Below are 69,285 nucleotides of genomic sequence, written 5' to 3'. Positions count from 1 at the left end.
TTCAGGGCTCTGAAGAAGCCTGACCCCACAGGGCGAGACATCCACCCCCAAAAGAAGAAGGCTCTTTATATCATCATTGACAGCCTGGTCATGACGGTACTTTCCTATCTGCCACCAGTGTTTGTGTACATTTTTGGGAAGTTGGCACCCATAAATGAAAATGTGTTTTTGTGCACTGCCATGATGCCATCTTATATTGCCCCCACAATGGGAAGTGCAGTCATGCCTATTCTCTATTTGGGCAATCTGGGGAAACTGGACTGGTCCCGGTTGTCGTTTTGCAAAAGTGCTTGAGTCATGGATGAAGTTATTTGTAATATCCTCATACAGAGGTAATCTGTTATTAGGCAACAATAAAGCCATCAGCTGTGATCAATGGTACTGTACTTCTCCACAGTCTTTAAAGAGTTTATTTGTGTCAGGAAGTTGCAACATGTGTATATCATATGTTAAGCAATAATTCCAAACAAGATATCATATAGCCTATACTGTATACAGTCAAGCTGGGCTTATAATACCAGGGTGCCCTGAAATTGTTTAACATTTGTACACTTTGACATGACAATGTATTCCATTCATGTGTGAATATCCTACTCTCCTTGTCAACTTACATTGGAGGAGAAGGTCTGCAGATCATCTCCAGTGCATAGAGAAGGAAGCAAGAGGGGAGGATGCGAGAAATCTGGGAAAGACTTTTGACATTGACCCTATGTCCTGTTCTGCTTGCACCATCGATCTGTAGCACTTACTTTGGTGATGCACAGCACCGTAACTCTAATCCCGCCGTGGCGATAACAGAGGAGATTTTTGAAGCTGGGAACGATAAAATAGCTAGTAGCTTGAGGCCCACTTAGAATGTGTAATGGAAATGATTATACAAATAAAAGACAGAATCTAAACACTGTGCCATGCAAATGGCATCCATCCTGAGACACACCTGCACCCACCGCAGCTGTCATGAGAGGCGATCCGTCGGTCTCCATCATTTACATGGGGAGCGAGATCACCAAGCAAGCTCAGAAACCACAGAATGACAACCAAAGATGTGAAGAAGAGTGAGATGAGTGAGATGAGGGAGAAGAAGAGTGCCTCTGGATAAAAAATAAAATGAGTTTGATAGTTTGATAGTCAGTTGTATAAAGTCAAAGAGGTTCAATCAACCATATAACATGTAAACATGTATTTATGTGTTTTGTGTCTTCAAAGTACTTGTTATCAGTGTAAAAAGAAGAAGAAGTTGAAAGCCCTGTGCACAGCAAGGGCAATGATGGATGTTAGATATAAATCTTAGTTTTTAATTTCTTAATTGCAGTGTACAAATTACCGTAACAATCTAATTTACAATAGTGTGCAAAAATATATGTACAAGAATGTACATCCTTAGTCATTTATATTCTTTGTGACACTTTCATTTTTGAGGGGGAATTATATTAATTTAATTATTGTCTGTTTTTTCTGTATGTTGTCCTAATATGTGATGTCTGCATATCTACTGCTGAAAGTGAATTTCCCCTTGGAGATTAATAAAGTACTGCTCTACTCTCTACTCTACTGCCACTGGGCAAAGCAATCACTTGGTTACTTGAATGAACATAACCATTTGAGACTGATCGATCAAATCACTTAACTGATGTAGAGCATAACTGCATGGGTGTAGAATGATGCGGCCCACCCCATGAAAACCTCAACCTGGTTCTACCGCTCAAAATACTATTACATCATAGGTGAAGAAACAGAACCATGGAATCAAATCATCATGCATGCACACACACAGACACACACCCATGCATACACAGACACACAGTCACATGCACATGGGCACATGGGCAAACAGGCAGACACACACAGACACACACATAAAACATCATATGACACTAACATGCATAATCTGATTAGACATGAGAACTACCAACAGTGGTTATTATTATATATCTAAAGATTAGCAAGCTCCTGCTAGAGTTAAGAATGTGTTTACTTGTGGAGTGAGAGCCTCTGTTTTGTGCAATGATGAGGTCCTTTTGTAAGTATTTGTTATTTTGTAAGTATTCTATGAATCAACTTTGTGCCTTTTCACATTGGATTTAAGACAAGGTAGGCCCATGTTGAAGAAGTAAACGTATTTGTAGTCACGTTGTTTGGACGGTTACGTTCCACTGGGCACGTGACGGTGCACAGCACGAGTGTCTTGACTATCAGACAGCTTTGAAAGAATTTCGTAGAAACGCGCAGTTGTATTTTCGATCTAAAGATAGGTCTGACACCTGATACAAGAGTAGCCCTCCATCTCTCTATATACAAGTTATACCGTTACAGTAGTGTAAAAGTTATCCATGCTTCCTGCCTTTGGCGGCTTGTCATTTTTTTACCTCCAAAAGTTTGACCGGACCAATCCTCGCACACCACGTAAGTTAGACTGGCTAAGCTTAATTATTATATTTGGCTATGGAGCGACCACACCAATATATTGATGAAGTGAACGAGTTACTTTATTAAACACGTCTATAACTGTTGTTTACATTATATTGTTTCGTGGCGAACTAGCCAGCCCCTCAGGCCAGGACAGTCATTTTCATTGAGCATCAGGCCATTGAGCAACAGGCCAAAACGCATCTTTCCCAATAACTTGCCCTCTTCTGCTTGTTAAAACCGTTTTTTAAATATCAAAGATAGGTATACATATACTACATAACGTGAAATTAAGGTTGATAAGAAGATATTCTAAATAGATAAGCGTGTGCACATCAGGTCCTAGATTGAAATGCCGCACAGTTAGTGAATGGCACCCTCTTACTTGGATACTGCATTAAATAGGTTATATCTGTGCTACCAGTTGGTTTAAGTGTAGCTTATCAATGGCACAAACTTCATCGATAAGATGAAGTTTATGCCACAGGTGATGTCTGGTCGCAATGTAATATAACCGCTAGATGGCGACAGAGTTCTTTCCATCGGCTCCCGGGTGTGTGATGGCTTTGTGTGTCTGTGTCACTCATATTTAAGGGAAAAGCTAAGCGTCATGATCCAAAAATGTCACAGAATAAACACATCACGTTTTACTACATGTAACCGGTTGGTCATTATTTCCAGTTTGCGGTTCATGTGATTTTGATTAAGAAATGCCTCTTTTCGTTACGATTGGAGACGGGTTAACATGTGACCTTATGACGTGCCAGAAATGGCCTCGAGGGCTTTGAATTTCCCAGTTTAGAACGGTTAAAAGTAGTCTTTTTGATGTTTTAAACATGAGCACTACACCATCAATGTTATCCAACACTGTTTTTATTATTTGGTGGAATGCATATAGAACCTGTTGTGGTTAAATCGTGAACGGGATTGACGTTCCAGAGAATGACCCCCCTCTCCCGAATGGGTTGAAGGTATCGCTTCTCGGCCTTTTGGCTAAGATCAAGTGTAGTATCTGTTCTTATCAGTTTAATATCTGATACGTCCCCTATCCGGGGACCATATATTAAATTGATTTTTGGAACAGGGAGATGGAATAGGGGCTTGCTCCGTCCACTCCACGCATCGACCTGGTATTGCAGTATCTCCAGGAACGGTGCACCCCCCTCTCTGTGTTCAAGAAAATTCACTTGCTTTTGTACAGTACCCGAAAAGGACATTTCTCTCATTGTATTTGGTTACGCCAATGTTTGGTCAGGACTATGTGCTCGGGAGAGATTAAGTCCTTGCATTTTCTAGAGTTAACTGCTTTTTCTATTTTAAAAAGGTCATATATTCGAATGATCTCCTTGTAAAGTGGTGGATGTCGGTTCTCTACTCGGGTTTGAATGAAATGTTTGCAACCAACCAACTGTCTTCTGTGAGATGGATCTCTTTCAAATGTAGGTTAGTCAAATCATCTTAATTGCAGTTTGATTTTTTTTCCAATGTAATTCCCTGCCTCCTGCGTATACAATATACTATTGTTCTTTATTTCAAAATGGTAGATTTCTCCCTGGCGTAACTTTGTATACAGTACAGACCACTACGAATTCCGTTTACGGCCATACCACCCTGAACACATCCGATCTCGGCTGCTAAACCGCCTGGGAATACCCGGTGCCGTAAGCTTTTCCTTATTTTGACCAGTAGGGTGTACCATTCTATCACAACTGTCGTTCTAACAGTGCTCTTGTGTGAACACAGCTCCAGTTTCATTCTGCTGGTTTGAACAGTTTATCAAGTTTCCTCCAAAACCATCTTGACTGACAGCTATGAAAGCTGTCTGATGCCTATGTTTATCTTTATGGAGCTGTATGTTTTAATTAATCATCCTACCCCTTACTCTACATGTTTGTTCTGGTTCAGTTAAATAAGGCATTGCACTTGCCCATCCGTTTGTTATAACTTTTCTTACTAATTTGTAATCAAGTTAACACCAGCTGCATAAGGATTTGGTTTTGCAGTCTGTGATCTCTCGAAGGCCTTTCCAGACTGATGAGGAGTCGTTGGCTGCAAATTGTTGTTCTATCTTCTTTGAGTACCGTCGTCTGGCCTCCTTAATCTCCTTGCCAAACGTGTACTTAGCCAGTCTAAACCTTTCCTTGTTTCCACTCCTGAAAGACATCTCCTTCTCCAAACGAACCTGTTTGAGTCTTGCTGTGAACCAGGGCTTGTCATTGTTGTAACTCACCCTGGTGCGTGTTGGAATACATATGTCCTCACAGAAGCTGATGTATGATGTTACAGTAATTGTAATTTTGGAATTAATATCTTTGCTTTTATAGGGTCTCTGATTTGCAAAGGAATCAATCACACACTGTGTGGGTCAGGTTGTCATTACAAACTGAGCAAATAGAGAGGAACAAAACTGCTCAGAAATGCAACCCTGAGGCCTGGGGAGACAAAAATCTACAAGTTGAATGGCGGAGAGGAAAGAGCACAGTCGATAGGACAACATCATCTCAGTCACTCTACAAAATTGGTCTATAACCAAGTAGCCCAAAAGAATCCCTTAATGGAAAATAATCTTTCATATCCATAACTGTGTTTGCAACAATAAATTCAAGTGATGGAGCAAAGAAAGTGGCTGGAAATCTGTTTATTTGGTTTTACTACAAAGCATTAAGTTTCGTGCAAATCCAGCACATGCAATGCAGTTTCTGCACCATCTCTCGTGTGAAGATTTGTTGTAAGTCGCTTTGGATAAAGGCGTCTGCTAAATGCCATAAATATAAAATGTAAATGAAGAATAGTGGTAGCTCCATCAGGTTATGGGTATGTTTGTCACTGGCAGGGACCGTGGGAGTTTGTCAGGATCAAGATAAAACTGTGAAATTTGCAGAGTTGGTAGTGACATCCTAATCTACACAGTGTGTAATTGAGTCCTATGCTAACCAGAGACTATAATAACAAAAGATATTAATTCCGAAATCACATGAATTATTATCCTTGCACTCAGATGGATTCAATTCAACTTGTTGAGTGACTTGTTGAACATGCAACATTTTTGCATTTGAGCTCATTTTAAGAGTGTCATAGCAAAGGCTCTGAATACTTATGTACCTGAGATATTTCTGTATTTCAATTTTAATAAATACATTTATTAAACATTTCTAAATTCGCTTTGTCATTATGGGGTATTGTGTGTGTACTGATGGCAAAATGTTTTATTTAATCCATTTTAAATTGAGTCTATAACACAACAACATGTGGAATGAGTGAAGGGGTCTGAATACTTTCCGATGGCACTGTACTTGTATGTGGCTAGAACTACTAGCCGTGAGTTCTCGCCCAACCAGGGCGAACACAAACAGTGGTGTGACGTCTCAATCTATGCGTATGGGCGAAGTGTAGATGGCGACAAAACGTTTTCTACTTTCTGCTCTCTCATGTGTGTTTGTGGTATAATAACGACCACTCACTGGCATTAAAAAGCATTTCGCTAAGCGACATTATTATCTCAACATTTAAAAGAAACTTTAGCTGGTTCTATCCACGGGTTATCCATAGTTTACTTTTCTGTACCACTGTATTTAGATTGAAAATGCCCGCTCGCATCTCCGATTTGAGGACGTGGTTACCACGTGACCAAGGGGCTTCGAAAATACCGGTTTAGTACGATCAAAAGTTTTTATTTCAGATGTTTGTAAATGTTGAAGTTACAACGTCAATGTTATCTAAACGCTATTTTTGTTATTTGGTGAAATACATGTAGAACTCACTGTGTGGTTAAATCGTGAACGGGATTGACGTTCCAGAGAATGACCCCCCTCCCCCGAATGGGTTGAAGGTATCGCTTCTCGGCCTTTTGGCTAAGATCAAGTGTAGTATCTGTTCTTATCAGTTTAATATCTGATACGTCCCCTATCCGGGGACCATATATTAAATTGATTTTTGGAACAGGGAGATGGAATAGGGGCTTGCTCCGTCCACTCCACGCATCGACCTGGTATTGCAGTATCTCCAGGAACGGTGCACCCCCCTCTCTGTGTTCAAGAAAATTCACTTGCTTTTGTCCAGCACCCGAAAAGTACATTTCTCTCATTGTATTTGGTTACGCCAATGTTTGGTCAGGACTATGTGCTCGGGAGATATTACGTCCTTGCATTTTCTAGAATTAACTGCTTTTTCTATGTTAAAAAGGTCATATATTCGAATGATCTCCTCCTTGTAAAGTGGTGGATGTCGGTTCTCTACTCGGGTTTGAATGAAATGTTTGCAACCAACCAACTGTCTTCTATGAGATGGATCTCTTTCAAATGTAGGTTAGTCAAATCATCTTAATTGCAGTTAGATTTTTTTTCAAGGTAGTTCCCTGCCTTCTGCGTATACAATTTAGTATTGTTCTTTATTTCAAAGTGGTGGACGTCTCTGCCGTAACTTTGTATACAGTACCCACCACTACAAATTCTGAACACGGCCATACCACCCTGAACACGCCCGATCTCGGAAGCTAAGCAGGGTCGGGCCGGGTTAGTACTTGGATGGGTGGTTTATTTAACAGTTACCAATAACCTTAAATGTAACCAAGTAAACCAAATGAAAGAAATCAAGTTACATAGGTTAAAACCGGATAAAACAGAGAAGTTGTCTTTGTGTCTTCTCCCAGACTCAGAGGTGTCAATATGCATTGCTAATTAGATTGTGCTGGCTGCACCCCCTGGGTGGTCATTACAATGAGTCGTGTGAATGGCTCAGATGTCTTCCAGACAAAGTGAGAGTGCATTTAAATACATTCTTACACCCTTTATAGTTCAGGCCAAAAATGTAATAATTGTACACTTTTCCACCTAAATATATAAATCTCATCAATCTACATCAACTCAAACTATGCAAATAATGCAAACAACATTCAGCAGCCAAGTGGATTTCAATCAATTCTTATACATGACATTTCTGTAAATAAAACTTGAGGCCAGTGAACACCAGGGGGCGTCCTTCTTTCTGATCAATTTTCGTCTGATCCCAGGATGAGCAATAGGGACTTGGGGGGGGGGGGGTCATGAGCCCTGTTAAATAAACCACCCATCCAAGTACTAACCCGGCCCGACCCTGCTTAGCTTCCAAGATCGGACGAGATCAGGCGTGTTCAGGGTGGTATGGCCGTAAACAAAAGTCACTGCCCTCTGTACTGTATATAAAGTCAAGGAAAGGAGACGCCCGCCACTTTACAACATAAACAATATTGTAGTTGATACGCAGAAGGCAGGGAGTTATCTCAGAAAACACCAAAACTTCAATTAACACTTGGTTGCAAACAATTCATTCTAAACTCTAAACGAAAAAAGACGCAAAATCATACTGATAAGGAAAAGTTTGTAACAAGTGGTGTTATACTAATTCAAGACTTGCGCAGTGAAGGGTACAGTAGGCATCTATCCTTTCGTGTCATAGGTTGACACCCCTCCAGTGGGGGCAGGTCGGGTGAGACCCCAAACTGTCCCCTTAACACAGGTCTAAAGAACAGCCTGCAGTTCCACCAGCGCTTACAGCTCATTTATATTATGGTACATTTCTATAGTCTGCTGTATGTCCCCAATAACACAACGTGATGGAAATATAATGCATCGGAAAGAGGAAAGGCATAATGGGAAAACAAGGCTTTGACATTGAGTTTATTATGCGTTCATATGTGTGATGGTTGATTTCCTCAGCAGATTATACAATATAATCACAGGCGTTTAAAGACATCTATGATATACAACTCTGGTCCCAGGTATATTGATGTAATGTTAATTAATGTATGCATGTGTCATAGTAACATCATCATCTGCATGTTTGTAATAGCTGTATATGAATTTATGCACTACCACTAATTTCTACAAACAACACTTGACTCTCCTTTTTGATTGGTTTAAATTATAGTGATTGAGCATGATGATAACTCCAGCAAATGATCAGATTCATATTGCCTTAGTCCCTCCCAAGTCTTTGGCTTCAGTGTGTGACATCAGAGGAAGCTCCTCTCCAGATCTCGTGCAGATATGGTCCTGAAATGGTAGGATGAGAGGAAGAGAGGAGGGTAGGGCACCACGGAGGGAGGAGGGGACAAGTTGGGGGGCACTGTGATCACAGAGGGGGTGTCATCCTCAGCTCTCTTCCACATTTCTCTCTCTCTATCAATCACTCCTACAGAGCCGTAGAAGCCGACGGGCGGGGGCTCCGGGAGATCGAGGATTAATTCTAGAGAGAGAGAGAGGGAGACAGACAGACAGACAGACAGACAGAAACAGAGGGAAAAACTACAAGTGAGAAATAACAGTACTTACTGGTTCCAGTAATATCAGAGAACCTACCAGAGGGGAGGCTGGTAGATGTCGGAGGACGGTGTGTTTGAACCATTCCATGCATTACAACAAGCCTGTCCTTTGATTTCTACCTCCACCAGCCTCACCTGGAACCTACAGTATATACGGTAATATGCAACATTTCCAGTACAATATATTTAATGTCACTAGAAAGATTCCAAACTTTCTTCAGAATAACTTTGTATAGAGAATTATGTCAGTAGTATTACCTGAGTCGTCTGGCAGCTGAGTGTGCAGGTATGGGTGTTTGGTGTAGAACCTGTTGTAGATGCAATAGACCACGCCCATCAGAGAAATGGTTCCCACGGCTGCTGCTATGAACACGCCAACAACGTCGGTGTCTTTGACAACATATGCATCTGTGAGGCAGAGTACCACCCACACACACACACGTGTTAAGCCTGCCAATATCACCTACTGTTAGTATACTAATACAAAACATTCATTTCTTTCCATCTTGCGATATCTGTCTGATTTGTCTTTCTCTAAATAAAAAACATCCATCCTGTTTATCTGTGTGCTTCTTTGAATGTCTTCCTGCCTGTGACTCACACATCTGCTTGATGTGGTTCTCTTGTTCTGTCCTGAGCACATCCTGATGCTGGAGGTCAGGGAGTGGGGGTGCCCCTGGAGCAGAGAGTGGGGGTGGGTGGTCCCCCTGGTCAGGCTGGTGGTGTGGTGGGCTCTGGGACCAGCTCAGTGGGAGAACCACACACAAACATACCAGGCTTGCTTTTAGGGGGGTGTCCATACCACAAATCTAACCTGTGAAACGCTCTGTAATCACTGAGAAAGATAAAAACAGGTGAGGTGGAGCATAGTCAGGAGATGGGAAGCAGTAATCGACATACATAGTAGGGACATTTGAAGTTCAAGGGCTGGAAAAGTTAAATTCCTATTTTCTTTTTTGTTTTGTGAGGAAATGTAGTGAGTAACAGTAGCTCACTACACCGCTACATGGCAAAAAGTAGTTAACTACTGAAAATACTGCTAGGTTTTGAATTGTGTTTAACTACCATCAAGCTACTGCAAAATTAAGTTAAACTATTAGTTGACCTACATGTAGTGGAACTACTCCCAAACACTGGAAATGGTTTTTGCAGATGTATCTTTTAGTCACTTGGCCCTCAGCATTAAATGCACATTTCAACCAAGAGCTCTATCCTTTAAAAAAAAGAAAAGCTTCTGTAAGACACAAATCACACAATAGAATACAGTATACCCTCTGTTCCATTGAATCCACTAATATGGACATATCTTTCAGAAACAGTTAGTCACTAGTAATCAACATCTATTTCTATGGTAATGTGCTTTTCCTGTCATTTTTACCTGGTATTGTAACCGGATCCTCTTCTCTCTCTTTGTGCCAGGTGTATTCACTCACTTGCTCTTTCACTCTTCCTTCGCTCTCTTAACTGTGTCCCTTCATCTCTACCTCCTATTAGCCTCTCTCGTGGTGTCCAGGGGGGTTGACTGGAGCCTGCATCCAAGACAACCACTGTCCCCAGACACGTACATATGCAAACAGGAGAGAATCTTTGCACACTTGACACACACACACACACACACACACACACACACACACACACACACACGTGACGTCCAAGTCAAGTTAATTTGGAGTGACATGGCTTGCTCATCTTTTGTGGATGAATAAGCAGACCATTTCCCCGACATCACGACCTGTTAATTAATTGGACTGGTTTGCTAAATTAAGAGCCTGTGTGTGTTGTGGATCCATCTATTGAGTGTACTGCTCACTGCCAATAACACCCTAATGACCTAAATCCTGTGAAGAAAGATAGTTTTTAGAAAAAAAAAGCACAGACAATTGCTCAAGGTTTTGCAATGAAATGTATTTGTACAACCAACCACACAAATACATTGTTTTATATGTTGTTTTCACTGTACATCCAATTGGTAACACCATCAAATTCTCATTTGATCATTTAACTCCAACGTGAAAAGGCACAAAGTTGATTCATAGAATACTTACAAAATAACAAATACTTAGAAAAGGATCTCATCATCTGTTTTAAAAACAGAGGCTTAAAAGTGATCAAATAAAAATCAGCACCATGCGTTTGCTACTTGACTTCATCATGTTGATCATTTCAAACACATCCAAGTTAAGAAACATAAAAAAAAAACACAAGCACAAGTTAAAGAAATAGTCTACCATAATTCTAGCCAGTTGACATTTTAGTAATTCTACATTTAAATTGCTTCTCTAAAAAAAGGTTTAGAAGGACGGGAGAAATATATTAGACGTAGCATGAGCATTATATCACATTTTCTCAACAAAAATACCATCTATACAAACGTGCATCCGAAAACACATAATATGGCTCTTCTGTGTTCGTAAAAACGTACAATAATGTTAAAACATATTTAAAAATCAACCACGTTGAAACCAGTGACCAGTTGTGTTCATCACTGGATCATCCTCAACCAACAGTACACAGCATGGAGGACTGAGGCACTTTACATCTTCTCACTTCCATGTAGCCTAACCAAAACAATTTCAACTGGTTAAAGTTCAATTGTAACCATTTTCTTGAATAAATAACATTAGGTTATTATTCTATTGGGCTTCTTGACGCTGGACTAAAACGCTGACTAAAACATAAGAATTCACTTGGCTTCCACATTTGCAATAGTATCACCAAAAAAATGTCTGAAATTTGGCAAGGTACTTCTTTTTGGAAAATATGTATCATATGCACAAAGTTGCCTTGTAACACCCAATATAGGATGACAGAAACATGTAACGAAGGGGAGGCTGGTAGAGGTAGAAATCAGAGGATGGACTCATTGCAATGCATGGAATGGAATGAAAACATGTTTGATACCATTTTGTTTGAAAGTATTTCTCATTTCAATTTCATTCCATGCATTACAATGAGCCTGTACTCCAATTTCTACCTCCACTAAAACAACTCCTGCTTTTACTTACAAAGTCATACAATCAGAGGGGACAAAACCCATCCACACCTAACCAGTAGTAGAAGTTCTTCAGATGGCACCTTTAAGGAATTCCCTACCACTCCAGAACAATACATGTCTGATGTTATCAAACACAGCAGTGTAGTGAGGCACCTGAAGTCAGTTGTAATGTTTGAACTTGTTGCCTTGGCGACACCCAACTCCTCTCTTGTTATGACTGGAGGCCATCTCACAACAGAGTCTTTTAAAACTAATAATTTCATTCTTTTTTCTTTTTAAACAATACAATTTTGTTCCATGTATACATTCAGCTGTATAACAGCTGGAAGCATTCTTCCTGGGTCCCGCTGTGTGAAGGCTCACGTCAACCCAACTGTTGAGTTTGAGTTCTCATTCCCCTAATTTCACCTTCACACATTCTAGTCTGTACTTGCTCGCTCCCTCCCTCACAAACCCGTCGAGTCCTCCTCCTCCTCCTCCTTCTCTGCCCCTTCCGTTGGTGAGAGGAGTCTACAGCTCTCTTCGGCCAGTGGCGAGGGAGAATTCTGTACGATCCCGTTCCTTCCCTTGTGTTCCTCCAATAGGGCGGCGATAGGGGTGTCACACTCGACGGTGCTGCACTTTGTGTACCCGCCCGTCTCCCCGTCCAGGCCGCTGCCGATGGAGTTCTGTCTCATCCTGGCCCTCAGGGTGTTGTGGATGTAGCCGAGGGGGACAGGCAACGTGGCAAAGATGATCAGAAGGGCCATGACGGCCAGGGCCCAGTCTGGGTAGTCCAATTTCCCCTCCGATGCCTGGGGGGAAAGTGGGGGGCAGACAGACAGGGGAGGAGAGGGTTAAATACAAGTACTCACTGTTGTGTTAAGCGTGCTGTTCTTCGGGTAAGGGAGTCATTTTGTAATGAGTATTTTAAACAGAAAGGCAGAGGCAAGCAAGAGGAGAGGGCTTGGTCAGGTGGATGGACGCAAACAACAGGGACAGAGAGATGACCACATAAAAGGGAAGTTCGAGTCTCTATAGCATCCCTGTCAGATGCACTGATGTTTTTTGCACTGATGTTTTTTTTTAATATTCTGTGAAGCCACACTGAAGCCATCATGCCCTGGAGGACACCGGTGGAGCAGCCTGGGGTCTCCGTACCGTAGCTTGGTTCCAGGCGGTGTAGATCGGCCGTTCGAAAACCATCCTGAGCAGACTAGCCCCCATCAGCCCCAGCATGGCCAGGAGACACACATACTTCCACAGGTACTTATAGACCACCGGGGGGCGCCAGCCCAGCATCTTCTCTATATCATCGAGGAACCTGGAATTCAGACACAAGACATTGATGAGATTAAAATCAGTGCCTCCTTGCAGAAAACAAGTCCCACTCCAGACTTACCCCCCCCCCCCCCCCTACGTTACGTTTCTAACCCAGGCTGATTCTGAGGACTTGGGGAGAGTAGGGAGGAGCACACTGTCTGCGTCATCACACACTAGTCTCCCGGCAAGTTTCACCCTCAAACCAGCTTGACTACTCATAAGAAACAATTAATGTCAATAATTGTTTATGTTTTTGTCCACCAAATTTCTTGAAACTGGCAACGCAGTTGCATGGTTGAATGTGAGGCATTTATTTAGTTTGGAAATGTGGACTGAAGTTGTGAATCATTGGTTCAGATCCGCATTTCGGGCAACACTCTCACTTAGCCCTGAATAATTCTAATAGGGGGCTCAATTCCTTCAATAATAAATTATTGTCTTCATTCATGACAGAACATCTCCCACAGTGTAGAGTGAGAGATATGAGTTTGTATGGTTTTTGAGGTCAAGGTGGAGATGTATGTGAGATATATCTATGCAGCATCTGACGGTCACTGTTGAGATCTTACCGGTCAGCTCCGTAGATCCACGACACGGCAAAGGTCTCGAAAATAACCACGATGATGAGGGGGAGCGTGGCAGAGTAGTCGTCAAACATCATCACAAAGTAGTTACCACAGCGCTGTGTGAACAGCAGGCCTATCAGGAAGCCCACCACACAGCTACACACTGGAGAGAGAGAGAGATGCACAGAATCAGACACACCACGTCTTAAAAAGGTGGACCAGCAACGCACACATGCATGCACACGTACGTACCTGTGAGCAGGGTCTTATGTCGGGCCAATGTTTTGAAGTTGTCTGTGAGGGGAGTGAGGATGCCCTCCATGGTTCCAAACATGGTGCTGAGGCCCAGGTTAAGCAGCATGAGGAAGAACAGGGCCGACCAGAAGGGACTGGCGGGGAACAGAGACATGGCCTCTGTGAAGGCGATGAACGCCAGACCTGTCCCCTCCACACCCTAGGGCAGACAGGTGGGGGGGGGGGGGGATCTTTACAAATAGCAATGTACCAGCTCAAATTAAAATGTATTACAATTGTGTGTTGGGAGACCAGAACGGTTTGGTTTGTTTACAAATGAGGGTTATCACTCACAGGACAGACAGAGATGGGTAGAGGGGGAGGGGGAAGGGAAGTTCTTTTAGAATAGAGCGTATGGAATGGAATAGAAAAATAGAATGGAATGGAACAAAACGGAACAGAACAACCGTTACCTTTTTCATCTCATCCTCCAGGCTACAGCCGGTGAGGTTGCCAGGCACCTTGTTTCCATGGAGGCTGTACCACTCCCTATAGGCCTCCAGAGAGACGGAGCTGGGCTCTGATAGGTTGAACGAGGGCAGGAAACTGTGGTTCACGGGGCCAATGGAGAGACGCTCAGACAACTGCTCCAGATTACTGAGGGAGAGAAGGAGGGAGGGAGGGAAATATACAGTCAGTTCACTTTCCATCATCAGCAACACACACACACACACACACACACACACTTCCTCACTTCTTCACACAGCGCAGGGCGATGTTCTTGGCCCTAAAGCCTAGCACGGCGAACACGACCAGCGAGGCGAGGACAGAGGTCAGGAAGTTGATGGTGGAGACGGTGAGGGCGTCGCGGTGGCAGTTGTTGTTGCGGGGGTTGTAGGAGGAGTAGGCGATGACCGAGCCGAAGCCCAGCCCCAGGGCGAAGAACACCTGGGTGGCAGCCTGGCGCCACACCTGCACGTTACCCCAGATCTCCAGCTGGAAGCACAGGGGAGACGGGGGAGGTTTAGACATACTAGATGCTAAGTGGGATTCTTGGGACGGCCCTATGACACAACTTTAACCCTGTCCCAGGGTCGTATGAGGTTGAGAAGCAAGGCGAGGTGGTGACCTACCTTAGGGTAGAACATGTATGTGATGCCTTCTGCTGCCCCGTCCAATAGGAGCCCTCGGATCAGGAAACACAGGAGGACCACGTAGGGGAAGACGGAGGAGAAATACATCACCTAGGAGGAGAGGAGGAAGAGTGAAGGAGAGATTAAGATAACTGTGAACGGGGGCTACATTGTTTGTTTATCTGGCTAGGCTCACAAGAGTCTGATTAAACAGACACACACACACACACACACACACACTACTCTATTTACACTGGAAATATGCCCCCACTGGAATCAGGCAGACTCCTCCCTAACCATAACACATACTGTAGTTCCACAGACTGTTCTACACCACACAGCAGACCCACACAGCTGCAGTGTATCCTCAACCCCCAGATAATATGATCCCAGCCCAGCATCCCAAGGACATCCAAGAACTCTAAGTCTAACAAGTGCTCCTGTTTCACTAGTTCAGATATCAGCGCTGCTCACTCACACTTTACTCACGTAGTCAAAACAGGACCGTGAGACCCAGCTGTCCCCATAGAACAGACAGAGGCTATTATCGAAACCTTCATTCCACCATGCAAACGACCTGGTTCTCAGGTACAGTACCTTCGCTGAGGACTTGATGCCCTTGAACATGCCCAGGCAGACAATGGTCCAGGCCCCCAGCAGGCAGCAGGTGATGACGGGGTTAAACTGGCCCGTCTCGTTGATGGAGTCTGTGGTGTCCAGAGCCTTCCGGAACCAGAAGTACGTGGTGGGGCTGGAGTCGGCACACTCCTTCACTGGGAGGAGGAGAGAGACCAGGTCAGGTTTACATTGATGTGGAGGTCTTTCTAATGCACATGCTGTTATACTTTCATATTTCATTTCATATTTCATTTCAGGCCATTGACAGAGCCTCATTTCCCTCCTGAACTAGCCCATCCATTCTCCATCATTGATTTTTATACATAACTGACACAGAACATGGACAGGACATAGGAGTCTTGTGTTTACCTGTGGTGTTGCCCTGTTTAGGACACTGCTCCCAGGGTAGGGGATACTGAAAGGAGTTCCCCAGGTAGAACAAGCTCCATCCGATGATGACATTGTAGTAGAGAGCCACAAAGAAACAAACCTGGAAGGAGAGGAGGGGGTAAGGAAGGAGAGAAGAGGAGGGGGTATGTAAGGAATGAGAAGAGGGGTAAGGAAGGAGAGGAGGGGGTAAGGAAGGAGTGGAGAGGGCAAGGAAGGAGAGGAGAGGGTACATGAGTGATGTAATCCACCACAGTTGATATGCTGATGTATTAAGCAAAGTAAAAACAGAAGTGAATTGTGTTGAGTTGCCAATGCCCGCAAAGATAAGGAAGGGGAAGGGTGATGATTATTGTTAATGAGCGCAGTGATGGAACGGTTTTATGTAATAACTCAATTTGACTTGGTATATACAGCTGTGATATTAGGTTCTAACTTCCCAAGTAAACAGAAGTCTTAACTGTAGCAGGAGCTGGCTAATCTTTAACCTTGAGCCACTGTTTGTAGTTCTCATGTCTAATCAGATTACGCATGCATGTCATGTGATGTTTTCCATCATTTTTATTTTTTATACCTGTGTGTCTGTATATAGATGGGTGTGTGTCTGTGTGCATGCATGCCTGTCTGTGTGTGTGTGGGGGGGGGTTCTCTCACCACACAGCTGGAGTAGCCTATCCCAGAGAGCTTGGGGGAGATGTGCTTCCAGACCCCAATGCTGCCCTGCCTGATGGCCTGGCCAGCCGCCAGCTCCAGGAAGAACAGAGGGATGCCCACCAGGATCATCAGCAGCACGTACAGCAGAAGGAAGGCTCCTGGAGGGATGGAGAGAGGGGGGGGGGGGGACAGAGACAGAGACAGAGACAGAGAGAGATGTCGACTTTTGCCTTTTTGTTTTACAGGCCACAGAAGACCTCTTTCTCAGCTCTCACATCACACACCCTCTGTGAACTTGCAACCTGGCTCTCACCCCTGCTCAGAAACCTTGTGATGAATGTAAGGAGCTTTGTCATTTTCCAGTCCTCTGCCCCTGATATCTGACGTGAGACAATGACTGGGCTTGTGACAAACTACTACTACTGCGTTATGACAGTAGGCCAAGGACTCATACTAACTTAGGTCTGTGTAAATAACTTCACCTTCAGGCATTTAATACAAAGTTTGGACACAAAATGACATCCAACTAGATTCCTCTTCAAACTGTGAAGATTCACAACAATGAAATGAATCAAGTATCTGCACACCTGATGATGTCACTGCAGGTCATTAACCGCAGTGACTTTTCCCAACTAAGTAGTGTTGCATGGAGTTTTTCTTTATAGTTTGAAGAATCACAATGTCATCCCCCTCACCTCCTCCATTCTGATGGCACAGGTAGGGGAACCTCCACACGTTGCCCAGGCCGACGCTGAAGCCCACCTGGGCTAGGAAGTACTCTAGTTTACTGTCCCACCCGTCCCTGGCTGGGGGCTCGACCACCCCCTCCTGGCTGCCCTCGCCAAACGATTCCCCCAGCTGGGACTCTGAGGTGACTGTTGTGTCATCATCATTGGACAGAGGGGGCTTCTCCTCCATCTAAAAGGGGGGAGGGGGGAGGGAAGGGAAGGGAATGTAAGCACTCACTGCAATGTAAGTCGCTTTGGATAAAAGCGTCAGCTAAATGGCACATATTATATTACATATCATATTATAGAATGAAGTAAACCAAATATAGTTTCTCGATGCATGAGGTGAACAGAACATTAACATACTGTGTTACATACAGTAACATACAGGAAAATTCTCCATCTAGATCAGATTGGTGTGAGCTGCCCTTCAAGAGGAAAGACTTTCCACTGCTCTCAGTTATCTATTGCTTCAGCTTGCAGTTAGTTTTACCACAGGGCAACTTTACTTTCTGCCTGACTGCCTGTTCTGTCTTTTTCCACTTCATTGTTCTCTTGTGTTTGTTTGTAGAGCTCTTCACAAATGAGTGCAGTATAAATGAGTGCAGTATACAGTCGTATACCTTGGAAAACACACAGTTAAAAGCTCACTAAAACCTTCCTGCTCTGCCAGTGTCTTCCAGTGCTAATGACAGCATAACAGACCCAGTTTTGCTTTGGCTCTTCTATGCAGGCCATGACTGCAAACCCAATTAGGGCGATGATGAGGGTCTCATTATAACATTGACAGCACTGCACACTGCCTGCTCTAAACGGTGGCTTCTCCACAATAAGTCATACATTTTGCAATCATGTTGTCCAGCCAGCTATTTAGTCTACATTTAATTATTTTTCGTTAATACCGGTAGCTAGCAATCCCTGTTTTCACGATTTTTGACGCCAATAATGAGACAACGGGCGATTATGTGGGTGGCATCCGGTATCACCACACAAAAGGGGCACACACTACTACAAGCCTACATGTAGCAAGCTGGCGTGGTTTGATACTCCGTTCAACCTTGATTCAACTCAAGATATTCAACATATTTCATTTTGTGGCTAACCGCGTATAGCCCGTTCAAAGACTCACCTGATTGTGATGAGAGTATAGAAAACGAGGTGGATAACTCGTCGGTGAGACAGGAAAAGAACCGAGCCTCGTTGACTATCAATAGAGGAACACGTGTGATGCCCGTCAGTCTCCACAGTAAACTGTCTACCTGCGTGATCGACTGCAAGTCGCCTATCTATCTATAATCACAATAAAATACACTATCAGATGTTCCGTGTTCCGACCCAAGACATAACGAGTTCAAATAATTCGTCGATTCACTGACAGCACAATGTATCCACTTCACACAGGAGGATGCCCCGCGTGTATTTCCGCAACTCTATGCTGTCACGCCTACTACACAAGAACATCCCTCCCCTTTCCAATATACGGTGTTTCCAACATTTAGCTTTATGAGAGAGGGATATCCACAGATATTGAAGGTATTTGTCTTATGCACACAGAGCCTCCAGAGAAACATATTCGAAGATAAAGTCTACTCTAGGATGAGTAGAAATTAAACCACAGCGAGTAGTTTGAACCATACAGACATAAGTTCCTAGAGACCAAGCCTCCATCGCCCCTCAAAGTCAAATAGTACACCACGTGGCAACTTTACTTTCTGCCTTACTGCCTGTTCTGTCTATTTCCACTTCACTGTTCTCTTGTGTTTTGTTTGTAGAGCTCTTCACAAACGAGTGCAGGCTATACAGTCGTATACCTTGGAAAACAGTTACTTATAACTTTGATTTTAGGTACAGACCGCTTCACAGTTTAGTCTTCTTCGGTATAATAATAATAATGATAATAACAACAACGGAATATGATGCAACCAACGGACACTATTGCTAGAGGCAGGAAGGCACGCGCTCTGTAAACTGTAAAAATGTACCCTGAAGGCGCGTGTCAAACTCTCAATATAGCCCACACGAAACAATAGATACATACATACATACATACATACATACATACATACATACATACATACATACATACATACATACATACATACATATATATACATTGTAAGATTTTATATATATATACACATGCATGTTCGCGTTTAAGAGACTACACACATACATACATACATACATACATACATACATACATACATACATATATATATATATGTATGTATGTATGTATGTATGTATGTGTGTATAGTCTCTTAAACGCGAACATGCATGTGTATATATATATATAAAATCTTACAATGTCATTATCATTTTACAATAACGCACATCATGTTGTACAACATGTATAACAATAACTGTTACGTTACAGGTAAAACATACATGATTACAAACAAATTACCTTCCTCTCCTGCTGGGCTGGCTTGAGAATCTATTTCTAATGCCAATTTAGTAGTTCACTTTGTTCTTTTCCAGAACGAAACATGGATTCATTTCCAGAGAAGATAAGCCTACATATACAATGGAATGTTTTGTCATGCATGGAATACCTAATCACAATAAATTACAGTTATTTTTTTAAGTTTTCCAAATGTCCTTTTTCAGTTTCCACCACAAGTTTCACCCAAAGCAAATGCCACGCATGGACATCTCTGAACTGTCAATCAAGTCCAACTGACTCCGCCCATCTGTTCATTAATTGGTATAACACACGCCTGAGCTCCACCCATAGTCCCATCAGTCCTATCAGAGAATGTTTTGGTTTTAACACTGACAAGCGGTGAGGAATGGGCACATGGGTACTTCGCGTCTGAAGTTAAAAAATAACAAGGAAACGGACACCATAGTTTGGTGAGGTGCAGGCTGGTGGGTGAAACTTAAAAGTAAGAAAGAGAGCCGCACACTGGCTAACCCTGACTTCTTCAGGGTTTCAGTACATGCTTCCCCTGTGGCAACATGTCATAGATTCCTGTGTAGGCCTATGCCGGACACTAAATCCACAGTCATTAGTGGCAATTCTAAACACATCCATTAGTTAGTGCAGCACAGCAAGATGTTTGTTTTCCATGGTCATTGCGTTATTGTAAGCTTAGGTGGGGCATTGTCACTATGCTGATATCAGGATAGGCTGGTGGAGGTAAGATTCGGAGGACAGGCTCTGTGATCGACATGGAATGGAATGAGGAATGGTATCAAACATACATGGATTTCTACCTCCACCTGCCTCCCCTGTCTGATAGTGTATTGTCGGCTCTCAGTTTCCTTTAAAATGAAATGGAACTCTTTCACTTTTTCATTCCTAAAGTCACACCTTCAAATGTGCCTAGACACATAGCATTCCTTTAACACACTGTAGCAGACTTACACTGTGTGTGTGCGAGAGAGAGAGAGAGCGCGAGAGTGAGTGATAGAAAAGTGTGTGTGTGTGTGTGTGTGTGTAAATCCTTTTATCTCTAAGGTGGAGTGGGCTGGGCTGGGTTGGGTCGGGTGACGCACCGCTGGAGAACCTTGCCTTACAGTGAAATGCAGGAGTGACAGAGTGGGGGCAAACAGGAATCAGAAACCTGCTCCCAGACTGGACGAGACAATTATCTGAGCTTCAAATATCTATTTATAGAGCAGAACATAACTCTTTTTCCTAATTTAATTTACATTCTATTTGGACCCAGAGAATTCCAGGCAGAGGAATTAAGGTAAGTGGAAGTCATGATGTTGACAACAATCCAACAACTAATCATATTATTAGCGCAACAACACAACTTTAAAGACATAGACAGCGCACACATGACTAGGCAACATTGTGCATGGAACATTGTGTTGTGTAGTGAAGTGTGTTAAACATTTTCCGTGATATTATTGAATCCATATTCATTCTGAATGGATGGTCAAGCACTCTCGCACTCTGTGATTTGAAACAACAGCATGTCAGTCATGTGACATTTACTGCTATATTCTGATGCGTTTGATGTGAAAGAAAGTGTTCTTGATGATACAGTATGTCAAATGGGATACAGATCAAGGGAGGCTGTTGGAGGTAGAAATCAGAGGATCGTAACATCATCATAATATAATCATCACAATGAGCCTGTCCTCTGGTTTCTACCTCCATCAGCCTCGCATGGTAGAATGGGATACAGATACTATATTCCCTGACAGAATTCCATCCATCATTTTGCTATAGACATCCCCTTAGCTTCTCAGCTTTCAGTCTGACTGTGATGAACTGTCATTGTTGACTATGACTATTAGTGTACTGTAACTATTACTGTAACTATGTCTGCATCATCATGGTTTCTCATTTGTTCTCATCAACTGTTCTTAGTTAGGAATGTATCTAGACAGATAGCTTATTCTAGTCAGAAGACGGGATTTCCTTATCAGCATTTGTTGTTCTGTATTCAAAGCAAACAAACAAAGACTATTTCCAGGATGTGTGTGTGTGTGTGTGTGTGTGTGTGTGTGTGTGTGTGTGTGTGTGTGTGTGTGTGTGTGTGTGTGTGTGTGTGTGTGTGTGTGTGAGGTGGGGGTAGGTGACGGTCACTTGAGAGCGGGCACATCAATGACTGAGAACTACAGTGGTCAGACTGGTTGGGTAGGTAGGTAGATAGGTAGCATACGTGAGGTACTGTACCTGTACCAGGTGACTGGCTGAGACAGGGCTTGAAACACAGAGAGAGAGAGAGGGACTCACAGAGAGACTCACAGAGGGAGTGACACACACGTAAGGATGTTAATTATCTTATTGGACCATGGTGGTATACACTTATGATTTTACAATAGAAGATAAGCTATAGCAATGATAAGCAATGCAGTTTTGTTCTACGACTCAATGAATGACTATACCAGGTGTACTACACCCATCATTGAAAAGGTCTTCTGACTACACCCTTTGTAGTTCACAGTCTTACATGCTATGCTTTGCTATGCTTTAACATCCTCTGAATCAGCTTCACCACCTCCACCTTCACCTAGTAATAGTTTTCCTCACCATTCTGCCTCCAGGAAAAGACGGAAACTTCACACAAGTCACAGAATGACCAACATCTCACAATATGTTATCAATGTAAGTGTAGTTAAAATTTATTTCTATTTCATTGGTTTTGTGTTGCATTTCAAATAAAAAAACTTTTTAGAGACATTTTTTTTTTACATCAAATGAATGCAATGTGTCAACAGTTTTTTTCCCATCTTGCCTAATCCGACATTAATTTTCTCATAAATGCTTAACCTCTTCCTCTACTCCGTCATCACTCTCTTTTTCTCCTTCCTCTCTCTCCTCCCTCCTTCCTCCTCCTTGTCCTCCTCATCTCCCTCCTCCCCCTGCTCCTCCTCTTCTCTCTCCTTTGCAGCACCTGGTGACGTTCTCCTTGCAGGATGGGGAGGTGCAGAGCGTGGAGGAGGCGCAGGCGCGTCTCTCTCTCTTGGCCCGGTCTGAGAAGCTGTGGAGCCAACAGATGGTTCTGGAGGTGGGGCCTGAGGCCATCACACTCAGGGACACACAGAAGCAGGTGAGAGCTATGCAATGGGGTGTCACGGGAGGCTCTAGAGAAACCTGAGGACAAGCTCACTGTAATGCATGGAACGGAATGAGGAATGGTATCAAAACACGTGTGTTTGATGCATGTTTTATACCATTCCTCATTCCGTTCCATGCATAAGTGCACCTCAGCTTAAGTAATAAAGATGTTGAATGTCATGTGTCCATGCAGGAAGAGCTGGAGAAGTATTCTGTTTCATCCATCCTTCGCTGTGACGCCATACTCACAGAGAAGCGGTTTCCGTCCCTTCTTTTACTCGTCTGCCAAAGCTCTCTTCAGAAAAAACCTGACATTCTCTTCTTCAACTGTGAGAGTGTGAGGGTGAGTAGGCCTAAATAGTACATCAACATGTGTTTAAAGGATGTACTGCACCTAACTAGCTTATGTTATATAACGTATTTCATAACTTGTTGTGAGATATCAATAATGATGTGCTTTAAGCTATTGTGTGGGCCATTCTTGTGTAAGAATATGACATAATGTGTTCTGTGGTGCATTGAACTGTCGTGTCATTGTTGGTTCAGGTTCCACCAACTACAGTGATGTCACCTCTAGATGTTTGTGTTTGTAGGCTGAGAAAATACGTGATGACATCACAGGGGCGGTGTCGGGTTTCTTGTCGTTGAGGACCAAGAGGCGACTTGACGCCCTGAGGTATGGGTCGTGGGAACGTCAAAGTCATGGGATTATCATTATAATGACACAATAACACCACTGACAGACAGACAGAAAGAAAGAACAGAACTGAGCAGAGCAGATTTAGACACAAACGTCTTAGTTGTTTACCTTAAACCATCACTTAAACTTAGAATCACCACCATACAACTATCTCTATAGTTTCTATATAGCCTAAATCAAACCAAGCCAGGGTGAAAGTATGCTATGTATGTATGCACTTGTCATAAAGAGAGACAGAGACTGGGAGAGGTGGAGGGGGGAGAGAGAGAGCACCTGAGAGAGAAAGAGAGAGGAAAGACTTGTTTTTCCGGTTTCTCGCTTTCTACATAACTTAAGAAGGTGTGACAGAGAGAGCAAGGCCATTGTTATAGAGAAGATAGGAGAGAGAGGATGGTGGCAGTCTGACTCAGGCTTTACTACTTTGACTTACTCACCTAACAGACCATTAAAGGACAGAGAGAGAGAGAGAGAGAGAGAGAAGGTAAGATAAGATATGATCATTAGATGCTTCTTGTGTGTGTGCCTGCTATGGAAGTTATGTGTGGGTTGAGTTCTCCTATATGGTTTACTGCACATTGATATTGATCTATGTATATCTCGGTGTGTGCGTATTTGAGAGAGAAAGAGAGATATTGGGTTCCTGGGTGTCTCCATTATGTCAATCAAAGACCAGGTTTAACGTATCTGAGTTCCAAATGCATTTGCTTTGGGGCGTTTTCTGTGGTGTTGAACGAGTGGTTGTTACCAGCAACTGCTGTTCCCAACAACCTACAGTATGTAGTGTAAGGATAAAGAGACTGTCAGCATTATAGGTATAAACCTAACTCAGTGCCCTCACTCAAAGCTGAGCAGAAACGGTTAACAATCCATCAAAAGTCTATGTGAAAGTCTACGTGAAAGTTTGAATTTTGTGCACACATCTCAAGTTAGGGTATTGGCCTTACTGACTGCACTGTATTCATGTTGCTGAAAACAAATAATTGTTTAAAAAGACAAAACTGCTTTATCAGCGTGGTATGTACATTATAAGTGTGGTATGAGTGTCCTGATTGTCAACAACAATCTCTCCCTTTCCCATTCAGACTCTCTCAGAACCCCACAGGAGAGATGGACCCCTACGCAATACCCAACCCCCCCACCCCACACGCCCCCAATCCCCCACCAGCCAACCCTCCACCCTACCCAGGCATTAGAGGTACAGGAGTTAGGCTGACGACATTTTGTTTCTTTACACCTGAATGTTTGGCCACGCTCTCTGGCACTGTACACGTTTGCCATGTCAATAGAATGCTTTGAAGTCAGTTGGGTTGAAGGAGAAGAAGAGAGGGAAAGAAAGAGGACAAGAGAGAGAGAGGGAGAGAGAGAGAGAGTGTGTGTGTGTGTGTGTGTGTGTGTGTGTGTGTGTGTGTGTGTGTGTGTGAGTGTGTAATATTTACTGTTAATTTGACATTGTTTATTTCGCTTGCTTTGACAATGTAAACATGCCAATAAAGCCCCTTTTGAATTGAATTGAGAGAGGGAGGGAGGAGGGGTGAAGTTCGGCATTGAGAGAGGAATGTGAGGTAAAAGCTTCTCAGGAGTACAGAGATTGCATTGTGTGTGTTTGGGAGGGGGGAAGGTGTGTGTGTGTGTGTATGTGTGTGTGTGTATGTGTGTATGTGTGTATGTGTGTGTGTGTGTGTGTGTGTGTGTGTGTGTGTGTGTGTGTGTGTGTGTGTGTGTGTGTGTGTGTGTGTGTGTGTGTGTGTGTGTGTGTGTGTGTGCGCGCGCGGAGGTAGAGTGGGCAGGAGTTTCTGAATGCAGGAAATTCCAGAGGCAATGAATGAAAATGGACGTTCACAATCTTCTCTTCTGCCCTCAACAGCCAACGGCGTTAACGGAGGACAACCTGACATCTCGTTCCTACGAGCTGAGAGGGAAGTGGTATGTGACCTCACCATGTTTACAGACATCAGTACATGACTGGGTACTGTCTGGAATGTTTCTGTATCTTTCACTATTAATGAAACTATAGCAGGATTATTAACTATTTCTCTCTCTCTCTCCATCTCTCTTTCTCAGGGCATCTTGAACCACTGCTTCGATGACATCGAGGTCTTCATGGCCAAGCTGCAGCAGACTGCGGAGGCAGCCACAGTTTTAAGCCAAAGGAAAAAGAAAAAGAAGAAAAGTAAAAAGAAAAACGCTGAAGGTAGGAGAGGTGGAAAAAGATCAATATCACTCAACTAACCACTATGTATGAATAGGGAGGCTATGCAACATGATGTTTTCCTGATTGTATCTCTCTACGTTAACCATCTCTGACACAGAGGACATGCTGACAGCTAAGGCCCGCCCTCCACCAGAGGAAGAATTCATTGATGTTTTCCAAAAATTCAAGTACTGCTTCAGCCTACTGGTGAGTTGATGATTGAATGATGAATGAATGAACACATTCATCAACTTTAGTTAATAGTTCATGGAATACCCACTACTCCAATTGGTGACTTTTAACTGTGTCTTGAGACAATAACGTTTGATTGATTGATTGATTGATTGAGTTGTGTATCCGTGGTAATGTGCTAAATATAGTAATCATTCGTTCACCTCTCCTCTCCTCAGGCCCGTCTCAAGTCAACCATCTCCAATCCAACGTCAGAGGAGCTGCTCCATCACGTGTTCAAACCTCTGGATATGGTGAGTGACTCAGTCAACCGTGGTGACCTTTCACCTCATTCTCTCTGCTCTCTCAGCCTCCAGCCCTAGGGCAGGGAGAGAAACTGTCATGGAGACACCTGTTGCTGCCTGAGTCACTCTGGTTGTTGACTGTTGCTATTGCTGTCAACCTCAACTTCATAACTGGACCAATAAGAAACTAGGGCGGACCATATATTATCTTAGAATACATCCTATGAAAATGATATCATGATAATTGAATGATAATGACGAGATAATGGTGTGATATTTTCCATTATGTCATTTCTGTTCAGAGTTATGGTGAATTACATCATCAGCCACTATAAAGCACATAGGAGTCATCGTTATTATGTTTGGAAATAATACCATGGGGATGGTCAGTGATACTGTAGGTTGGTTGACTATAATAGTTTTAAATCTCTGTTTATGTTAACACTTTTATGAGATACAATATCCTTTACTAGCCACATAACCAAGATTGGTGGAATTCGTTCATGTTTGTTGTTACCCTACTGTATATGTATTGACTGTAGGCCATATGTAGGTTCTGTATATTTGTCTTTATGCTTGTCTGTCATAGACTGTGTGTTTGTATACTGTAAACAGGCTCCAGCCTCCAAGTACACACTGTATTGTGTTGAAACACAGAAAGGCTTCTTCGGACAGAAAGGGTCTGATATTGCAATATTTACACAAGGCCGTGCCCATTATGATAGCTTCAATTGAAACTTAGATCACATAAAAAGGCAGTATTTGTTTTGGTTTGTTGATAAAAGTGTATTTGTTTTACCCAGTTTTACAAGAGACATTATTCACAGATGAATTATGCCCACATTTTGACATTTCAGACAGTACACTGCTATGGCAACATTGAAACATTTAACCAGTGATCAAACCATATTACAATATGTACCATGTGTGGAGAATATACAGAATCATGTTCAGGTGTGTCGTTATTGTCATTCCTGAAGGCTTGAGGTACACTGTGTGGGCATGGTGTGAACCAACCACCTATAAATGAATGAGTCATTCTATGATAGAACAGAACAGAGGAGGGAGGAATAGGAAATCAGGGTGTTTAGGTGTGTGTATCCTGGCACACCTGCATAAAAACAGGGAGAAGCCAAGAGAGGTGTGACAACCTGCTCAGTCGTGTTGTATGAGTGTGTGTGTGTGTGTGTGTGTGTGTGTGTGTGTGTACATTGCAAAATAACAGAGCAATAGTATCATCATTCTGGGCCTTGATTTACTTCTGCCCATTAGAATTCATTATCACATGGTTATACATGAGTATCTGTATATGGTGTTACAAGGTTGTGTTGCATTAAACAGGTTATAACACAGCATCAATCAATTATGACAAATCGTTGTGGTTTATGCTATACTTGGTCCATCCCTATGGCTATTGTTATTTATTACTATTACAAATCATTGTCAGCGTGTGGCCTATTCCTCAGGATAACTACTACTCTATATCTAGGCCTTTATTTACATTCAACAGCTGCGGGGGCACCAAACTCCCAAAGAAGTTGACCTATGACCTCTTCTGTCCGACCCTTCAGGTCTTTGCTATCCATCATTATCAGGCTAAAGTTTCTACTTTAGAGGACCTGTCTGTTCAGTAACTTAACTTAACTTCTCCAGTGTGTGTGTGTGTGTGTGTGTGTGTGTGTGTGTGTGTGTGTGTGTGAGCGTGTGTCACTGTAGTGACGGGTGGCTAACTGCTATTCTGGCTCAGTGTATCACTTTCTTTGCTATGGATTGAGATACAGTGGGTTAGGAGGCTACTTTCTCATGTGAACTCTACAGTGAACGTATTCTGTCCTGTAACCGTTAGTGTTAACAGTGGTTTGGTTTGTTATCTGTGTGTCTCCAGCTGGTTAGGACTACGGGAGGCCCCGCTCTGGGGGCATCGGTGGCTAGCCCCGCCCTGACCACCTCCGCTGTGACCCTGCTCCAAGACAACCTCCACGAGGAGGAGAAGCAGCTGTGGACCGCCCTGGGGACCAACTGGACACTCCCACGGTCAGTTATGTTTATGTTTATTTTGTTTATTCTGATCCCTGTTAGCTGTTAACAGCTACTCTTCCTAGGGTCTACTTGTTTATTCAACATTGATGTTTTTCTATTGCTGAGCTGAAGTGATTGGGCCTACATGTCATCAGCAACAACTGACTGTCTTCACTCTCTCAGTTGCCTCATATTATTTAATTATCCGTTTAAGACCTAGTGTGTCTAACATTGGTTGTTATACTGCACTTGTTTATTGGTAAAGGCCGATACTGATTCCTCTTCTCCCCTCCCTTGTGTCTCTCTGACCCCAAGCTCCCAGCTCAGAGGGCCCGTGGCGCCCTACAGTCCCTTGTTCCTGGACGGGTGGAAGCCGGAGGCGACCAGGGCCGACGGGCAGGTCTGGGAGGACCCAGTAGAGTCTCAACACAAACATGAAGCCCTCCCAGCAAAACAAGAGGTATGGAAAACCTTTGTATATATTGGTGGAGGCTGGTGGAGGTAGAAATCGGAGGAACACACTTTGTTTGATACCGTTCGTCATTCCATTCCATGCATGACAATTAGTTCGTCCTTCAATTTCTACCTCCACTGATTTTAATCTATTTGTGTAAAGAAGAACATTTATTTAGGACATGACAAAGTAGAAAACTTCTTCACTCAACCGCTCTCTCTCTTTCTCTCTCTCTCACTCTCTCTCTGTAGCAGCAGCCTCCACAGCCAGTCGGACCCCCAGCAAATACTCTAAGCGATGAATTGTAAGTCTTGAGGTCCCTTTTGGAGTACAACAACAACAATTTTACTGGTACCTATATACATTGTAGTAACATATATCCTCCACCTCTCCCTTCCTCCCTCCCTCCACCTCTCCCTTCCTCCCTCCCTCCACCTCTCCCTTCCTCCCTGCCTCCACCTCTCCCTTCCTCCCTGCCTCCCTCCCTCTCAGTGACAGCAGTGTCCTGCCCCCGGAGGGAGAGAGGCTCTACTCCTGTAGCTATGACTTTGTGGCCCGGAACAGCAGCGAGCTGTCAGTACTACAGGGAGAAACACTGGAGGTAAGCACCTGGAAAAGTATTAAGGGCTTGTTTAAGCCACAGATTAAGCCTCACCTTGATTATCTCCAATGAATTGGCTACTGCAGCTAGTCCAGGATTTGAAACGCACTTTGTGTCCGGGAAACCAACCAACCAACCATCCATTACTTGATATATTGACAGTCCAGAATTGTCTTCTACTCAATCAGGCATTATCAATCAAGCTCCAAACCTGAGAGGGTGTTCCAGGCATACGGTTTTATTAAAATCTAATATTTACATATGTTGTCCTGCTAGACTCGTGGGCATATTAATGAGATAAAGTAGTGGTGCTGGTTGCCGTGGTAACACTATCAGTGGAGATAGGACATACACAAAACACTACACCCAGTTTGATAACATTTCTCATTCCATTCCATGCATTACAATGAGCCTGTCTTCCGATTTCTACCTCTACCAGCCTCCCCTGACTACCCCATTACATTTTCCAGCCTTGTTGTATTCTTCCTCACAGTCTGTACACCCACTGGCCTCTCTCCTTTTCTCTGTCAGGTGGTCGAGTCTTCCAAGCGCTGGTGGAAGTGTCGTAATCGGTTCAACGAGATCGGCTTCGTTCCCTTTAACATCCTGGAGCCAGTGGTTCACCAAGACAGCCCCGTCATTACCAGACCACCCAAGGTAACACACACACACGCACACACACACGCATTCACATACACACACACACACACACACACACACACACACACACACACACACAATTACAGTACAGTACAATACTTATTCACACATTTAAGCATTGTACTCCTATATTCTTTATTCTATATATGTTGTTCTCTTGGCTGTTCCAGGCTCTAGTCGCACCCCCCCAGGCCAGGTTCTCCTACGGCCCTCCCAGTCCTCCTTCCATGACCCCTGACCTCCTGCGGCCCCGCAGCCTTCCTCCATACAGCCAACACATTCCAGCTGCGGAGGACTCAGACAAAGGTACCACACTACACTCACATAGACTCTATACACTCTATGTACAGTATCTGCACTGTTTGGCTGTGTGTGTGCATGTGTGTGTGCGTGTGCATGTCTCAGACATACTCTATACAAAGACACACTATCTCTCTTGTCTGTGTGTTGATGTGTGTGTGTGTGTGGGAAAGGGAGGAAAGTGGTCTGTTTGCACTGTGTATGTGAGTAGGTACGTATGTGAGAGAGACAGAGAGACGGGAGAGACAAATGGGGCTGTGAGTGTTTGCCTTCAGGTCGGTTGAGAGCTTCTCACTGTTTGCTCGACATGCAGACCAAGCCATATATGGTTGATGCTGTGTTCTAGAAGACCTGTCTATTCTAAACTGTGTGATAAAGTTCTAAACTCTGATGTGAACTCCTCCACCTCCTCGTCTCCTTCCTCCTCCTCCTCCTTCTCCCTCTCCCTCCCCCTCTCCTTCCACCTATCCCTCTTCCTCCTCCTCTCCCTCCTTCATCTTCCTCCATCTTTCCTCCTCTACCTCCCTCCTCCTCCTTTCCTTTTCCTCTTCCTCAGTGATGCAGGTTAATGACGAGCTGCTCCAGAGACTGACCAATGGGAAGGCCGGCCTGAGCAAGGCGCTTGTCATCCCCCGTTCGGCGGACACGTCGGTTCCGCTGGACTACCACTCGCCTCCTGAGGAGGTGGAGGAGTGGCTCAGAGGGAAGGGCTTCAGTGACCCGTAAGTTTTCCCCAAACAGACCCCAAACACCAAACGCATCACATATCAACCAGGAGTTGATATGTTAGAACCCCCCCCATTCTCAAATTCATGCAGGATCTACTTAGAACTGCTGCTTTAAACACTGACCTTTTCATACAAATGTGTCACTATAGATTTTCATTATTTGCCCTTATCAATGTTCATGGATTACAATGAAACACACAGGATTCCCAACACATGAACTGACCAGTTGAGGCAGAAATTGGAGGACGGGTTCATTGAAATGCATGGAATGGAATAAGGAATAGTATCAAACACATGTCAAACCACCCCATTCCATTCCATGAATTACAATGAGCCCATCCTCCGAGTTCTACCTCCACCAGCCTCCATTGAGACTGAGTAATGCTGTGATAAGAAACTCAGTTCTTTCTCGTGGATGATTAGGATCTATGGTATAGTATAGAGGAATATACATGTAATAAAAAATGATAGTTTGAGCAGGTCATTGACAACCTGTCTCTCTCTCTCTCTTTCTCAGGACGGTACAGTGTCTGGGAGTGCTGACAGGTGCCCAGCTCTTCTCCCTCAACAAGGAGGAGCTGCGCGCCGTCATACCAGACGAGGGCGCCAGAGTGTACAGCCAGCTGACCGTGCAGAAGGCCCTGCTGGAGGTAATCATATTCTACACTACTACACTACTATACTACTGTACTAGAGGCTGGTAGAGGTAGAAATTGGAGGACGGGCTCATTGTAACGCATGGAATGTAATAAGGAATGGTATCAAATGAGTCTCCTCCGATTTCTAGCCTCACCTGGAGGGTAGGAATTATTTAGAGGTTGAACATGTGCTGATCTCATCAAGGACCTACTTTTACCTGTGTACCAAAGCTCAAGTAGGAGTGCTGATGGAGGATCCGTTTAGGAGTAGGAGTTCTGATCGAGGATCCGTTTAGCCTTTTAGATCATAATGAATAAGATCATATGGAGGTGGGGGACCTGATCCTAGATCCTACTCTGAGATACTTTGTGGATACGAGTGGACTAACTAATTATGATTTCAATAGACATAAAACTACATGATTTCAAACATTACTTCTCTCTACATTGCCCCCCCCCCCCCTTGTATGAATACATTACTTTGAACCTAAAATGTCAGTAATGAATACATAAGTTTCCTAGAGATTCAAATCCACAAGCTCTCTATTGACTCTCCTGCATTTTCCCTGATTTTAATTCTTTCTCTCCCCAGGATGCCCGCAAGGCTACGGAGCTGGAGACAGTGATGGAGAAACAGAAGATGAAGGTGGATCTGAAACTTGAGAGCAGCACTTTATAAGACTGTGTTGTTTTGTAATTATATTTATATGTGGACAGGGTGCACCCGTAAAACAGACCATGGTCTCAGTGTGTTTTCCCTGGATAAATAAAGGTTAAATAAACATTTAAAAAAAAAAAAAGCACACACACACACACACACCACAGAGAATGTATACACTAAGATTTATTAAACACAACTAACGACAGACTCCTTTGTCAGAAGACACTACAGATATGGCGTAATGCTAACAAAATACACATTCACTGATGCAACATTATGCAAATATACTGATAATGTAGGGATAATAAGTGCATGTGAAGGTTAATCTAGGAGCTGGACTGTGCAGTCTTGAATCAAGGCTTTGCTTGTGAATACTTGCTTTTAGGTTAAACCTGATTATGCAGGGGCAGGAAATTCTGCTCCCCTCTCTCGGTAGCCATTGGCTGTCCTTTACCGTTCATTGTGCTTCCATGATCTCCGCTGTGTTCTAGAATACTCGCTTGTCTCATTACTGTCTTGATTCAATCATATGTGCACTGTACCATCTTCTCCTGTTGCACACTTATTTAAATGTATGTATTATACTACTGCTTGTGTTTATTTCTTTCCACACAAACATGAAGAACTAGATGTGGAACTCTCGTCTTTGGCAAGCATACAGGCTCATGGAATGGAATAAGGAATGTTATTCCTTCCTCCAATTTCTGCCTCCACTAGCCTCCTCTGGTAGGCATTGGTTGTATAAAGGTCTCAGGCAAATAAGACAAACAATTCCAACTCAAAGGCTGGGATTTTTATTTATTTATTGAGGCTTCAATTCAGACAAAAATCATCTTCCAGCAAAAAGAACACACACAGACCAGACTTGTTTACTGGGACTGCCTGCAGCGCACACAATAGGAAAAGCAATGCATTCATTTAGAGGTGTTCGCAACTTCGCATTCAAGAGACTGATGTACATGAAAACAATGAAAAAAGAACATGTACAATCCGCAGACACATTATCAAAACATTAGAGATAGTTGGAATATTGAGATGGGATGGATACAAGCAGGTTCTGTTTTAGAGTATGTGATGGTGATTCAATTGCTCCTCGGAAACTCTGCGCTTCCCACCCAGATTTAGTGTAAGATTTAGAGTAGGGCTTCCTACTGGCTAATTCTGAGTTCCCTCTGAGTGGGAAACTCAGGTAAAACACTATGATAAACGCCATTCATTCTTCATAGTTTATTTTTTAAAAACAACTAATAACAAAGAAAAACAAAATTCAATGACAAAAAGACCCATTTGATCCATTTGCTATAATAACACATGGTTTACAACTGCTACAATCTCTGGAGCAATACGTTTCCTCAGTACAGGCCACAGATGGAACGACGGAGGGGATTTACAGATAAGCAAGTATGTCAAGGTTGTCACTAGCTCTGTGAAATAGTCTCCAGGGGAGGAAAGAAGAACACTTTACAGGAAGACAGCCAATCATGGACATTATAACAACAATATGCAGGACATGTATGGTCACAGAAAGTTGCTCACTCACACAGCAGAGTGTTCTATAAGGAAGAGTGGAACCAATGAAGGAGTTCATTTTCTATTGGCCAACGCCAAATAGTTCCTTTACATTACACCAATGGAGCATGTTGCCAGGGAAACCGGTTGTTAGTCCTATATAAAATCAAAACTATTTGAAGCTCATTGGTGCCACTCTTCTAATACACCACTCTGACACACAGTTATGCTGTATCAAAAGAACAATGGGTAAAATGACAGTGTTATAAAAGATGGAAACGCTGTATTTGTAACGTTTATGGTTCATTCAAAGGTCATCGATGTATCCCCCCCTAGATCCTGCTACTGAGCAAATAGGAAAGATGAATGTTTCCCATTGTAAATGACTGTTTCAATGTTCAGGGTAGTTCTAGGCATGGAATTAGAATGAATCATTCTAATTCTACAGTTCTATATATAAATGACATCGAAGGTAATGGATATAATATAAACAGCCATCGATTCACAGATATACTGGCAGTACTTCTCCACTCCCAATAACGATCCCCCACCCCATAACCCCAGGATATATTTCAATGCTTGAAAATAAAAGATATATACATATACGTTTTATATATATATTCCATGGTCTTATAGCTATGTATGTAGGACACAGTGGGCTGGGCTGGAGTAGCAAACTTGTTTAAAGGGAGTGAAGGGAGGGTTAACATACAGTAAGCAGAGGAGAGTCCATGTTAGGGTAGGGGTCATAGAGACAGGGGTCACACTGTATGGACAGATGTGGGAGACCAAGGGAGGGAGGTGGGTTGGTTGGGTGTGTGTGTGTGTGTTGTGGGGGATAGAAGGAGGTTGGTTGAGGGTGTGTGTGTTGTTGGGGACAGGAGGAGGTTGTGTGTGTGTGTGTGTGTGTGTGCGGGAGAGAAGAAGATTGGTTGTGTGTGTGTGTGTGTGTGTGTGTTGTGGGGAACTAGAGGAGGTTGGCTGTGTGTGTGTGGTCAGGGTGGGGGGCAGACAGAGTCCTCAGTTGTCTCCAGCATCCCTGTCTTCCGTCCGGCGGGAGTCTGTCCGTCCGTTCATACCATCGTGCCGGCGCTCCGAGGATCCCCTCTTCCTGTCTCGCTCCCGTGAACGGTCTCTGGAGGATCGGTCTCTGGAGGATCGGTCTCGGTCCCGGGACGACCTAGCAACCGAGGACAGTCCGCTACACAAAGCTCCATGTTTTTTGTTTTTACACACCTAATTCTCATGGGCGTCATTTTAAGACAGCCTGGCAAAGGGTGTGTGTGAACTACGATACAGGATGTAAAATGTCACCCTATTACACCACAGAGCCTAACCGAGCTGAGCCTGGTCACGCTGCACATTCATATAACAGTTGCTGTTCTAGTTCAGGTACAATGTAAAAAGAAAATATCTGAGCCAGCACAGTACATTTCAGTGCTGTAGTGTGCAAAGCCTGTGAGTGTGTGTTGACCTATGGTATGTATGAGTGAAGGTGTGTGTGTGTGTGTGTGTGTGTGTGTGTGTGTGTGTGTGTGTGTGTGTGTGTGCGTGCGTGCGTATGTGTGGATGCGTGCATGTGTGTTGACCTACTTGTGTCTGTGTGTAGCTGTAGGTGTGTGTGTGTGTGTGTGTGCGCGTGCGTGCGTTGACCTACTTGTGTCTGGCACTCTGCTCATGGCCGTAGTTGTGCCGGTGACCCTGGCTGCGGGATCCCGACCGGGAGCGACTCCTGTGTCGTCTCCTCCTCTCCCTCTCCCTCTCCCTCTCCCTTTCCCTCTCTCTTTCCCTCTCCCTGTCCCTGGAGCGAGAGCGGGAACGGCGGGGTTTCTCCCGGGATGCGGAGCGGGAGCGCCGCCTTCTGCGGTCACGAGAGCGGGACCTGGCGAGAGGAAGAGAGGACAGCAGAGTCAGTCAGCTGCATACTGGTACTGTATCAAGTGTCAACATAGTGAAGACGAGGAAGTGTGTCACTATGGTGTCACTATGGTCCCCCCCCCCCGCCCCCCCCCCCCTTGGGTACCGTAGATCTGAGAGGTTTTGATATGTATGTATAGGCAAGATAGTCTTCCAGGGGATAAGGTAGAACTATGATTAAGTGGAATTATATCTGTCCAATCCACGTGTCTAGGGAGTAGGAGCTAGGGTGTGTATCAGGGCAGGGCTGTTATGGCTGGAGGTGGTTGGAGCTACTAACCTTCTAGGTTCCCTCTCCCTCTCCTTGTCCTTGTCCTTGCTACGAGATCTGGTCCTAGAAGATATGGTACAAACAGAAACTCTATAAGTCAGCACAGTGGGGAAAACAAAGAATGAGAATAAGAACACAATTCTTAAAGGTCCAGGATGTAGATATTAGCTTTAAAATAGTGCTAAATGGCCATGACAAATCAGGAATGAGATCGCATGACGAAGAACTTTCAGTGCTGTATTAGTCCAATTGGATATGCATATGTTTACATAGAAAAGATAGCATATGCACGTTTTCGAATGTTCAGTGTGGCCAGCTAGTTAGTGTGTGTGTGTGTGTGTGTGTGCGTTGACTGTACCCACCTCTTCTTCAGCTTCTCCTTCTCCTTTTCCTTCTCCTCCTTCTCCCGCTCTTCTCTCCTCTTCAGACGCTCCTGGTTCCTGATCTCCTGTTTGTCCACCACCGTTTTCTGACCAAGGTGGAGAGAGAAGCTTTTACATGACCAATGCTACTTCTATAGCCTGGTATGGTTCAAAGTCTGAAGCAGACCTGGGCCAAATACATACTTTGGTTGTGCCTGTGCTTAATTAGTTTGCCTGACACAATGTTTTGCAAACCTATGCATATGGGTCAAATACATCACACCAAATACTTTAAAATACTGCAGTGCTTCATGTGTAAAGCTGTTTGGAGGTTGTTTGAAGGCTGTGGACTGTACCTTCAGCTGCTCCAGTTTCTCCCTGATTTGAATGAAGCCCAGGTGCAACTTCCCTCCGAAGTGGTCAGCCAGGCGACGGTCGTTGTCATGGAGACCCAGGTAGGCGGAGCACACCTCGCAGACTCGCAGCTTCTGCTGTTGGAAGCTGGAGGCAGGCATGGAGTTACGATACTCCTCCTGAGAGAGGGGAGGGAGGGAGAGAAGGAAAGGATGGAGGGAGAAAGAAGGGAAAAAGCAGGAAGAGAAGAGGGGATGGAGGGAGTAGAGTGAGAGAGAAACTGTCAATTTTCATATCGATCCTTCTGTAGGTTCCAAATGCAATTCAGAGCTTGAGTAAGATATCCCTACAACTAAGGAGAACAAAACCAAAGTGAGGTAGACAACAGACACACTGCGAGGACTACAACTCCCATATCTCACCTCTGCATCCCTCTTCTTGCTGCGGACCTTCTCCACCTCCTGTAGAACCTTCTGGGCTTCGTCCACATTACCCTCGGCACCCAGCTGTTCAGCCTTGGCCAGCAGCTTGCCGATCTCCTCATTAAGCTCATGGACCTTCTCTGCCTGATAAACACATAAATAACAACAGTCAAATCCACAATACTGGATATTATGACCGGAACAAAACTATGCTATTCTGGTAATGGGCTGTCTATAGTATGTGCACTGTATTAAATGTGCAAGTTGTTTATATTTGTAGAAAGGTAGAAATCGGAGGACGGGCTCATTGTAATGCATGGAATGGAATGAGGAATGGTATCAAACATGGAATGAGGAATGGTACCAAACACATGCTTGGTACCATTCCTCATTCCATTCACTACAATGAGCCCGTCCTCCGATTTCTACCTCCACCAGCCTGCCCCGGTGGAGAGGCACGCTGCAGAGGTGTGACGCTGATGAATTCCTGTAAGAGGTGTGTGTGGTGCTGAGACACATCAGTCTGTCAGATACTTATCAACACTAACACTTGGTTATGTTTATGTAGGAGGCGTGTGTTTGGTGAGGTATGTATGTGGTGAGGGGGGTGTGTGTGTGGTTATGTTTCCGTAAGAGGTGTGTGTTTGGTGACATGAGAGATGTGCGGTCACATCAGTCTGTCAGATCCCTCATCCCTCTCTCACCTTGGCTGCCACCTCAGCACTGATCTCCTCCTGGGTCTCAGCCAGACGTTTCTTAGCCAGCTCTGTCCTCCGGTCACAGTCGGCGATGAACGACTCCAGGTGGTCCACAGCCTTAGGAGACACCACAGAAAGACTTAGTCACATTTGTAACACTCACTGGACACTGGTTCAAAACTCAGGTCACACTGGTGAAAAGACCCAGAAGTAACATAAGCGGTAACGGAACTGTGAAAGAAAATCTCAACATCACTTGCGTCAAGCTCAAAGAGGAATTCTCATCTCAATGGAGCATTGCAGCACTGGTAGAAGGAGCTGGAGGAAGCATACTGTAGCTGCATTCTGACATGACTTACATCAAGCTCGAAGAAGAGGTCTTTCTCCTTGGAGGCGATCTCGTAGTCGGCCCGTAGAGCCAGGTCATGGATCTTGGCACATTCCCCCAGGTCCATGCGCTGTTGACAAAGAACCAAGGACTAGTCAAGACACAGCCATCAGTCTACGCCGAAAACATCAACAACGGATCAACCACAGTTCAATAACAATGTTTAGGTGTGTCCCAATATCAACACTGTCACAACACTAAGAAAGAAGCAGTGTTTTGGCCAAGTATTCTAGTGTGGTTATTGGAAGACAGCCATAGTCTCGGTGACTCACAGATGTGTGGTGGGAGGCTGGTGGAGGTAGATGTTCAATGAGCCCGTCCTCGAGATTGCTACCTCTACCAGGCTCCACTGATATATGCCTATATAATGGAGTTTTATTAACAGGGTGAAGCTCCACACTGACGGTATGATGATGACCTACCGTTCCAGAGAGGATATCATGAGGGCAGCAGTTCAGAAGATGGCTTTTACAGACACGCTCGTCGCTGAACTTGACCCTCTGGCGTGTCTCATCACCTGAAACAGTACAAGAGAGAGACACTGAGAAAGACCTCACATACTTGTTAGCTAGAGCGAGGTATCCAATGCCTAGTCTAACTGGGACCATGTTATGGTAAAGAGGGGCAAAGGTCTGCTATTACAATTCTGTCTTGCCTAATTCGTTTACTAATTGGCTATTTGTTTACTTTTCTCCTAACGGCTGAGTTAAGAGTTTATTACTGAGATATGATAGACCAACTGACAAGACTGTCAGCCTTTTATCAATAACACCCACTTTGTCTTTTACAGTACCTTACAACATTGCTTTCTAAACGCTTTTACGAGTTAGAAAACTGACTAAAGTCACTAGTACGTGTTTTACCCGTTAAACAATAGTTCAACAGTGGCATGTGGTATTTCCTGTCTTCACCTTTCCTATTACTTAGTGACTTACCTCACCAGAGCAGTGCTACATGAATAATGTAATATGTGAGGCATCATCTCTGATTAAGGTGTGATAAGGCTCACACTGTCTTACCACAGAGCTATCTGTAACATGGCCTTTCTAAGGAATCTAAAAAATACAAAGGAAAGCCAGTGCCAAATGGCTGTACTGTAGCAGGGGCGTAGTAGTGATTGACATGGACAGGTTAGGCAAGGCTAGGCTACCTTGGTCTTGTGACATTCTCTTATCAGCTTAGCTGGGCTGTACCACAGCTGCTACTTTGTCTAGTCGGCTATAGACACAGGTCTGCTAACTTTGACTAGCCTATATAGCCTCTAACTGTGGTGTTTGTGAACTTCTAAAAGCATTGCTCCAGCCAAGTCCTCGGCTTTACACAAATGGAACATTGAAGGAAATGAAAAACAGAAATAAAAATCAATAATATAAAAAAATAAAAATAAAAAAAAATGTTAGTTTATACACACTGCGATTCTGCAACATATACTGTACCCATCTGCCTCTTCAAGACCTCAGCTGCAGAATTTTAAACCCGCTGTAGAAAAGTATAAATGCGAACAGTTTTCTTGCCCATACCTGTAGTAAGGAAGTTGGGAGTGACACACAAGTCAGATTGTAAATGATCTGTGCAAATCTTTTTGATGGCTAATTTTGTCTTTCCTCTGACAACAGACGTCAAAAGGAACATTTAAAAACTGCTCCTCGTCTTTGAACGCAACCAGGTACTTCTGATATATATTATTTCCAAGCTGCTGCAAATACTACTCCAAATTGTAATTCAAAGTGTCATTGGAAGATTTTATATCCATTGTTGTGATGATAAAAAAATACAACAACTTCCGGGAAAAGCAAACAAAATTGTTTGGATATTATTCATCATAACAGCTTTAAAAATCATGTGTGACTCACGGCTCGATGAACATGAGGCTTTTCTGCAACTCCTTTGCAGATTGATGTAGGCTGGCAAAGATACCCTGAACCTTTATGAATAAAATAAAGGGGCCACAATTGTTCAGTTTGTTTGAAACATATGTACGGGAAGAATTTGAAAATTCATCCCAATACGCACACAAACTCACTAGACACACACGCTTACTTTGTTAGTCTGGGTAACATAACGACCCAAGAGGACCTTTACTCAACAACTACGATTTCAAGTTGGCTTTGTTTGTTCAAAATTGAGTAAAATAAGCTGATATACTGTACATCTGTCACCAGCTGTTGTGTCTTTAATGTTTGTATCCCCATAGCTACTTTTTGAACTGTACAAGTCCATTCTAAAACATATTACATTTGGTATTCACGTGTGTGTGTGTGTGTGTGTGTGTGTGTGTGTGTGTGTGTGTGTGTGTGTGTGTGTGTGTGTATGCCAGCAGACATAGCCTACTCTCACAATTCAAACTCTCCCATATAACCTGTATAGGCCTATCTGTTTCAATAGTTAAACATTGGTAGCTGGTGATCAGTCAAATCACCTGTTCCTCCTGAAATAGGCCTGTGATCATTTTATTGTACATATGGTACAACGGTATACAGATGAGCTAAAACAGCATCATAAAGTGTGGGTGGATTCATAGCTATGTGGTTATAACTAAAGCACGGTGTCATGTACATAAACTAAAGATGTACCTAATTTTCCATTCTTTATTTCAATGTACATTATTATGTCAAGCTGGATGTACTGTGTACCAGATGACTGGCTGTATCAGATACGTGTGACGTCACTACTCGACGAAGCTCACTAGCTTTAATTGCATGGATACAAACATTAAATCGTGAAACAAGTGTGTGGGGCCAAATCGTGATTCCATTAATCTATTTCATTTCACACAGCCGTCATCCTATGTGGCTACACCATTCATTCAAGGTTTGTCCATCATCTGAAACACGCCACATAGCAGCTAACAACACATAGCTATAACGAGCGCCACAGGCTCCATCTTGCAAGCTAGCTAGCTAGCTCCTGCTAACTCACCATCCCTCGCGGTTCCCATAAGTTGATCGAGCAAAGCCCGCATTTGAGCCTGGGCCGACATTTCTGTTGGTTATTCTTCAATGCTCCTCCACACAATAAAGACGATCGCGGTATATATGAAAGCGTATCCTTGTAATATATTGATGAATGTAACGGCAGCTGGCAGTGCTTCTTTGACGAACTTAGCTCTTCGTTTTCATTTTGAGGAAATGACAGCACTTCCTGTCAAACCAAACAAAGCTGCTAGAACCAAACACTAGAACATCCAATTCAACCTGTGGTTATATCAGGCTCTGTCGTTCACTTTACAACGTTCAGAGACCTTCATTTAACACAATTATGTTATACTTTTCATATATGAGCTCATGTAATAAAGGGTTTTTGGACATACAGTTATCTATATAAACATTATTATTTAATAGATAGTATCAAGTGAGAAGAGCTATCCGTTATAAAAAGGTGAATACATGGATGGGAATCGATGACAAAAAAAAATACATTTGACGTCCTGTTTAAGTGATCATGTGGGAGAATACTGTATTGAACATGAAACAATGTGTTGAAAAATGAAACAAATATCGTGTCTAACATGCAATATCTATGTTGAGTTGTAAACACGCCCATTTCTACCATTGACCAATTGGAGCGGTGGATGGCAAGGGAACTAACCAATTACGGCCACTCGGACTCAGCTACTTCCTACAGCTGTCACACTGATGCAAGGCGAGATATGTTTCCGCAAGTTGGCGTGACAGTTCTTGGATTAGCTGGCTAAGAAAAACGGACAGCAGTGACCACTAAAGTAAGACATGTATACATATTCTTGACTTCATAAATATATTCAAGTTATGTAAACCCATTGTCAGCGACTCATCTCGAAAATGAATGAATAGCTTGTCTGAAAATGTCAAGGAGAAAGTTTTGAGCTCTAGCGAGCCAGCTAGCGACGTTAGCCAATGTGTGTGTGAGTCTGAGTTGAGAGCTGACACTGTCTGACTCACAGGTTGACCCGCACAGTGCTAGACTTCTGATAAACTACTAGACAAACTAGACATCCCACACTGTAAAGTTTACAGAACTGATCAATCTAGAATAAAAACAAATACAAGTCTGCCTTTGCTCTGGACATATCACATGATTGGTGCTTGCTGCTATGATAAGGTCATCATGGGGGTTACGTTGTTGTTGTGTTCAGAAACCGCTGGAGGCAGAGTGTGTTGTTGCTGGCACGACCGAATAGCATTCAGATCCAGACCAATGAAAGGGTTTGGAACGAGAAGGCTGTTGCGAAACTGCTGGAGTTCGCATGCAGTGCTGCATACCTTTGTTTCTGTATCAAAGGCTTGGGCGTACTGCAAGTTTAATAGTGGCCTAGAATTAATCAAAGTAGTGAATGTTTTTTCATACATTGAGGCTTATATAACCAAAGAGCAGTGCCGTTTAAAACATAGAGCATCTATCCAGAGCACCCAATAGTGGACTAAAAAGAGGAGTTGTTTGTTTCTCTTACTCAACCTCAAACACTACACTCTCTTTGTGTGGTACTCTGTAAGGTTGTGATGCATTGATGAGATGATGGAGCCTACGGAGCGTGCCACAGAAGCTGATCCTTTGAAGAGGGATGAGGAGGGGGGCGAGGCTGGGCCTGGGACGGTAACCCCACCAGCACCAGAGTTGAAGAAGAAGAAGAGCTGCTCTGGTAGCTTGGGCCTGGCTAAACTGTCACACTGGCGAACCGCTGCCTTCTTTTTCTCCCTCTTCCTCTGCCTCACCATCGTTTTTGCCTTCTCCTTCATCATTCCCTGTCCCGTTAGACCACAGTATCTCAGTGTCTGGAACCGCACGTACCCCCAAGCAGGTGAGGAGGAGTCACACAAACACACACATTTACCTGGCAAACGAATATTTAGAATATTTAATTGAAAATGATGTTAATCTTGGGGCAAGCAGGATGGGGCAAAATAGGATGGGACCGTGGACATTATCTACCAGCCCGGCCTGTCTCCAAAAGTGACAAGTGTTTCCAGTGATATTTGCATCATGTTTGCAGTCTGCTGTTTATGACACAGTACTTCTATAGCTTTGTATTCAAATGATCCGATTGCGAGTTTCAATTAACGCATTTCTCTCACTTTTTGCTCTCGCTCTCTCTCTCCTATGCTTTCACCTGCCCAGTAGTCTAATGCTCTAATAGACAGTCACACACACACACACACACACACCCTCAAAGATCAAAGGTTAACCATCCTTTCCTTTCTCATCCTCCATAGCCACCTATAATTTCCTGGCCATAGAGGATGCAAGCAAAGACAAGGTGATGGATGTGCTGTTCGTCCTTAAGGACTCGGAGGGCAGTCAGAACACCAGCTGTGCTGATGCAGGTACTGGAGGAATGCATATCATAAAAAAACATACTTCTCCTGTGTTAAGCTTGGTCTGGATCAACATACAAGTACAATTACAGTATATGTATTTACTTACTGACTTAGGCTAAGAAAGTGTGTGGAGCTTTGTTTGACAGTTCTCCTGACATCATGTAAAGGCTGAAGATTTCTAGAAGATCAACTTATTATTCTCTCCAAATCAGAACCCAGAGTGTTGTTTTCTACTGTGCAGGGAAGGATCATTATTGTTTGTAACCATCCCATATCTTATCATTGAATTTTATTTGTATATAAAGCAGTTCCTTTACAACTCCAATTTTACCTCACATCATTGCTTTCATGGTGATCCAGTGGTGGTCATTAAGCTATCAGAGCTTGCTACTTTTTAATGTCCTACGGGCGTCCACAGAATGAGGAAAAACTGCTTTTAGCTAACAGTTGTCCTCAGACTTCAGGAACGATCTTCAGGGTAGACTGAGGTTGGAGCACAGTTGTTTCAAGTCCTTGGTTAGGGACCAGCTCACAGAGGCATGCTCTTGTTTTGATTGTGTATTTTGTGTTTTACTGTGTTATATGTGCTGTATAATAGTAAAGCCTATAGAACTGCTGTGAGTGTGATCCAGGTCAGGGGAGGCTGTTGGAGGTAGAAATCGGAGGACGGGCTCATTGTAATGCATGGAATGGAATGTGGAATGGTATCAAACACGCGTGAACACTCCCCTGATCCAGGTGTACCCTGTCTCCTCCAGGTCTGCCCACTCCGTGCGTGTTTGTGTCGGCAGTAGCGGGGACTAATGGGGAGACCCTCTGGGAGAGACCGCTGGCCCCTGAGTTCCAGTGGGCGCAGTGCGGGCTAGACGGCCTGGGAGATAAGGGCCGGGGCTGTCTATTGTCACACGCTGACCTGCTCACTGCCATTGACAAATATGAGGGTGAATGACTGACTCTCTCACAAACGTCCATCTCTTTTCTCTCACTCTCTTCTTTGTCTTTCTCTTTCTTTCTCTCTCTCTCTCTCTCTCTCCCCCTCTCCCTCTCTCCTGTAAGCACAATAGATCCACTACAGATAGAGCGTGATGATGTTGTTACTCAATCCAGTGATTAACGGCATCCACAACATGTCCCTTCATGTTGTCATGTCTCCAATACTGGTGGATTAACGTCATACTGTCACCACTTGTACATCTCCCCCTTGGGCCAAACTATCTAGTTATTGCTTCAGTTTCATGTAACTGCATTGTAATATAGGTGAGAGTAAAGACAGTTTGAAACACTTCAGAACTAGATAGTAGCTGTAGATACTAGATACTAGTTGAGGGAGTCTTGACTGACCTTCATATACCACAAATTTAAAAAATGGTGGTTCACTCAAGAATTGAATCAGTAGCAGTTCTTCAAACAACACTTTACCTTAAAAAAGAAATTTGGGCCAGCTTATGTAACTACATTTTCACTACGTTGTCATTTTGGTGGAGTAAAGACCGTTTGAAACCGTTTGAATGAGACATAGACTGTCTCTGTGAGTGAGTTGTGACTGTGGTGGTTTGCGTGTTGCAGGCAAGATCACGTGGCAGCAGCCCCAGCCCCCCGGCCTCGGCAGCACTCTGCCCGTCCTCAGTGTCCCAGACCTGGATGGAGACGGGGTCAACGACGTGGCCCTGGTGTCCCCTGGACACGCGCAGGTGAACCTCACAGACATCTAACACTGTTCACTGTCTTAGTCTCCTACACCAACTACTACCCTTTGAATCAAGCAAAGACATGGTAATTTAATTATGCATAAAAGACATTGATATATAAAGAGAAAGAGATCTTTATCAAAATGGGGGAACAAACAGATATACAAAAGGTCAGGGTACGCTGTAAAAAGAGAGCTTTATACATGGAAACCTCAATCAGTCTCTTCAACAGCTGTCTCAATCAGTCTCTCCTCTTGTTAATGTTTTTTTTTAAATATGTTTTTAGGGCATTTCTGCTTTATTGGGATAGAGACAGTAGAGATTGACAGGAATTATGGGTGAAAGAGAGGAGGGATGACATGCAAGATATGTCGAGGCTCGGAACCAGGAACCTTGCAATTACGTGGTAAGTGCATTAGTGTGCTACGCCACTAAGCGCCCCCCTCTTGTTAATGTTTAACCTCTCTCTTCTCCAGACCCAGCTGGCCATCTTGTCTGGGAAGACAGGGGATCTGATTGGCTCAGAGGTGGTACTGGACAACGCAGAGACAGCCAAGCACCTCCTCCACACCACTAGTAAAGGCTCCCACTACGTCCTGCTGCAGAGAGGTGAGTTGCAGCCATTCCACTCCCTATCTTTTTCATTAAAGTCAGTAAAACGTGCAGTTCCTATGGCAGTGGCAGCAGAGGGCGCACCTCAGAAAGGACAGTTAACATGAGAGTAATGCAGCTCTTTAGCACCCCCTGCTAGTACAACATATAATATTTTGCGGGAGTGGGAGTTCTCCTGTATATACATTCTCTGGGTGAGTGTATAAACCAGTCAGTGTTAGCAATGTACCAGAGCCAGTACATCCTGCTGCAGAGAGGTGAACCTCTGATAACAGTCTGGCGTTAAAAAATGCATCCATCCATCCATCCTCCCTTCCTTGAAGTAATCACTGATCTCACATGAGTGGATTGGTCAAAGCCAGCTTTCTACTGCATTGCTTTCACCAATCTAGATCATGTCAGATCAGTGATTTCTTCAAGGAAGGAAGGGAGGCATGAAGGATGCGTCATCTATATTGTTGGTTAGAGCAGCCACAACTCTGCCAATAGAGAGCTCCATTAATCTGCTCTCATAGGAAAACAAATAACTCACAGACCAAACTATTGATCTGGCACAATCCTCTGAGATCGAAACACATTGATTTCACTTCAGTCTCAGGACACAGTGCATTGATTTTTGAGCTATTGATAGTGAGTTTTACCCTGTATTGATGTCAGCCTGGGGTCATATATAATCATTGCATGTTTGTATTGGGGTTGTATGTACTGTACTGTAGAGTATTATCCTCTCTGTGTCCCCCAGACTGGGTTGTATGGCTTGGCCCTCTGTAGTGTACCCTCCGTAGTGTACTAGTAGTCTGTAGTGTGTACTACCCTCTCTCTCTGTTCTCTCCTCAGACTCTGGGCTGTATGGCCTAGCCCTGTGGAGGATAGCAGCCAAGGCTAAGGCAGGCATGGAGGTGGAGGCCGGCCTGAAGAAGGACCAGCGCTGGGAGACCAAGGCCGACGCAGTCTCTGGCCTCGTGCCCATCTATGAGTAAGATGGATTTAACGACATCTAGACGCTAACAACTCAACATGACTTGCAAGATTCCTCAGCATGTTAGAGTTTGGCAACATACACCCAACGTTTTAACATCGTAAAAGATCCATTGGTTAAAATGAAATGTTTCCTGTGTCATGAATTGACATGAACTACAGGCTGCATCTGGCTTTTTAAGCTTGTGGAAGCTTTAATTTGATTGAGGCATTGTTTTGATCCTGGTCCCCCCCTCTCCAGGTCTTCGACAGTGAGACATGTGTTGAGGACAGGGAAGCCAGACCAGTCCAACCTGCTGCTGGTGACAGATGACAGGGTGGTGCTCATAGATGGAGACTCTCTACTGTCCCTGTGGAGGGTCAACACCAGTATGGTCCTCAGGTACAACTATGACCTGAACTATGACCTACACTGAGAAGTTACTGTTGGCAGTAGTCACATGGAGCTTCTGCATTGTACACAGTATAGGACAGCTTGATTGAGACCAATTAACTCCAATTATTCTATGAAACTTCCTTCCTAACCTGTAATGAATGGCTAAACATGTAATACTGTCACTATCTTAGTAACCATAATAACCAGGCTATGCAGGCCAACTCAACATGTTGTTGGGCGTCAGTGGAGGTTGGGAAGGTTTAATGTGAGTTTCTTGTCTTCCCTCAGTGAGCCTTCGTTTGGCCACTTCAACAAAGATGGCACACTTGATGTAGTGATTGAGGAGGACAACGGGAACGGTACGAAGAGGGTGAGTTTGGTGAAAGTGATTGTTCAAAAACAGCTGCTGTCTACAATCCATCCTTGGAAAAAAAAAAAAAGAAGCTGATCCTCCCTTTCGGTTTTGACAATGTTCATTTGAAGCTACAGTACATGGAACCAATTGTAACCGTTTGAACGTATAGGCTGTGTAGTACATGTCTTTGTCCACATGGGGTTCCCCTGATCTACAGTACTCTGCTCTAGGTGGTGATCCTGGATGGTAAGACGGGCGGGACCCTGTGGGAGGTCCACCTGCTGGCCAGCCCCAACTCCCCCAGACCCGCCTCCGTTCACACCATCAACTCCTTCTCTGTCTTCATGTTCTGGGGGGTCATGCCCTCCGAGGCCAACTCCTCTGTGAGTACGGTACACATACCATGCAACATTATTTATCCCCTTAGGGCAAGTCGTTTAGGGGTAAAGTGGACATGAACATGACACAAACATAGGCAGTAGAAACGCCTGCAGTCACGGTGGTGGTCTCTAGACATTGCTGATTTGTTTCTGAACGGTTGCTTCTCCCTCAGAGCCCTGTGGCTGAGGAGCGTCGATCCTACATGCTGCACCCGCACTATTCCAAGGTTCTCCTGGAGAAGAACAATATCATGGACCACATCATTGCATTCAAAGGTTAGGAAAAAGTTATACAATCTTTAAAAAAACTGGAAAAATATAAATATATTATATATTATACAGTATTCTATTCCCAAAAAAATATGACCATATCTCTGTTTGGAATGTTAACATAAGACCACTGGGACCTGAGTCAGTTGTGTTTTGAGTCCTATGGCTAAGCCTGTGTAAGGTTAAAGACTCCCGTATGGCCAAACCTTTGAGATTGATGTGTTTTTCCATTATTTCCACTATGTGGAATGTATTATTATTATTATGATTATTATTATTTATGTGGAAAATAAAGCCAATCTAATGAACTGTACTTCCTGTCCCCAGCCACCCTGTTGGAGCGTGGTCGCCACGCCTGCTACATCCTGTTGACGGGGCCGGAGGGCGAGGGGGCGGAGGGGACGGTGGTCCTGAGCAAACGCAAGCTGAAAGAGGACGTCCCAGACAGCAAGGTCCTCCGCATGGACTCCTCCAGCGGGGGTGAGACCAACGAGGACATCAAAGAGGCCTTCCAGAGGCTGCGCTTCAGAGAGGAGTGACCCCCCCCGGGCGCCGTTACCGCGAGAACCTTAATGCTTCAGCGAGGAGTCATATGTTACCACAAAAAAACGTACTGCTGAAAACCACAAAAAAACTGTTCACAATATCCATAGCAACCCTCCTGCTGAAAACCCAAGTAGCTAAGACAACTGACTGCTGACAACCAAAGTTAGCCCCTTGTTAATCCCAGTGACCTGACCTCATGATTACTGGCCTGGCCTAAGTTGTCTTGGTTGGATATAGTCTGTCCTGAGGTCAACCTGATTGACTAAGATGGTCCCTACGAACACACACACACACACACACACACACACACACACACACACACACACACTACCCTCTGTTGATCTGATTCAGTCTGTCCCCTCCCTGACAATCAGACTACAGGCCGCTCTTCTTCACAGCCGTGACTTGCCTTATGTCTTCTCCCTTAAGCACTTTTGAGCATTCGCAGTGAAGCTCAGCTTTCTTATCGCGCACAAGTAATGGAAGTCTCCTGGTAGAACCAGACCGCCATTTTGCTATGGAGTCGATGCAACTGATAACTGCAATATGCATAGGATTCTATAGCTCCTCTGCTGAATATCGTGACGTAGCTTTAAGCATGTACAGTACTGTATGGACAACTGGAAGGCCACTGTGTGGACTAGTTTTATGAAACCGTTGCTTTTAAGACTGTTCAACTGACTGTCTGTCAACAGTAAGCTGACTGTCTGTGTTGATATGCAACAACTGAGGCACCATATAGCCTGTGTGAGCTGGAGTTAGCCAGCAATATATATCAAATATCAAACAAAACTGTGGTTGATGTGAATATTACAAGGGTCCTGCTTCCGAATAGAATCACAAGATTTGGGGCTTGTTTCACAGACATACATACATTCAGTCTAGTCATAGACTAAAACACATTTTCTATAGAAACTCTCCATTGAAAGTGTGATTTAGTCCAGGACTAGGCTTAATCTGTGTCTGGGAAACCGCTCCTTATAGCCTTTTAGTCAGAGGTACTGTAGATGACAATCAGGCTACCAGGGGAGGCTGGTGGAGGTAGAAATCGGAGGATGGGCTCATTGTAAGGCATGGAATGAGGAATGGTGTCAAACGTGTGTGTTTGATACTATTCCTCATTCCATTCCATGCATTACAATGAGCCCATCCTCCGATTTCTACCTCCACCAGCCTCCCCTGCAGGCTACACTAGTAGATGGTACTTAGTCCAAAATGCTGTAAAAGAAGTAAGGTCTTATGTACATTAACATAACTGTAGACCATATACAAGGGACTCAAACTACAGGGTCATAAGCTTTCAATTCCTGGGCTACCTTCCTACATACAGTAGCTCAAGATAAAATGTTGCTTTATTTTTGCTTAATATTTGTTTTAAACATTTTTTTAAGGATAGCCTTTATTTGTTTTAAAACATCTATGCCTTAACTATAACCATGTATGGGAATGGGGTTTTTATGACTTCCCTTGCTGTAATATATATATATATATAGAACCTGTAGAGCAGGCTTCCTTAATTTGGAGCTGGTTTTTCCCTTTTCATTTGACTTGAGTCCTTATTTTTGCTTGTTGGATTTTCAAATAATGCAATAAAATCTATTGAATTTGAAAGAAGTGTTTTTCTCTGAATTTGGTTGTTTTACTGTGACAATATTGTGTTATATAGGCCTATGTATATTAGGGAAACACGTGGCTGCATCAAAGACACTATGCACGTCATTGCATAACATGTACGGCCATACCTTTAATGTATATCAGCAGTCTTGGGCACTGTACTGGCATGCACAGAGTAATCATTTACCGCGGCTGGGAGCGAGAGCCGTGTGTTCAGTCACGTCTCACACCGGGTTGTACAAGTGTACTATTGCACTGCGTGTGGCATGGTCGATGCCCCATGACGCGCACGGGATAGCCGACGTGCCCACAACAAATCATTATGGACATATATCCGCTTCGTGCTGCAGAAAGGAAACCGGACCCCACATCTTTTCCTCACTGACAGACAGGCGGACCCTTTTTGGGCAAGGAGAGCGAAGCGAGAAATGCGGTTTGGCATGCTTTTCGTAGGCTACCTCAATTTAACGGGCAGACTGGCTCATCTATGCGGGACAGAAAAGGGACAGGTGCAAAGCATGCAGAGGCGGAAGAGACTGTGTTGCGGAGAATGAATGACGCTCCATTGGCGCTGAGTTTGTTTGGGTTCGTTTAGGGATTATCTTCATTATAGCGTAATCGTCTCAGCCAGTAATCAAGCCCATGGTTATCCGCAGAGTGCAGGTTTCGATGGCCTATGAGTTTCATCTTTTTGGTCGCAAAAAGCGCATCACTAGGACCATGGGTTCAGATTGGTGCTTTTACTGGATGATGTACAGTGTACACTCAATTCCCAATAATTTGACCTAAATCTGAATCTATCTCAAACGGATAATCAATTATTTTTTCTATTTAAAAAAAAAAAAAAAAAGCGTATTTCGAGAATGTATTCGTTAAAATGGACAGGAGCATTAGCCTCCATATCTCCATCAACATCTGGAAAATAATACATTCACACCTTTCTGTCTGGTTTTGACGTGCGTCAACGTACGATTTGGTTCCTAGACAGTTGGTGTGAGGTTAGACAAGGTGACATTTCGGTATATTATGTTTAGCTCGTATTTCTCCAATATAAATGTAGGTTATTATAATAAGATAGCCCCAAACACATGCATGAGACTAGATTCCTTACAGCCACACAAAATGTCCCTATAATGTTACATTTCTTCTTTTTTCAAAATAACCTTTTTTTTCTCTGTCTCATATGTATCCTACATAAATGCATTAACCGGAGGTCAAAGTCGAGTTACAATATATCAGTAACTTCCGTATCCAATGCAAACACTGTATTGTTCTTATACGAAACTGCTATAAAACATACAATTACACAAAATGTCTCTCAATTTTTGTAGTTGAAGTTAAGCATTACATGAATGAATTTCCATTGGCTATATTAAAGTGATCTTGCACACTGTGTCTAATGTAATTGGTAAAGTATGCCGCTCCTCATTCCAATGTGACCTGGGTCCGCCATACCGTAACAACAGGACTGCACGAATACAAAAATGCACTGGCGTGCGCAACGACGCTCCAGGCAGTCATCTCAAAGTCAAGTGGAACGCGGGTTTCATCTCAAGTAGCCTACAGAAGTCGCTTAGAACAACGCAGCACCTGTTTCAATAAGGTAAATATTTGTTACTTTTCCTTTAGTATTTAAAGTGATATTGTCTAATAGTTGGAATGTAGACTATTGTTTTAATTAACTTTGGGAACCATTTCGGTTCAATGATCACGTCTGAAAATGAAACCAAATTAATAGGATAATAGCAGCTACAGGCTTCAGTGGCCTACGCGTCAGCCTACTTGTGCATTACTAGTGAATAGCCTACTTATTAATGTTAATTAACCGTCAATTAACCGACAGTTTGACAATTAAAAGAGAATATTGTCGATTAAGATTGTCATTTATGAGAAAGTGATGATTATCAGGACTAATGGTTTTGTTTTGGCCTAGGCTATATATGATTATTAAAATATTTATTTTGAATATCCATTAAAATTGTTTATTAGTTAGTTTGTTTTAGAATAAACTATTTGAGGGTTTAATGGAAACTGCTGATTATTGTTTTCAGTTTCATGAAATTGATCCATGTGTAGACTTTAGATGTGAGGGTCCCTATCGAATTTTACAATGATCTTTGAGCTGCTGCAATCCTTAAGCGCCCCCCTTTTAGCTTTCCATAATTAATCTATTTCTAAATCTATTTCTATAATTCAGACGCCGACTTCGGTGGGCTTTATTTGATTGACCTGTCAGTATAGATCGATACGTCAATGTAGGTCAAGCGTATCATTGGCAACTGCGTACACAAGTTAAAGTATATGTGGGTGACATGCATTCATGTTAACTTAGACATAGAATGATTCTAATTATGCGTCATATCTCTTGCGGTGCTATTAAAAGCGCCCCCCCCCTTCCTCTCCTATTGATGGCGATGGAAATGTTTCCTATGGTTTACGTTGTCACTAACACTGTTTTTCTTGCACCCTCTTATCATCTAAGCATGTTTTTCTGACAGAACTGACAATGGCAGACGACATTCAGACTAAGCTGCAGAATTACCGCACGGCTCCCTTCGATGCCAGGTTCCCCAACTCAAACCAGACGAGGAACTGCTATTGCAATTATCTGGGTAAGACAGACATCAAGATCAAACATTACCCCATCTGTGACTCGGATTATATTAATATTTACATTTGGAACAAGAAGTCAAGATAAAGACTAAACTGTGCTATTCATAATTGTGTAATCTCTGTTTCTCCTATGTATGCAAATGTATGTACAGTAGGCTAGATATGTTATCATATTTATGACTCAGGGAACACAGCCATGTTCTTGTGAAAATCTAACGTTTTTTAAGCTATCATGATGAGGTAGCCCTGCCTCACATGTAAAGTGTCACCCTTGGACTTTGAGGATATCCTCATGGCCAATGGTAAATGATTATGTCTTCCATGTTGGAGACCCAAGTTCGAAACCCGCCCATCACATTGACATACGCAGGTCCCCTGCACCTGATGGGTGGTCATGATTGGCAATGTCTCTCCTCTTCATTGTCGTTGCTGCTTTACTTATAGATTATCATCGCTGCCAAAAAGCCCTGGATGCCAAAGGAGTGGACATCGCCCCCTGTGACTGGTATAAGAGGGTCTACAAATCACTGTGCCCCATGTCTTGGGTAAATGTTTTTTTCACCACAGATTTTAGCTTAATGAGGGCAGTGAGAGAGAGTGAGAGAGAGTGAGAGAGAGTGAGAGAGAGTGAGAGAGAGCGAGAGAGAGTGAGAGAGAGTGAGAGAGAGCGAGAGAGAGCGAGAGCTCAGGGACGCAGCAGTAGACTGGGCTTGTTTGAAGTGATGTTTCCAAGCATACCTTATCAACATTGCTCTGCACTGGAAAGCAGAATAACATGCTATTATGGTACAGAGTGCGTGTGACTGTGTTGCACGTACACACTACTGAACTTGGAGTATGGAATGCCTGGTCAAAAAGGTCACTGAGCTCAAAGAGATGTGGACAGGAGGACATGTTGATAGGAGGGCTGTGTTGGTGGTTCAACTAAATTTCAGCTGTGGTCGACTCCTAATGAATGCAGCAGCTTGGGGCTGTCATGACAACAACTAATCTGGACTGGAACATACAGTCATATGGAGTTTTCAAAAATAATGCATTGAAATTGGACTTCAAAACTGTACTTCGTCAGAGGAGGAGGGGGGTTAACCCTCAAACGACTGATCTTTCACAGAGCCCCTGTAAACTGGATTCATTCTTAATTCTACTTTACATAACTTTGTTAAAAATTACACATAACCAAATTCTAATAAATGATATGGAAGATAATTTCCATCTGTAAGTTCAGGGAACTTCAGAGAAGTCATACTATACTAGTCTGTCAAATAGAGCCTTTTTTTATTTGTGTGTGTGTGTGTATGTGTGTCTCTCTCTCTCTAGGTCCAGAAGTGGGATGAGCAGAGGGAGGAGGGGACCTTCGCTGGGAAGATCTAGGACTTAGATGAAAGCTCGAGAAGACCCTTGGTGATGTCTCCACTCCAGGGGAGGCTGGTGGAGGTAGAAATCTGAGGACGGGCTCATTGTAATGCATGGAATAGTATTCAATTCCATACATGACTATGAGCCACGTCCTCCGATTTCTACCTCCACCAGCCTCCCCTGCTTCACTTCCAGGGTCTCCAAAGACTACGTGCTCTTCATCTTCACTGCTATTAATGTTTGTATGAGTGGCAGGAGGGACCCCAGGCTGGGTCCTTCCCTTCCCCACTCATGCTCCTCTCCTGCTCCTTGGGACATAATCTAATGTACTGAGCAGGACATACAGGACATATAATCCAGAATCATCATTCCTTATGAAGAAAAAAAAATGATTGTGATTGTTGCAGAATTCTGCATTAAAATGTCTCAGGTGATGTTTATCGAGCTGAAGAGTCCCTGTTTGTTTTTGTCTTTGGAGAAAAGTAACGACAAGATGAAGCCAACCATGTTACCAGTGAGCTGAAGGGCAAGCCTTTTTTTCAGCAGTATTATAGACCATATGAAGAGTGTGACACCTGATTTCCCATAATTGCTGACTGAAAAGCTACATTGTTCAACACTTACAATCAAGACATCATGATGAATGTACAAGTAAAAGACACTTAGTTGAAACATATTCCATTTTTATTTATTCAAATATACCTACATTAAATATACACTTACTTTAACAAGATTAAAAAAATAAATCAAATATATTTCCAACACGAAATGTCACACATACAATAATAGCCACCAGCACCAACACTAAAAGCAGGACTCAGGTGCAGTGTGTGTGTGAAGCCTATTCTTGCACTGACATTTTTAAAACAAAATACATAAAACTGCATTTCAAAAACCATGTGACTCCTCTGTCATATACAAGGGTTTGTACTATATAGTATGAAATAGGCTATATTGTGGCTCATAGAAGCAGCAAATTCTCTTAAAGACACAAGTGTCTACCGTTAGACGTTTGTGACCTGAGCCACAACTGGGTGGACTTGTCCATGCAACAAAATACTACTGGGTATATTAGTTATAGTATGTAATGCCTACTACGTATTATACTCAAACTTTCAAGATAAAACAAGACTTCAGCAAGGATCCACCCCTTTTAAAAGATCATGTCTTCCATATTTGAGGTATATTTTCAATGTTTGCATATTAAAAGTTGTTTCTGTTCCATATTTTTCAACCGAACCAAAAGCCAATATGTTGTTCACACAAACCAATGGATATCTTGGCAATGTATTACCAAATATAATGGAAATGCTGTAACAATATTTCAATAACTTTAACAACAATAACAATTGGGCTTCTCAGAAAAATCATTTCCATATCAAACAACTTCAATGAAGGCCACTGAGTTTGCAAACAAGTCTTTCTGACATCTCTTGCTGAGCAGAAAAAAATCACAGTTATATATATATATAAGTTGTTAAAAAATATACAGTATTATAGTATATATACAGTATTAAAGACTACCAAATATACATAGAAGAAGCAACTGTAGTGTGTTGAGCAGGGGAGGCTGGAGGAGGTAGAAATCGGAGGACAGACTCATTGTAATGCATGGAATGGAATAAGAAATGGTATCCAACATGTTGGATACCGTTCCTCATTCCATTCCATGTATTACAGTGAGCCTGTCCTACGATTTCTACCTCCACCAGCCTCCACTGTTGAGAACGGCCCAAAATGTATTATTATTATGATATTTGTCGGGACCCAGAGCTACTGTACACTGTAAAATGTGAGCATAAACTCTGCTTGACTCATCGGAGACAGTCTCTTCACGCCACACTATAAATCATTACAAAGCTATAAGTCACCTGAAGCTCTTTCAAAAACCATTAGACCAACCGTGAGATAGTAGACTAGAGAAAATATCAACTGTAGTTTAACTGCATAGCATTCAGGTTTGATGGTGCACATTTCCAGTATTGTACATTTTCAAGTTATCATGTGCTATCCCAAAAGGCTGGGGGGGCTGTCAGACATACGTTTAGCCTGCTAAGCTAGGCTAATCATAAACACAACTCATTCACACATGTAGCATATCAGCTGACTACCACAGAGAGTGTACATTGTGGCCTCTGAGTTTGAGAGTGTGTACTTTGTAGTGTACTTTGCAGTGTACTTTATTTGTAGTGTGCTTAGTGGCCTCTGAGTTATCCCGTGAGTGTCTGCGCACGGCGTGCAGCAGAAGAACGCAGCAGCGGCACAATAGCAACACATGTAGGAGCAGCCACATACAGTAGTAGTACAGTAGTAGAACTAGGCACAGAGAGAGAGAGAGAGAGAGGGCTGATACAGCAGCCTTATAGAAAGTATCCTACAGTATAATAACCGTGCACGCCGGTAGAGGCTGGTGGAGGGAGAAATCGGAGGAGCCAGCACGAAATTGGGAGGATCCTGAGCCAGTCCGTCCTCCGATTTCTACCTCCACCAGCCACCCCTGTTGCACACATACAGTACATACTATATGCATGTATGTACTCCCTGACATTGTGGAAGGGACGACCACTACAGGAGCTAGCTACTACAGAGCCCTGGTATGGCTAGCCTCCTATGCGGTGGCGATGCTATCAGGGCTAGCTACACAAGACACAGTTACTAACTGAATAACACTACACAGTTACAGTATACATCTGGTGTCTGCTATATAGACAGGAGTGGGGACCAGTCCATGAAGTGGAAGGTTGATCCTGTCAGTGTCTACACAGAGAGGAGCAGTGGAGGATGGTGGAGATGGAAATCGGAGGCCGGGCTCATTGTAATGCATGGAATGGAATAAGGAATGGTGTTTGATACCGTTCCTCATTCCATTCCACATATTACAATGAGCCCGTCCTCTGATTTCTACCTACACCAGCCTCCACTGGAGAGGAGTGGGGACCAGTTCAAAAAGAGAGTAGAGGGTCGATCCTGTGGGTGGGTGGGTGCATATGAACCCAGTGTGTTCTGCACAAGCGTGCCTTCTGAAGAAACCTCAATCCAGACAGCAGCTCTCTACAGTGCTGTGACTGGTGGTTGGAGGGACTATGGACCGGGTTTTGTTCAGGAGGGTCGAGGGTGGTGTGTTAGAAGCCCTTGAGTGGATGAGAGCTGGTACAATCCCTCATCCCCCTTTCCTCTCCCCTCATCCGTCCTGCTTAGACCACAACCAGTGGGACTTGACTCCATGTCTGTCTGTCCGTCTGTCAGTCAGTACCTCCTCTTTCCCAGCTTGCCAGCGTCTGTCATGCAGGTTTTCGGGCGGAGTGCTGCATGGTGAGGTTATTATATATATATATATTATATATATATATATATATATATATATATATACACACACACACACACACACACACACACACAATAAGGTTATTATTACATTATGTTATAAAATGTATACATTGATTGGCTTACAGAGCTAAAGACACCTGTGGAACCAGATGTTTCCCATACCTGGATCTGCTGTCTGCTTCTTCTTGTTGTGGTGGACAATCTGATTCTCATTGGTCATCTTCACATCCTGGTCCTCAACGTAGTTACTGCAAAACAACAAGGAAGAGAGAACACAGTTCTGTCTCTGTATAATCTGGTCAGACACATGCAACACTGGAGCAGGGGAGCAGCGGAGGACACAAAATGGAGGACGGAGTGACAACAAAGCTAGAAGCTAGTGGTTCCAGGCACTGAGTGCTATGATGAGGCTATAGAGACGTAGGGAGGATGAGGGACAAGGGATTGGGTGGTTTGTGGCTACAGATGGAGAATTGGGAAATCAGAAGCCAAGCTGTGGGATGGAGGTGTGGGATGTGAGGACATGAACTGAACTGAACCTGTTATACCAGGATCTACCACAAGGGGGGGCTGGACACACTCTGGTTCAGTTACTCACTGTTTCAGTTGCCTGCTACCGCGAGGGCTGGAGTGAAGAGAGCACAGCTCTGTTCAACAACTCACACTGACGTATCAAGATAGTAGAATGAACTTACATAACCCCCCTGTTATAAACTCATATGAACATCTGTCCTCAAACCAGCTGAGTGAGATGCTTACTCTATCTGTATCCAGGACCTAGCAGCCCATTGGTATGTTGATGATAAAGCAGCAGCAGAGCCAATCAACAATGTGAACTTTGATGGACAGGTTGCACAGCCTATCAGAATTCTCTGATGAACAGCTTGAAAGGCAGCAGGACCAATCATAAGCTTATGTGAGGGCAAAACGGTAAAGTCGGTTAGCCCCTGTGTCCGGTTGGTTACCTGATGATGGTGTTCCTCTCGCGGTGGGCGATGTGGGCGTTGGCGGTAAACAGGATAGTGTGGTGGGGCACCACAGGGTCGCAGGTGGGCAGGATGCCCCGCGCCACGTGACTCACACTGTCCAGGATGCCGTTGTACACCAGGAGGTCGTCCACCAGCAGCTACACACAGACACACACACAAACACAGACACAGACAGACACACACACAGAGAGAGGGTTTTAAAGCCTGGGATGCTTGCTGAATTTCAAATTAACCTTTAGCCCCATCCTGCTGGGTACTGCTGAGGCCACTGGTGTAAGCCTTACCCCAAACTCCTTCACCCCTCTCTGGGGGGTCTTGGAGTAGTTCCACAGTTTGATCATGGAGACCGTCACTGGCTGGTCAAAGATGACATACACACGGTTCACCTGTGAAAGATGGACATACATACTCACATCAAATCAGGTTGAGATTTTGCTGGGGGGCTCAATGAAATGTGTGTACAGTGAAAGGGACAGAAGCTTAGCTAGACTCTTTAATTTAAGCAACATTTCAACTTTCTCTCACAGACAGACAGACACACACAAACACAGACACCCCCCCCCCCCCCCCCCCCCCACACACACACACACACACACACACACACAGGTCCGTACCAGTCCAGGCAGTACAGGCGCTAGCCACATGTGTCTGCCGTCGTGGGTGCTGTTCATCCCGTCCACCAACTTGTCAGGAGTCCTGACGTCACCGTTCACACTCTCCAGCACGTTCACGCTGTCTGGAAACGCAGCGATGTCTGGGAGCAGGGCCGTTAGGGGTACATACAACTAGCCTGGGGTGGGCACAGAAGGCTTTGTGACACTAAGATCATCTTTAGTACATTGTAGGCCATGTATGACCTACAAAGCATTCAGGAAACTCACCCGTGGGCATTCACAATCTAGCTATTCCTCCCACTAGATTTTGTATAATTATGTAACCGTTTATACAATTTCAGGGTAGTTCTATAGGTCTAAACCCTCTAAACTAAAGGGTTAGGAAGGATCTTACTTAGCGTACATTTCAGCAGTGTGTGATTTGGGCAGGTTAACAAAGTGTACTGGAAGATGACAGAAACCTATTTTGTCATATTTGGGTGATGCTAATTTGATCTGGTGAAGCCAAAATTCAAACCAAAACACTGGAAATTACCATTTTCACTTTAGTGGGCCTTTAGTTATGTAAACTGTGTGTACAAACATGTACTGTAGTAGGGATACTGTTGTCGCTGAGGGTGATCTTGCTGTCATTCTGGTCGTAGAACTCCAGGCCGTTGAGGCCGATGTAGTAGGGGTCTCCCCAGGTGGTCAGCAGCTGCAGCTGGAAGATGACTGGGGAGGACAGGGTTCAGGAAGAGACACATGGAGCTTGGAGGGCAATGGACATAGATTACTATGTTCAAGACTGCAAACAGACCATAATAAGTACCAAGGGAGGCTAGTGGAGGTAGAAATCAGAGGACAGGCTCATTGTAATGCATGTATAATGGAATGAGGAATGGTAGCAATCTGATTCTACACGTGTTTGATACTATTCCTAATTCCATTCCATGCATTACAATGAGCCCGTCCTCTGATTTCTACCTCCACCAGCCTCCCCTGATGTCAGTAAAGTAAAGGCTGTGACTGTGGCTTGTCAGCAGCAGCAGAGAGGATACATCCACAAGGCATGATAGGAGCTTCATAGTCCATGCTGGCCTGCTCCGGTCTCCTAGAGCTCCCCCTGCTGCAGGGAAGATCAAAACAAATCCGTATTTCATATAGGATTGCATTCTGCTATGGAGTATTTGATTAAATGGCTGCCGTGACATCACCCACGTAGGTGCTACACATTCACAGAGCTTGAGGATGAGGTGATGAATATCCCTCCATACAATGTCAAACACTGAGAGCACCTAAAAAAGTGACAGGCAAATAATATCTGTTATTCATCATCACTCATAACCATTTCAGCACCCACCTGTGTGTGTAGGGATCATCTGCAATCTTGCTGTTGCCCAGGCCCACGGTGCCAGCGGTGGGGGACTGGACGAAGTCGATGAAGAGGATCTCCTGGGCAAAGTCAAAGTGGCAGTTCCCTGGTCCCTTCCTGATGAGGAAGCCCTCGGCTGGGGAGATGACATCATCATCCAGGGACACGTGGATCAACTTCACCTGGGGGAGAGAGGGAGACAGGAATAGGGTAATACATGGTTATGTATTTAAATGCACATACATAAATGTATACACAAGGTTCATTTGGATAGAATTGTGTGTGTTAGGGACATAGGGGAGATTTCAGTTAATATTCCTCAAGGGTTCATGGTATGAATTTGAATGAATGTCTACAGTATGTTCTCTCACCCCTCTGTAGGAGTCCTCGGGGGACTTGTTGTAGTTCCAGATGCGTAGTCCAGCCAGGGTCTGGGGCAGGTCAAAGGTCACGGTGAGGCTGTGCTGCTCTCTGTGTGAGAAGGGGATCAGCCACATGTGCTGGTCCTCAGTGGTGATGTTGTGGCCATCTATAAGTCTGGAGAGAGAGGAAAGGGACACGTCATGATGATGATGATGATGACGATGACGACAGACAGACAGACAGACAGACAGACAGACAGACAGACAGACAGAAAGCGAGAGAAAGAGAGATAAATAGAGAGCTAGTCGAGACAGACAGAGAGACAGAGAAATAAAAAAAGAGACAGACAGACAGACAGGTCGGTCAGACGTACTTGTCCAGTGTGCGTGTGTCCTGTCCGTACTCTGGCAGGTCGTTGAGGTCCCGTGGCGAGGCCTCCACCATGGTCAGGTCCACAGCTAGACTCTCCCCCTCCTTCCCCACCACCTCCAGCCCCGTCAGACCCAGGTAGTGGGAGTCCCCCCACGTCATACTGAACTCTATCCTAAGGCCTGGGGGGAGGAAGAGAGAGAGAGAGAGAGAGAGAGAGAGAGAGAGAGAGAGAGAGAGAGAGAGAAAGGGGGAAAGACATAAGGTGCATCCTTGGTAAGTCAGATTAGGGTGAGACACACTACATATCTACAGGATTGTCGCGTGTGTGTGTGTGTGTGTGTACTCACACTTCCCAGTGTACATGCCAGGGATCTGCTCCATGGTCTCCACAGACCGGCCGACAGCAGGGTCGAGATGCAGTTTCAGCTACAACACAATAAACACAACACACACTGTAGAACATAGAACGCATATTAAATGTATCTCTTCATAAAGCAATATGGTAAGGCTCCACCTTGCTCTCTGACATGCTAGGTGTCATTTTACAATGACCAACCCAGCCCTCTCAGATCTCTGCAAGTACATAGGGGGTAGAAGCTAGCAGCCAGGGGTTCATTTGGGATTGGCAGACGAAGGTCAGTTGAGGATTGTGGTATACTCACAGAGAGGTCCTCCTGTCTGAAGCCGGCCTGCGTGAAGGGTCTCTCCTCCCCCTCTCCGTCTGCTGTGCGGGGTCTCTGTAGCTCCTCCTCGTACTCCGACGCCTCAGACCCCTCCTCCTCGCCCTGGAACGTGTCGTCGTAGCGAGACATGGCCTCCAGGATGTCATCGTCCGTCGTGAACAGGATGGTGTCACCAAACTGGTCCAGTCCTTAGGTGGGGGGGGGGGGGTAATTCATTACATCACATGAAGGAGCAACACATTATTAATTATGCAACAGATTATCAATTTTTCACTTGACCATGATATCCTGATCAATTCAAATGTAATACTTTTCTTTTCATAAAAGTAGGCCGAACTATAATATTTGATACAGAATAAACCTCTTATCTCGTATAACGGTGACATAAATGGAGCTCACTACAGCACTACTACCAACCTCCAGACAGGGTGCCGGAGGCCTTGGCGATCTCTCCCCTGAAGATGCACCTCCCATCCAGCAGCATCTCTGCCTCCTTCACCCCCCTGAACGAGTGGATCCGGGACTTGTTGTAGTTCCACACACGGATCATGGCCACCTGGGACATCGATGTGAGACGTACTCTCATCAGGTCAAGATACAGAACGCCACCATAATACAAAACCAACATCCAACATCTCCCTGTGGGGTAGGATGTAGTCAACCATAGACATGTTGTGTAGTTGTATGAGCAGTCAGTGTATTTGTGAACTTTGTAATCAAACACAGTGTTGTTGTGTTGAGTGTATGTTAGTGAACCTTCTAAAACTGTTTGTTGTGGATGTCTGTGAACTCTACTGTCCTGTTGTGTTGAATGTATGTCTGTCATACATGTAACTGCCATTGGGTTGTCAGAGAAACATGTTGTGTCATAAAGGTCGACATCGTCATCATCATCACCACCACCACCCTCCTCCTCCTCTTCCTCACCTGGCAGGGCGAGCTGAAGTCCAGGTAGATGGTGTGGCTCCGCCCGGGTGTGAACGGCGCCAGCCACAGGTGCATGTCGTCTTGCGTGCGGTTGACCCCGTCGATCAGGTTGGCCACCACTCTGGGGTCCCTCCCATAGGCCGGCAGCACATTGATGTCAGGGGGCTCGGCCCGGATGTGGGCAGGGCGTAGCGGCTGGCCGCTGGAGCTGAACACCTCCACGCCGTTCAGGCCCACGTAGTGTCGGTCGCCCCACGTCGACAGGATGTTGATGACTAAACTCCGCCCCTGGGGGAGGACAGGGATCTCAAACTCCTCCTCCCTCTCCGGCTCCATGGAGAGGTCCTCGTCTGGGTCTTCCATGGAGAGACCCCCCAGGGGCTCCGAGACGGAGGAGAGGGGGCTACGAGGGCCTAAGCCTGGGTTGGGAGGGAGGACGGAGTGGGTAGCAGGCATGGTGGTGGTGGTTCGTCCCTGGCGCTGGAGGAACTCATCGAAGATGTCTCCCTCGAAGCTCATGTTGGAGATGCGGCCGCGCTGGCACTGGTTGAACTTGGTGAGGGAGTCCCAGGACTCCATGAGAGTGTCGTCTTGCATGCTGCGGAGCTGGGAGCGCGGGGTCCTCTGCTGCTGCCTCCTGCTGCTGCACACTGGCTCCTCTGTGGAACACAGACACACACACACAGACACACACACACACACACACAGACACACACAGACACACAGGCTTTCTAAGTAATCAAATATACAGACTAGCTTCTTCACTGCTTTTAGTAATTAAATAAATCCTCAATAATCATGTCTGACACAATAAAATCCCAGAAAAATTGCCTACACCAGAAATAATTCTGCCCTAAATTTCAGGAAAATACTAAATGTCACAGCCATCTCTGTTTGATTGTCATATGGCCTGACCCTGTAGGTCACAGTGTCTATGGCCCACTTCAGCCTGTCAGTCACTGACACAATAGAGAGGGTTCAGATGCAGCCACACACTGTGAGTGTGAGTGTGTGTGTGTGTGTGTGTGCGTGCGTGCGTGTGTGTGTGTGTGTGTGTGTGTGTGGTCTTTGTGTACACAGTGTGTCCCAGATTGGGGGGAATATGCTCAGTAGACAGTGTGTGTAGTCTGGGAGATGAAGAGGGATTATTCAGACACAGATTTGGTGTAATGCGGCATTTTGCCCCACTTTATAATCCCGTTTAGGCCAAAACAAAGATATGTCTGTCGTTGACGAGAACAAAAAGATTTGGAGCCAGCCTAGCCTCACTACTCCTTCCACGTGGTTGAACTGAAACCAACAACAACAGATCTCCCGGAGTCTCAGAAAGTAGTGTATATTGAGCAATAGCACTGAAGCCAAACTGTCTTCAAGAGGATAAAATATAAAGTAGCCTAGATAAAAGAGCACTGAAGTACAAATCAAACTACATGACTCACAGTACCCTAACATCACACAAACATATGAACTAACTATGTCAAACTACACATTCTTGTGGAATTTGTACCTTATAGTTAACACCAATCCAATTATTTTATATTTACACCTAGGGTTGAAATGTAATTGGGCAATAGGTAGCAGCGTCTATGGTTACAAACAGTATGTTCATATTACAGATGATCTTCTCCATATATTCTGTTGTCCTGGATAAGCATACATAGGTCCTGCCCATACATAGGTCATTGGTAATGCCGGCATCATTTGGATATACACTGAAGTGATGTTTCCAAGCATACCTTATCAACATTGCTCTGCACTGGAAAGCAGAATAACATGCTATTATGGTACAGAGTGCGTGTGACTGTGTTGCACGTACACACTACTGAACTTGGAGTATGGAATGCCTGGTCAAAAAGGTCACTGAGCTCAAAGAGATGTGGACAGGAGGACATGTTGATAGGAGGGCTGTGTTGGTGGTTCAACTAAATTTCAGCTGTGGTCGACTCCTAATGAATGCAGCAGCTTGGGGCTGTCATGACAACAACTAATCTGGACTGGAACATACAGTCATATGGAGGATTCAAAAATAATGCATTGAAATTGGACTTCAAAACTCTACTTGTGCAGAGACAGTAGAGAATATTAGTGGGGGGAAAAGCATGTCACCAAACACTTTATTAGGAACACTATACTAATACTGGGTAGGGCCTCCCTTTGCTCTCAAAACAGCCTCAATTCTTCGTGGCATTGATTCCACAAGATGTTGGAAACATTCCTTTGAGATTCTGCTCCATGATGACATGATTGCAGGACGCAATTCCTGCAGATTTTTCAGGTTCACTTTCAAGCTATGAATGTCCCGTTCTCCCACATCCCAAAGGTGTTCTATTGGATTCAGATCCGGTGACTGGGAAGGCTACTGAAGAACACTGAACTCATTGTCATGTTCATGAAACCAGTTTGAGATGACTTTTGCTTTGTGACATGGCACATTATCATGCTGGAAGTACCGATTAGAAAATGGGTAAATTGTGGCCATAAAGGGATGCACATGGTCAGCAACAATACTCAAATAGGCTGTGGCATTCAAGCGATGATTGATTGGTATTAACGGGCCCAAAGTGTGCCAAGAAAACATTCCTCACACCATTACACCACCTCCACCATGAGAAGGTGTACAGGTGTTCCTAATAAAGGCTCAGTGAGTGTATGTCCATATAGTCAGTGGTCACATACCGGGCTGCTTGGACACTATTAATGTTGACCTACCAGAACAGGCTGGTCCAGCAGCTCCATGGTGCAGCTGCTCCTCTGATTTGCTGGTGGTGCTGGTGGCCCGGGCTGACCCCCTGCGCCCGCTGACAGGCCTCTCCTGCCTCTGCTCGGCACCAAGCTCCTCCAGCAGGTCTGAGCCCAGTGGGTCCAAACCCAGGTCCTGGTCCCGATCCGAGCCCAGACCCAGGTCCAGAGAGTCTGCCGCCACGGCGCTCCACGGCCCCCCGTTCACGCTCCTCTCCATCCCCCTACACACCCTGCCTGGGTTACAGGACAGCTCCGGGAGAACGGAGGAGGAGGGGGGGATGGGGGGTTTGGGGTCCGAGGAGGACTGTTGGGGAACCAGCCAGAGGGGTCTCTCCCTCTCCCTCCCTCCCTCACAGCCCTCGGGGGTGCCCCGGGGGAGGGGCTGCAGCCACTGGGGGGTCCTGGAGGACGAGGGCTGGGTGGTGACGGTCCTCTCCAGACCCCCCCCCAACCCCCCAGGCTGGTCCAGCTGCTGCCTCAGGGGGACTAGCTCCTCTGGAGGGGGGAGGTCGAAGGAGTCCCTGGTCGTAAGGGTGCGCAGGGCAGAGGCCGGAGCCGAGGTAGGGACAGGGTTGATGGGAGGGAGGGGTGTGTGGTGGCGGCCATGGTCCTGCATGTCGATCCTAACCTGGGCTAACCCCTCAGAGAGCCCATGGCTGAGGCTGGCTTTGGGGCTGGGGTCGCGTTGGCTGCCGATGCTGCCCTCCAAGACCCTGTCGTCATAGCGATGGGGGCTGGCACCCCTCAGACTGTGGCTGGAAGACACAGGGCTGGGAGAGAAGGATTCTGGAAGTTGCAGTGCCGGCTGCAGGTGAATGCTGGTGCTGTAGTCAAAGACCTGGTTGCCGCAGCCCTTCCCCAGCTCACCCTCGAACACCAGTGTGCTGTTAAGGTAGAGCTTCACGTGCCGCGCGCCGATGTCCAGCTCCTTAAACACAACACCAAGCTAGTTAATTAACCTCCACTCTAAGCAGGGTTAATATTTACTCAGTACATGGCTTTACGGTTGGTAGAACGTAGATACAGGAAAAGATAACAACCTCTTAGAGAAGTTATAAAGTGAAAAATGAAATGTCTGATAGGGTGAGTACTGAAGTAAACACAGAACATATCAAACATATTTTTTTCCTTGCTTCACATTGTCCAACAGGTTAGCAGAGTTAAACCTGAGAGCTAACCCTGAGTAGCCTACACACACACACACACACACACACACACACACACACACACACACACACACACACACACACACACACACACACACACACACACACGCTAAAACCCAACTCAAATTTCCTTAGTCATTAAATCACTGTAGCTCTCAACCAGCTAAACCACTTTAGTTCCTTACCTTATAGGCTACAACACACTTTCAGACTACAACCCAGGACTTCAGCCAGACAGAATATATTCCCATGTGTATCCAGACAAACCAACAGACCCCCTCGTTAGCTAGTGTCTCTGCCCCCGTCCCTGGGCTTTGTGAGCCGTAGGGAGGGCGGGAGGGAGGAAGGGAGGGCAGGAGAGAGGGAGGAGAGGGCGGGAGAGCGTCAACCCAGGCCTCTCTCTCTCTCTCTCTCTCTCCTCTTCACTAATCCCTACAGGCTAATCTTTCTCTGTTCCACATTTGGACTGGCGGCGCGGCTCACACTACCACTGCAGCAGCTTAAAGAGAACGACGCTGCAAATCAAATAACCTCTGATAAAGATAGCTAAACTCAATTCATGGATTCACATGGAAAACAATTGGCAATCTTCAATTCATGTATTGCATGTGCAGTAAGTGAATTGTAATTCCAAATTCGAATAGACCCCAAACTCTGGCTCTGTTCTGTACCACCACCCCCCCCTCCCCCCTCCACTGCTTAAAGAGAACTACACCCCCTCCACTGGCTGGGCCAATGACGCTGAGTTGGATCTATGATCAAGGGTTTCTGACTAGATGATGTAAACAAACATTGAATAACTTCAAGGGGGGCTGATGAACCCAGGGATAATCCAGGGACAATCAGAGGGTGGCTGTAATATAAGGTCACACATACGTTGTTACTCCTTATACACTTACGTAGTACTTCCATCAGATTAGCAAATTGAATCCTCACCTTATTAACCTGAAGCAACCCTTCACTACATCTGCCAACATTAAAAAAATTAAGAAAAACCTGGAACCAATTGTCTCAAAAGTGCAAGATAAACCAAGCACATCTAAAATACTTGACCAATAAATGTGACCAGGGGTGTGACCCAAAGTTACCCCCCCAAAAAATGGTAAATGCCTAAAAGGTGTGTAAACAGCATTTACATGAGTTAACCCTCTACTATATCACTGCATGCGACCAAGGTGTGGAAGGGTTGGGTCCTCACATTGAGGCTTCTGTTGTAGTTCCAGATCTTGATCCGGGAGATTCCGAAGTCGGGAGAGCGTTCCGTGTTCCTGATGATGAAGTACAGCTGAACCGGAGGATGGAACGGACACGCCCACATGTGGCGCTCCTTTGTGGTCTGGCAGACAGAGATAAATACACCACAAATAAACAAAAGAAGTTGGTTGTGCTATTAGTGAGAACAAATGGTGGAAAAATTTACTTACAATTGACAAGAAACCCAAGAAAATAAAGTTAAAGTGTCAATACAGAATGTTGAATTCATGTTCTCAAAGCTCATTTTAGTTTCACTGAAGGATACAAACATAATGTCTTTAAGCTTTGCTTTTAACAGTTGACTCCATGTTCCGTTAGCTCACCTTAGCCTTCCCGTTGACGAGGGCGGTGAGGTTCCCGGGGTAGTCAGCATTCCTGATGTCCAGGTCGTGAGGTGACACATACAGCTTCCTGTTTCCTGGACAGAAGAACTGCATCTCCGTCAGCCCCACCTGTCCCCTGTTCCCCCAGTTGGACAGGATCTCCATGGTGACGTACAAGGTGGGTGTCACTTCCCCCGAGGGTCGCCTCTTCTGCCGTGACAACAATAGAACATTTAGGTCACTCAGGGTTCCACACAGTAGAATCTTTGTATTTATCTGCCCTGTCCAGAAACAACCCCTAGCCTCTTCGATACACTAGATCTGAAAGGGTTGGATAGGATGATGTGATTGTCCTTATCTTGACAATGACCTATCTATTCCTTTTCAGATCTTGATGAGGAGGTACAAGTAAGAGGTTGTTATTGTACAAAGGCACCGGCCATTTCTCAATTGTTAGAAACTCGATTCCTTGCATCCTCTCCTATGTCCTCCACTTGCTTCCTACTGAGAACACATTGCAGGATAAGATCTAGGTTCCTCCCCTTACATATTCTTCTCCAATGCTTCTTCTCCAAGGAAGCGAGTGGAGGAGAGAGGAGAGGACGTGAGGAATCGAGTTTCTAACAGTTGAGAAAGGGCCACTGTCTAGTCTTCACTGCAACCCGGCACTTCCTCATTCCAGAATCCTGACATGTGATTCGCTGACTCACTCACCGGAGGTTGGCTGGTGTCCGTCTTCACCGTCTGAGGTACGTCTGCGTTAGAGCCCACCTCCAGCTTCTCCAGCGCCTTCAGCAGCCTCTGCTGTTGTCTTGAGAGGAAACATGACATCATCAACTCTCGCCTTCCACACCCGTCATTTACCCTTGACACATCGTCTCACGACAGGTGGCATCAT

General features: G+C 44.4%; 6 protein-coding genes across 21 annotated transcripts in view; 3 read left to right on the top strand and 3 right to left on the bottom strand.

Annotated features, from left to right (window-relative positions):
* Positions 1-10,588: 10,588 nt before the first annotated feature.
* On the bottom strand, positions 10,589-19,925 carry LOC310817326 (sodium-dependent neutral amino acid transporter B(0)AT2-like). 2 transcript variants are annotated; one of them, XM_083687854.1, is made up of 12 exons: positions 19,729-19,925; positions 17,289-17,511; positions 16,594-16,751; positions 15,922-16,042; positions 15,532-15,707; positions 14,935-15,045; positions 14,556-14,797; positions 14,275-14,458; positions 13,820-14,021; positions 13,571-13,730; positions 12,840-13,002; positions 10,589-12,493 (listed from the first exon to the last, which is right to left on the bottom strand). In XM_083687854.1, exons 2-12 carry the CDS (start codon positions 17,509-17,511, stop codon positions 12,146-12,148), a joined length of 2,088 nt encoding a protein of 695 aa, XP_083543980.1. In that variant the 5' UTR covers positions 19,729-19,925; the 3' UTR covers positions 10,589-12,145. The 2 variants fall into 2 exon arrangements, with proteins under 2 accessions (XP_083543980.1, XP_083543979.1); XM_083687853.1 differs by lacking the exon at positions 19,729-19,925 and adding an exon at positions 18,451-18,741.
* Positions 19,926-20,876: 951 nt separating this feature from the next.
* Positions 20,877-32,857, top strand: eps8l1b (EPS8 signaling adaptor L1b). 4 transcript variants are annotated; one of them, XM_083687857.1, is made up of 19 exons: positions 20,877-21,019; positions 22,329-22,389; positions 22,676-22,834; positions 23,036-23,185; positions 23,436-23,518; positions 24,625-24,737; positions 25,407-25,465; positions 25,604-25,733; positions 25,852-25,940; positions 26,144-26,218; positions 28,095-28,243; positions 28,544-28,688; positions 28,937-28,986; positions 29,175-29,283; positions 29,815-29,940; positions 30,114-30,249; positions 30,800-30,965; positions 31,489-31,621; positions 32,202-32,857. In XM_083687857.1, exons 2-19 carry the CDS (start codon positions 22,360-22,362, stop codon positions 32,286-32,288), a joined length of 1,989 nt encoding a protein of 662 aa, XP_083543983.1. In that variant the 5' UTR covers positions 20,877-21,019; positions 22,329-22,359; the 3' UTR covers positions 32,289-32,857. The 4 variants fall into 4 exon arrangements, with proteins under 4 accessions (XP_083543983.1, XP_083543981.1, XP_083543982.1 ...); XM_083687855.1 differs by having other exon boundaries at positions 28,934-28,986; XM_083687856.1 differs by lacking the exon at positions 20,877-21,019 and adding an exon at positions 22,006-22,047 and having other exon boundaries at positions 28,934-28,986.
* A 191-nt stretch (positions 32,858-33,048) lies between these two features.
* Positions 33,049-41,303, bottom strand: luc7l (LUC7-like). 8 transcript variants are annotated; one of them, XM_083687868.1, is made up of 12 exons: positions 41,111-41,302; positions 40,045-40,115; positions 39,628-39,711; positions 38,614-38,708; positions 38,163-38,261; positions 37,810-37,920; positions 37,106-37,249; positions 36,686-36,862; positions 36,330-36,436; positions 35,977-36,030; positions 35,437-35,661; positions 33,049-34,980 (listed from the first exon to the last, which is right to left on the bottom strand). In XM_083687868.1, the coding sequence occupies exons 3-12, from the start codon at positions 39,629-39,631 to the stop codon at positions 34,800-34,802; spliced, it is 1,197 nt and encodes a 398-aa protein (XP_083543994.1). In that variant the 5' UTR covers positions 39,632-39,711; positions 40,045-40,115; positions 41,111-41,302; the 3' UTR covers positions 33,049-34,799. The 8 variants fall into 8 exon arrangements, with proteins under 8 accessions (XP_083543994.1, XP_083543993.1, XP_083543990.1 ...); XM_083687867.1 differs by having other exon boundaries at positions 39,628-40,115; XM_083687864.1 differs by having other exon boundaries at positions 38,614-39,711.
* Positions 41,304-41,842: 539 nt separating this feature from the next.
* Positions 41,843-48,999, top strand: fam234a (family with sequence similarity 234 member A). The gene is made up of 12 exons (XM_083687400.1): positions 41,843-41,912; positions 42,664-42,968; positions 43,381-43,491; positions 44,244-44,426; positions 45,052-45,176; positions 45,650-45,782; positions 46,623-46,761; positions 47,005-47,145; positions 47,428-47,509; positions 47,725-47,877; positions 48,048-48,150; positions 48,472-48,999. Exons 2-12 carry the CDS (start codon positions 42,683-42,685, stop codon positions 48,681-48,683), a joined length of 1,668 nt encoding a protein of 555 aa, XP_083543526.1. The 5' UTR covers positions 41,843-41,912; positions 42,664-42,682; the 3' UTR covers positions 48,684-48,999.
* A 2,798-nt stretch (positions 49,000-51,797) lies between these two features.
* Positions 51,798-54,408, top strand: cox6b1 (cytochrome c oxidase subunit 6B1). Of its 2 annotated transcripts, none has more exons than XM_083687767.1 (4): positions 51,798-51,907; positions 52,803-52,916; positions 53,362-53,462; positions 54,235-54,407. In XM_083687767.1, exons 2-4 carry the CDS (start codon positions 52,811-52,813, stop codon positions 54,286-54,288), a joined length of 261 nt encoding a protein of 86 aa, XP_083543893.1. In that variant the 5' UTR covers positions 51,798-51,907; positions 52,803-52,810; the 3' UTR covers positions 54,289-54,407. The 2 variants fall into 2 exon arrangements, with proteins under 2 accessions (XP_083543893.1, XP_083543892.1); XM_083687766.1 differs by having other exon boundaries at positions 51,808-51,907; positions 52,787-52,916; positions 54,235-54,408.
* katnip (katanin interacting protein) overlaps positions 54,240-69,285 on the bottom strand; it is a gene marked incomplete at its 3' end in the record, with an annotated part of 22,317 nt that continues 7,271 nt past the window's right edge. For 2 of the 4 annotated variants that reach the window (XM_083687758.1, XM_083687757.1), the window contains 19 exons: positions 69,102-69,198; positions 68,388-68,597; positions 68,009-68,146; positions 65,612-66,572; positions 62,903-63,561; positions 62,393-62,531; positions 61,955-62,163; positions 61,640-61,718; positions 61,294-61,471; positions 60,929-61,094; positions 60,546-60,739; positions 60,244-60,311; positions 59,807-59,917; positions 59,204-59,343; positions 58,874-58,975; positions 58,566-58,726; positions 57,763-57,848; positions 54,439-57,578; positions 54,240-54,325 (listed from right to left, as the gene is read on the bottom strand). In XM_083687758.1, the coding sequence (XP_083543884.1) occupies positions 57,520-57,578; positions 57,763-57,848; positions 58,566-58,726; positions 58,874-58,975; positions 59,204-59,343; positions 59,807-59,917; positions 60,244-60,311; positions 60,546-60,739; positions 60,929-61,094; positions 61,294-61,471; positions 61,640-61,718; positions 61,955-62,163; positions 62,393-62,531; positions 62,903-63,561; positions 65,612-66,572; positions 68,009-68,146; positions 68,388-68,597; positions 69,102-69,198 (3,757 nt within the window). Of the gene's footprint in view, positions 54,326-54,438; positions 57,579-57,762; positions 57,849-58,561; positions 58,727-58,873; positions 58,976-59,203; positions 59,344-59,806; positions 59,918-60,243; positions 60,312-60,545; positions 60,740-60,928; positions 61,095-61,293; positions 61,472-61,639; positions 61,719-61,954; positions 62,164-62,392; positions 62,532-62,902; positions 63,562-65,611; positions 66,573-68,008; positions 68,147-68,387; positions 68,598-69,101; positions 69,199-69,285 lie in introns of those variants that run through there. The other 2 variants (XM_083687759.1, XM_083687760.1) reach the window with 2 other exon arrangements.

Source organism: Argentina silus (assembly GCF_951799395.1).
Source record: "Argentina silus genome assembly, chromosome: 16".
Lineage (NCBI taxonomy): Eukaryota > Metazoa > Chordata > Actinopteri > Argentiniformes > Argentinidae > Argentina > Argentina silus.
This window is presented reverse-complemented; position numbering and strand designations above follow the sequence as displayed.

Bases quoted from the DNA above. Each gene is read 5' to 3' on its own strand.
- LOC310817326 (XM_083687854.1), bottom strand. From the start codon at position 17,511: ATGGAGGAGAAGCCCCCTCTGTCCAATGATGATGACACAACAGTCACC. The intron at 16,752-17,288 runs GTGAGGGGGATG...CCATCCCTCCAG, and splicing joins GTGCCATCAGAATGGAGGAG to GAGCCTTCCTTCTGCTGTAC. The intron at 14,022-14,274 runs GTAACGGTTGTT...TGTCTGCCCTAG, and splicing joins TGGAGGATGAGATGAAAAAG to GGTGTGGAGGGGACAGGTCT.
- eps8l1b (XM_083687855.1), top strand. From the start codon at position 22,360: ATGACCAACATCTCACAATATGTTATCAAT. The intron at 23,186-23,435 runs GTGAGTAGGCCT...TTGTGTTTGTAG, and splicing joins TCAACTGTGAGAGTGTGAGG to GCTGAGAAAATACGTGATGA. The intron at 31,622-32,201 runs GTAATCATATTC...TTCTCTCCCCAG, and splicing joins TGCAGAAGGCCCTGCTGGAG to GATGCCCGCAAGGCTACGGA.
- luc7l (XM_083687863.1), bottom strand. From the start codon at position 38,799: ATGGTCCCAGTTAGACTAGGCATTGGATACCTCGCTCTAGCTAACAAG. The intron at 37,921-38,162 runs GTAAGTCATGTC...GTGTCTCCTAAG, and splicing joins ACCTCTTCTTCGAGCTTGAT to GCTGTGGACCACCTGGAGTC. The intron at 34,981-35,436 runs GTAGGTCAACGC...AGCTTTGTGTAG, and splicing joins GAGCAGAGTGCCAGACACAA to CGGACTGTCCTCGGTTGCTA.
- fam234a (XM_083687400.1), top strand. From the start codon at position 42,683: ATGATGGAGCCTACGGAGCGTGCCACAGAAGCTGATCCTTTGAAGAGG. The intron at 42,969-43,380 runs GTGAGGAGGAGT...CATCCTCCATAG, and splicing joins CCGCACGTACCCCCAAGCAG to CCACCTATAATTTCCTGGCC. The intron at 45,177-45,649 runs GTGAACCTCACA...TCTCTTCTCCAG, and splicing joins TGTCCCCTGGACACGCGCAG to ACCCAGCTGGCCATCTTGTC.
- cox6b1 (XM_083687766.1), top strand. From the start codon at position 52,811: ATGGCAGACGACATTCAGACTAAGCTGCAGAATTACCGCACGGCTCCC. The intron at 52,917-53,361 runs GTAAGACAGACA...CTTTACTTATAG, and splicing joins CTGCTATTGCAATTATCTGG to ATTATCATCGCTGCCAAAAA. The intron at 53,463-54,234 runs GTAAATGTTTTT...CTCTCTCTCTAG, and splicing joins CACTGTGCCCCATGTCTTGG to GTCCAGAAGTGGGATGAGCA.